Source organism: Pinus tabuliformis, chromosome 6, assembly GCF_031772625.1.
Source record: "Pinus tabuliformis cultivar Carrire ecotype Pingquan chromosome 6, CPIR1, whole genome shotgun sequence".
Classification (NCBI taxonomy): domain Eukaryota; kingdom Viridiplantae; phylum Streptophyta; class Pinopsida; order Pinales; family Pinaceae; genus Pinus; species Pinus tabuliformis.
Genome location: NC_142292.1, coordinates 1,713,609,759 through 1,713,681,847, shown reverse-complemented (window position 1 = coordinate 1,713,681,847; position 72,089 = coordinate 1,713,609,759). Strand labels below are relative to the sequence as shown.

The window sequence follows — 72,089 nt, the reverse complement described above, 5'->3', positions numbered from 1 at the left end:
CCATTCTTTTGAAATTCATCATCACACTTTTCATCATTGTTGCTCTCATAGTCCTTAGAATTAGGACTAAGTGGAGACTTTGACACTCTATTATTTTGAACTTCATCATGCTCTTCATCACTGCTGCTCTCATAGTCCTTAGAATTAGGACTAAGTGGACACCATGACACTCCATTCTTTTGAAATTCATCATCATGATCTTCATCATTGCTGCTCTCATAGTCCATAGGATTAGGACTAAGTGGTCATCATGACACTCCATTCTTTTGAAATTCGTCATCGTGCTCTTCATCACTTCTACTCTCATAGTCCTTAGAATTAGGACTAAGTGGAATCTGTGACTCTTTATTTATTTAAAATTCTCCATCCCCTCTTTCATCAGTGTTGCTCTCATAGTCCTTAGGATTAGGACTAAGTGGAAAAATTGACTTTCTATTCATAGTGGAAGAATTCCCGTTATATTCATCAATATGAATAGAGTTGTTATGTGATGAAGATGTTGATGTTGTACAAAACGAAACTTCACTATCAGGAGAATCCATCCCTTTCAAATAGAATAGGTTGAATGATACAAATGCAGAGTCTCCTAAATATATTATAAAGCTTAGAGAATGAAATTTTCTCTCCAAAAAGTTTCGCCAAAATATTTCCCTCCAAAAATTTTGTTAGATTTATTTCCCTTCATTATTTTATTCTACAATTTATTGAAAAATGTAAACTAAATTTTTTTATGAAATAAATCTTTAAAGTTAAAATTGTAAACTACAAATTTTACCTAAATTATTTTAATAGTTAAAGTATATAATATTTACTAAACAATTGAATGTTTTTTTTTAATTTTTATAATACATTCTAAAACAAATTAATCCCACATTCACCACATTGTAAAACGATTCCATAATATTCACTTTATCATAGTTTCCTATATCGCCATAAAAAAATTAACATGCTAATTTTTTTTTAAAACAAATTAATCCCACATTAACTGTATGGTAAAACATCTTCATACTTTCACCTATATAATAAATTCCATTATCACTATTACTCACAGCACATCAATATTTTTTGAGATTCGCTGAAAGATTTGTAGCGAATTTGTGGAGCAGCTACATTGTTATCAACAACATATTCAACGGAGAACTCTCGCAATTGAAAGGTTAGTTAATTTTTTTCCTTGCAAGTTTTAATATTAAATAAGTTTAATGAAGTAGATTTTTTTTTTTTAAATTAAAACTTTTTGCGGGCCAAATTTACCCACTATGTCCGCTGTGAGCATGGTGGGCCCAGTAGAGCTCATGACGGCCAAACGAGCCCGGTAATGCTCACGATGGCCAAACAGGCTTGTAGGTTAGGGGCGATGAGTATGGCTAGCCCGCCCACCTACAAGGTGGCAGGGTGATTCTCAGAATTGCCTCTCCACCGCGCGGGCGGGCGAGCCGCCGAGGTGGCACGGTGGGAGGCTACCGCAACCCCACCCCCCGTGCCACCTCAGCGGCCCGCTCGCCCGGGGGTGGCAGGCCGTTAGGGTGGCGCGGAGGGGCTGTGTTATAGACATTTTTGGGCACTAAAACCCCAATCATAAATGTCCATAAACTAAGGGCTCCTAAGTCCCTAAAGGTGTTGTTCCAACCCCTAAAAGAACAAGGTCAACTAACTACATCATCTCCTAGAAGTTCTCCATGAAAAAACTAGTCAGAACTAGATCATTTCACTTGCTCCATGCCCAGGGTGCGATGCATCGCACCTTGTACGCACGGGAAGTGTGTTGCATTTCAAAAATCCCTTCTATGGGGTGCGATGGACGAGAAAAGACAAGTGGCGAACACAGTTTGCGAGGTGGATGATCATGGAATCTTCCAGAAACTTCTCCTACGACACTTGCTTTTCAGAATCGCCCAAGGATGAGTAAGAGATCAATGAGATCTCCAAGTGGAATAAAGAACTATAAGAGAGAAGACACTAATCAAAAAACCCAGAGCTGACTCACACCTCTGAAAACATCTATATATAGATCTCTCATCCTAGAGATCTAGGAGGTTGAAGGCTGGAATTTTGCATCTTGTAAGGAATTGCTGTTGGTTTCTTAAGGCAACATCATAGTGTTGGGTGATCTAAGATTTGCATGAGGTGAAGAAGGGCTTACTTGCTGAGAGGATGATATTGGGTCAGAACAACTGGTTGTAACTCTCTTGGCTCTTTCTTGATTATCAATAAAGCTATTCAAGTTTTCCTCCATACTCTTGTGTCATTTATGTTTCATGCATTTGTATGGTCAATTTACATCTGATCCTAGATTGTTTATGATAATAGATCCATGTTCTTGTATAGTGTTATGCTGCTTTGATTCTACAGGTACTCTGTGAAGCTGGGTATACAAGGAAGCAAACAGCAAAGGACTATCAGAAGAGAGAGGAATCGAACAAGGAAGCAAGCGCAAGACAGAGGTTGGTCTCCTTTATTCTTCTCTCATCTATCGTTCATAAAGGAAAATGAAAGTAGTTTTACTTTGTTTGTTTCTAAGGTAGCTACCTGTTGTGGTCACCAACAACCCCCCCCTCTTCGCTTGATATTAGCAATAACGTCGAGCAAAGGGGGGACCCTGAACAAAAAATCCCAAAAAATATTTTGTTAAATTTTTGTATTTTTTCTCCCTAAGGCTTAAATCGCATCGCAAAGAAAGGTCGAAGCATTACTTAGAGCACGAAAAGTAAAAATGCGAAAATGCGACGCGAAGTTCATCGCATCGCATGCATCTCAAACACGCTCTAAAAAGAGGAACTCCAAGAAGCGTCGATCGCCGATATGCGACATCGCACATCGCAAACGTCACGCTATGGCACCATGAACCATTGAATAAAATCTGCGATATGCAATCTGCGATGACTGCGATATCACTAAACTGTGATCTGCGATCTGTGATGACAGCGATATCACTAAACTGCGATCTGCGATCCGAAAAGACTCATCACACGATAAACTCAAGACCAAGCGCGCGCCTTAAAGGAAATTAATGATTGCATCGCATTTATCAAAGAGTCAAGTCATGATTCATGTCAGGATTACGCATTCATTAAAATTTAATGCTTTTTACGTCAATCTTTTCATTTCCCTTCTTCTTTGCGTAGACTGCAAGACACGCAACTGATATAAATCTATATGCAGGAAACATCTGAGAGAAAGGGGAAAGCGCCAATTAAATAGCAAAGAGAAGATGCCTCCGCAAACGAATGCCGCATAGAGCAGGACCGCGGATTCCAGACTATCAGACAACCGGCACTGATGAAATTAGACTATCCAGGACTCAGAGTCAAAGGCGCACAAAAGCAGCGTGTTCATAAAAGATCTTGAAGCTTAGACTGGGTAAAGCAAAAAGAGAAACGCAAAAGAAGGGGGACGCTCCAAAAAAACCTGGAACAAAGAGAGGAAACAATTCTCAAAACAGAGGGTTGTCCATACAGCGCGACTCCTAACCCACTCAGTCATTCGCACGACCGGAAACCAAAACAGCAACAGCAAAATCAGTTCGAGAAGGACCTGGGTTGTGCTAAGTGTACACGCGGCGAATACACCCAGCTAGAGAAAGGTTTTCGAAAATATCTTCTGGTCTGTCAGAAGGAGGTGCTAGCTCTTGTCATTTCCACTTTTATCTCCCGAGTAAAAGAAGAAGGCAGCCAGCCGACTCTTTCCAGGAAAGCGTTGCGCAGTTGACAGCACTAAAGAGAATATACAGAAATGGTCAGAAATTAGATTTAAAGTTTTAGAAATAAATTTTCTTTTAGTGAAGGGCGGTCATTTGAAGCCGATTCCCTATATTCGTGTAATTAATATCAATTAGCTAGTAGTATTTAACCCTTCTCATGGAATTTGGAGAAGGGTCCGGAAATCTGTCAAAAAACTTATCCTCAGAACATGCACTTCTGCACCCTCAGAGGAGGTTTTTGATGAATGGATGGATCGAGATTTATTTATGTTTGCATTTTAATGTCTGTTACTGATGTTTCACTTCTGTACTCTTAATAGATATTAGAAACAAGTAGAAGTAAATCATTATTTCTTGAAGTTTATTAGTGAAATCAGTCATAAATGGTACTTGTATCTCTTGACTAAGTTCTGCTAGTATCCCCAAAGTGATATACAGCTGAGTTCTTTATATGTTACTGTATGAATGTCTGTATTACCATTTGGCACTTCTGTACGGTGGAGTCATTTATTTATGCTTGACATATAGAAAACTGATTATGCGATATGTTATTCACAACTACTCTGCCTAACTTCTTATGCAGAATGGTTTATCTTTATCGATTTATATTCTGATAACAGTTGAATGATCTTTATTACCAGATGTTGTTAGAAATCTTTCTAGATTGCATAACAAAAGAGAACACCCCGGGTTAGCGTAGATTAGATGTATTTTTTTCTCTTCATTAGATCACATTAGTATAGAAGTAGTTTAGCTGTTAGAATTAAAACTAGTTCAGAGAAACCTTTTAGATTAATATCTTCAAACTCTACACACACACGCACACCCTTCACATTGGGAAACTGGTCCCATTATCCCCAGTCGGACCCAATACTCCAAACGGGCAAGGAGTCGCCAACCAGGTTCCGGACCGGGTGGGTATCCCCCTTGTTGTTGACCCGACTTCGGGGCCCTCAACATTTCTGGCGCTAGAAGGAGGGCACGAGCTATGAATGGCACATAATTCAAAATCCAAACACCATTCTGAGAGCAAATCACCCTCACCAACTTCCCCGACTTCTCCAGTACGACTAAACTCGGAACTAGAAGTCGCTCGGACATCCACCGCTGCTATACACCCCGACACATCAGACTGTCCTATTATCGATCCCCCTGAAGTTCAAACTTTGATCCGTAAACTCCAGGGATTCTCTATCTTCACCCACAAGTCTGATAAATCTAAAGGCAGCTTGACTTCGCAATACAACCCTGCTCATCCCCTGACCCGATTGAAGAGTGAAAAGTTTGGCATCCAGCCAACTGAAACCCCTCTCCCTACTAGGAAAAGAGCAAGGAAAGCACTTCCAGAGTCTGACAGAGAGACTCTTTCATCCACTTCGTCCATCTCAACTCCCTCTCCGCGAAGTCTACCACCCACATCGTCACCTCAAAACACTCATCCATCTCCTACAACCCTTCCTCCGCAATCGTCGAAGGTCGTAACATCTCCATCTTCTCAAACTCAAAGATCATCTTCTGCACTTTTGTTAACTAGTCACTCAGCGATGGCCCAATCTCCATGGAACAATCCTGGGGCAGTTTTAATGCCTCCACCCCTAAGTCCAATACCTGCCCATCCTGAGAAATGGCTGCCGAAATTCAATCCGAAAACAGGAATGCTAGCTGAAGAACATATCAATAATTTCATGATTTCTGTTAATCTCAACGGAGTTACCAACGAAGATGCCGTGGTCCGACTTTTCCCCTACACAATGCAAGGGACAGCCGGGTCATGGTACTTTTCGCTGCCCTCCGGATCTATCACCAGCTGGGACATTTTTCAAAATCAATTTCTCACCAAATTCGGCGATGATAGATCGATAGCGACACTAATCAACGATTTATCCAATCTCAAAGCTGAGGCTAGAGAACCCATTAAAGACTTTAACTTATGGTTCAACAAGATCCTCAACGAAATCCCCGCTGCTTCTCAACCCAGCGAGGAAGTAAGATGTGAATGGTACATCACGGCCTTACCTTCAAACTTGGCCATCTTCGTAGATAGGGCGAGCAAGACAACCTTAGTCGAAAATTTGGCTAAGGCGTTGGCAGTTGAAAGATGCATAGTAGCCCTAGAAAAGAGATCTACAATCGAAGAGCGTAAATCTAAGAAAATCTCTTTCAAAGAAGACACCAAGAAGAAGCAAACGAAAGATCCTTTCGACATGGAAGGATTACAAAAGGTATTAAAAGCCATGTCCAATGAGATGATTGATATAAGGAAACAAGTAGCATAATCGTCCCCAAGAAAGCCTTTTAGGAGTTTTAAGAGAAATCCCCCTATGGAGACGAAGCCACCCAACATGGTCTCAAACGTGGAATCTGAAGAAGAAGAAGAAGAAGAGAGCACCATCGAAACGCAGACCGACGATGAAGAAGTGGTGGAACTGCAAGGAATGTGGGATTTCATCCTCCCACAAGAGGAAGATCAAGAAGCACTTCCGGGCAGCACACGAAGCAGAAATCAGCTTGATCCTCCTCAGAATATTCCAAAACAGAAGGGCGCAAGCCCTGCAGCAAAAGAAAGGGTCGCACCAAAGAAAACAACTGCTAAAGCGACCTCTTTTAGCTCAGTCCAATCAGAGCAAACGCCTCCATCAAAGACACTAATAGTGTCGGATGAAATGGAGTATAACATCATCGATGACATGAAAAAGACTAGGGCTAATATCACCCTGTACGAGTTGAGCAAATTGAAACACCAACAGAAAATCATGATGAAAGAGTTACACGCCGTACCTACTATGCCTTTACCTACAGCCGTAGCTTCCCATAATATAGGAAGACCTCCAATCAACACGATCAATAAAATCGATACAAATGACATCGCTTTGATTGGAGGGAGATCTAGATCTCATACTCCTCCTTTCCTCCTCACTTATGAAATCTTTAACAGAAACGTGCACAACTGCTTGGTTGATTCTGGTGCTTCAACCAATATTCTACCCAAGTCAATATGTGCCAAACTCAACGTTCAACTGCAAAAATCCGCAGTGCGCATAGTTCAACTTGATCGATCACAAGTCGAAGTGATAGGCGAACTGAATCAAGTGACCATAAGACTGTCGTGACATCCTAGTGGTTGACATCCCTGAATTTTATGGCCTGATTCTTAGCAAGGACTGGTCCGAGAAACTCCACGGATACTTTTCAACCGACTGGTCGCACATGTGGTGACCCTTCAACGGGAAACCAAATCAAATAAAGGTTGAACGAGAATTGCACCAAAAATACATAGTGACGGATTTGGAAGGAGAGAACGAAGCCATAGCATACAACAGCAGCATCATAGGCAACTACTCGGTAGACTCTTTCCTCGGAAATTTCAATGCTCACATATCACCATATTTAGAAAATTCAGTTTTGTCCCAAGTAGAAAACTTTTCCCAGACTGATGATTCAAAATGTGTTAGTTTCTTAGATAACCCTGTAAATACTTCTTTATTTTGGAAATTATATTTTGATGGCTCTAAATCCAACGAGGGAGCGGGAGCAGGATGTGTTTTTATTAGCCCTGACGGAAATAAGACCATGCTCACATGCAGACTGGAGTTCGATTGCACGAACAACACAGTGGAATACGAAGCCTTGGTGCAAGGCCTATACAAAGCAATCGGCTGCAACGTCAAATATCTTCAAGTCTTTGGAGATTCCGAGATCGTCATCAAACAGGTACGTAACACCATACACTGCCTGTCTAGTCATTTAAAGCACTATCAATCTTTAGTACAAGATCTCACTGCACATTTTACAGCATTCAATATTTCGTCAATCCCGAGACTTCACAACGCAAGCGCAGACCTGTTAGCTAACGTAGCCTCCAGACTCATTCCCTCCGAAGACTTTAGTCCAGATAGGTTTTCGATAGAATTGATTTTTAAACCGTCTATCCCTGACAACATCACTAACTGGAGAGTATTCAACGACGACCCAGACATCGTAAGTTTCCTCACCTCCGAAGGATCCTACTCAAACCAGATAATCGACGAAGACTGTCATGACCACCAGATACAACAAAATAGCACTGATAATGCTATACCCAAATCGGTGGTCAAACTAGAAGACTTATACGACTTGAAAAGTCGGTTCAAAAGGTCAGCTAATGCCAAACTTTACAGTTCGACTCTGAACTATGAATCAGTGAACCTAGGAACCGATGAGAAGCCGCAAAACGTTAATCTAGGCCAAGGCCTGGCTCCTGAAGAAAAATCAGCATATATCCGTCTTCTACGACAGTACAAAAATGTCTTCACCTGGAATTACGATGAGCTGAAGACCTACAACACTTCTATCATTCAACACACTATCCCCATGATTGACAACGAGAAACCTGTCCAGCAGAAGCTCAGGAAAATCCACCCCAACTTGGAAAGTCAGATAAAGACTGAGCTGAGTAAATTGTTGAGAGCTAGAATAATCTTCCCGATCAGACATTCCAAATGGGTATCTAATATGGTACCCGTTAGGAAGAAAAACGAAGATATTAGAATCTGCATCGACTTCCGGAACCTCAACAAAGCCTGTCAGAAAGACAATTTTCCCCTCCCACCGATGGAGCAAATATTACAGGCAGTCGCAGGCTCAGAGTTAATGTCTTTCCTGGACGGATTTTCAGGATATAACCAAGTGTTGGTACACCCAGACGATCAGTTAAAAACCACCTTCCGAACTAAATGGGGTACCTACGCGTATCGGAAAATGCCGTTCGGTCTGATCAACGCCGGCGCTACTTTTCAAAGGGCTATGGACATCACGTTTAAAGGTTTAGTCAACAAATCGGTAGTGATTTACCTGAATGATATAACTGTGTACTCCATGAACCGAAATGACCACCTCAAAGATTTGAAGCAAATCTTTCAGAGATGTTTAAGATATGGGATCTCGCTTAACCCGAAGAAATCTTTTTTCGCGTTGAGTGAAGGAAAATTGCTAGGATTCATAGTGTCCAAATCTGGCATTCACATTGAACCAGACAGAATCAAAGAAATTTCCGAGATATCCATGCCCTATAACAAAAAGACCATGCAATCTTTCCTAGGACAGATCAATTTTGTCAAAAGATTTGTCCCAGATTTTTCACGTATTATTTCTCCTTTACAAAAAATGATAAAAAAGAATTCAAACTTTAAGTGGGGTCTAGACGAACACGAAGCGTTTAATTTAATCAAACAAGCCATCATCAACGCTCCATCTCTAGCAACCCCAAACTTTTCAGAGCCTTTTGTCTTATACACGTTTGCCTCAGAGAATTCTTATGCTGCAATCTTGACTCAAGCGAATCAAGAAAAGGTAGAAGCTCCGATCGCATTCTTTAACTCAAACTTACAAGGTGCTGAGCTGAAATATTCGGACGTAGAGAAACAGGCATATGCCGTTTTTAAAGCGATTAAATATTTCAGACCATTCTTGCTAAAAGCCCATACCAAGGTCATAGTACCGTTCCCAGCGGTAAGAAATCTCCTGATACAGAAGGATGTGGGTGAAAAGAGAGCGAATTGGATCATCGCCTTGCAGGAATACGACCTGGAGATCAAGCCGGCACACATCGTTCGGGGCCAAGGCTTCTGCAAGATGTTAGCTGGAGCATCGCAAATCCCTGAAGAATCGTCTGAAGAGGTACACGCGTATGAGGTAAGCCTAAACGACGCAGAATCATTATATGCTGACACCATTTATTTTCTAAAGAACGGGCATGCTCCATTTCACCTGGATCACATCAAGAAGAGAGCCCTGAGATTAAAAGCCAAACAATACCAACTTGTGAATGATGTCCTGTTTAAAAGAAATTATGATTCTGTGCTTCTTAGATGTCTTGAGAAAACTGAAGCCGAAAAGGTTTTGCAGGAACTCCACGATGGACCAGCAGGTGGACACTATGCTGGAGAAGCCACCGCGCACAAAATCTTACGTGCAGGATACTACTGGCCCACGATGTTCAAAGACTCGTACAATCACGTAAGAAAATGCCAAGTCTGCCAGACTGTTGCAGGAAAACAAAAGAAGTCATCCATGCCACTGCAGCCGGTTAACATCGAACAGCCGTTCAGCCAATGGGGCCTGGACATAATAGGTGAGATCGTTACTCACTCCTCTAAACAGCATAGGTATATCCTCACGGCAACTGACTATTTTACTAAATGGGTAGAGGCAGTTCCTCTCAAGACAGCTAATTCTGAAAATATTATTGAATTCATAGATCAGTTTATCATTACTAGGTTTGGATTGCCAATGGCCTTAATATTCGATAATGCTTCATATTTTTTTGGAAACACCATGACTGAGTTCGCGCTCAAAAGAGGGTTCAAACTGAAGTATTCTGCCAACTACTATCCGCAAGGTAATGGGTTGGCTGAATCAACGAACAAGAACCTAATCAGGATTATCAAAAAGACAGTCGACCAAAGCCAAAAGAATTGGCATAAAGCGCTAGTAAATGCCCTATGGGCAGACAGAATTACAAAGAAAGCCTCTATCGGCACTTCTCCCTTTAATTTAGTTTATGGGAGAGAAGCAGTTCTTCCTACTCACTTAGTCATTCCATCCTTATCCTTAGTACAATACATTGATGAAGTATCCACTTCTCCCTTACAACTAAGGCAAATGGAAATAATCAAGCTAGAAGAACAATGAGAACATGCCAAGAAAACCCATGCTCACCACCAAGTGCTGATAAAATCCTCTTTTGATTCGAACATAATGACCAGAAAAAACTTTCAGATGGGAGATTTAGTTTTGAAGTGGGATAAGGCACATGAAGAAAAGGGCAAGCATACGAAATTCCAGAAGCTATGGCTTGGTCCTTTTCAGATTGTAGAGGTCATAGGCCCGTCGACTTTTGTGTTGCAGGACTTGACAGGCAGAAGAGATTCTCTGCCTGTAAATGGACAAATCCTCAAAATGTATTTTCCATAGAAGGTTATCCTTCTAATTTTTGTAGGATAATTTTAGTTTTATTTTTCATAAATAAGGTTGGTTGTGAGTGATCATAAATTGTATTTATGAAGAATATACCATTTCTCTATTAGATTTTGATTTCACTTGTATAAATAGTAAAACTTTTCGAAAAATATGACTTTTATTATTGACAGATAGAGTTAACTTTAGCCTGAATATGATGTTGGTTTCAACTTCACAAAGAAATCTGGGATGAAAGTAACTTTTGGCAAAAAATTGTTTTATGCCAACGCAATGAAAAGTATCATCAATAGCAAAATAAATATTCTCTGCAAAACTGCTGTTCTTAAACTCTATTATTGTCGTCCAGAGCTTTCTTAAGGAAAAACAATGACTTCCTCCCTGTTAAGGAAAATCGCAGCATCCAGAGAAACAATCCAAGAAAACACTATATCTCAAAGAATAAGAGGTCTCATCACGAGCCGGCTTATCATGATCACAGATATTATAACTTGCTGACTTTGCCACTATTGTCTATCAAAACAGGGAAACGACTCAAGATTGTTGCAATCAAAAGACAAGGGGTCTCATCGCGAGCCAGCTTGTTCAGCAAAAGTGTAAATCAAGTGAATGACTGTGTCATAATTTGGCCACCAAACCAAGACATTGTTCTTTAGAGAATATAAAAAAATAAAATCAAAAAAGAAAGAACAGTGTCAAAAGGATTTTTCTCTGGAATGTTGTAGATAACCTCAAGCAGGAAAAAGGATCATTGCTGGATAATATGGTAACCCTGTCGAGGCTATGGACGCTTGCGGGCAGCAGAGGCTCTACCTACGACAAATGAGCATACTTTACAAAGCCAGTACGCAGAGAAGACCTTATTTTGTCTTTGAAAAAAAACTGAGTAATGTCTAGGTGTGAATACAAGAAATAACCCAGAGGAAGCAAACAATCAGAGTGAAATAAAAAGTTGTGACGAAACATCATTGATAGGATAAGGGGTAATACTCTATCCGTCCATAACAAAATTTAGACATAAGAAATTTTTTTCTGTTTTGGAAGTGAAAATGCAATAGAACAAGCAGAGATAACTGGTTCTTCACAGTGAATCGCCATTGTTGTGGTCACCAACAACCCCCCCCCCCCTCTTCGCTTGATATTAGCAATAACATCGAGCAAAGGGGGGACCCTGAACAAAAAATCCCAAAAAATATTTTGTTAAATTTTTGTATTTTTTCTCCCTAAGGCTTAAATCGCATCGCAAAGAAAGGTCGAAGCATTACTTAGAGCACGAAAAGTAAAAATGCGAAAATGCGATGCGAAGTTCATTGCGTCGCATGCATCTCAAACACGCTCTAAAAAGAGGACCTCCAAGAAGCGCCGATCGCCGATATGCGACATCGCACATCGCAAACGTCACGCTATGGCACCATGAACCATTGAATAAAATCTGCGATCTGCGATCTGCGATGACTGCGATATCACTAAACTGCGATCTGCGATCTGCGATGACTGCGATATCACTAAACTGCGATCCGAAAAGACTCATCACACGATAAACCCAAGACCAAGCGCGCGCCTTAAAGGAAATTAATGATCGCATGCTTGAGTATCAAGAAATGATTGCATCGCATTTATCAAAGAGTCAAGTCATGATTCATGTCAGGATTATGCATTCATTAGAATTTAATGCTTTTTACGTCAATCTTTTCATTTCCCTTCTTCTTTGCGTAGACTGAAAGACACGCAACTGATATAAATCTATATGCAGGAAACATCTGAGAGAAAGGGGAAAGCGCCAATTAAATAGCAGAGAGAAGATGCCTCCGCAAACGAATGCCGCATACAGCAGGACCACGGATTCCAGACTATCAGACAACCGACACTGATGAAATTAGACTATCCAGGACTCAGAGTCAAAGGCGCACAAAAGCAGCGTGTTCACAAAAGATATTGAAGCTCAGACTGGGTAAAGCAAAAAGAGAAACGCAAAAGAAGGGGGATGCTCCAGAAAAACCTGGAACAAAGAGCGGAAACAATTCTCGAAACAGAGGGTTGTCCATACAGCACGACTCCTAACCCACTCAGTCATTCGCACGACCGGAAACCAAAACAGCAACAGCAAAATCAGTTCGAGAAGAACCTGGGTTGTGCTAAGTGTACACGCGGCGAATACACCCAGCTAGAGAAAGGTTTTCGAAAATATCTTCTGGTCTGTCAGAAGGAGGTGCCAGCTCTTGTCATTTCCACTTTTATCTCCCGAGTAAAAGAAGAAGGCAGCCAGCCGACTCTTCCCAGGAAAGCGTTGCGCAGTTGACAGCACTAAAGAGAATATACAGAAACGGTCAGAAATTAGATTTAAAGTTTTAGAAATAAATTTGCTTTTAGTGAAGGGCGGTCATTTGAAGCCGATTCCCTAGATTCGTGTAATTAATATCAATTAGCTAGTAGTATTTAACCCTTCTCATGGCATTTGGAGAAGGGTCCGAAAATCTGTCAAAAAACTTATCCTCAGAACATGCACTTCTGCACCCTCAGAGGAGGTTTTTGATGAATGGATGGATCGAGATTTATTTATGTTTGCATTTTAATGTCTGTTACTGATGTTGCACTTCTGTACTCTTAACAGATATTAGAAACAAGTAGAAGTAAATCATTATTGCTTGAAGTTTATTAGTGAAATCAGTCATAAATGGTACTTTTATCTCTTGACTAAGTTCTGCTAGTATCCCCAAAGTGATATACAGCTGAGTTCTTTATATGTTACTGTATGAATGTCTGTATTACCATTTGGCACTTCTGTACGGTGGAGTCATTTATTTATGCTTGACATATAGAAAACTGATTATGCGATATGCTGTTCACAACTACTCTGCCTAACTTCTTATGCAGAATGGTTTATCTTTATCGATTTATATTCTGATAACAGTTGAATGATCTTTATTACCAGCTGTTGTTAGAAATCTTTCTAGATCGCATAACAAAAGAGAACACCCCGGGTTAGCGTAGATTAGATGTATTGTTTTCTCTTCATTAGATCACATTAGTATAGAAGTAGTTTAGCTGTTAGAATTAAAACTAGTTCAGAGAAACCTTTTAGATTAATATCATCAAACTCTACACACACACGCACACCCTTCACATTGGGAAACTGGTCCCATTATCCCCAGTCGGACCCGCTACTCCAAACAGGCAAGGAGCCGCCAACCAGGTTCCGGACCGGGTGGGTATCCCCCTTGTTGTTGACTCGACTTCGGGGCCCTCAACACTACCACACCTTAGTGGCATTAGCAGTTCTGCATAGACACTTTTCCCTGTAACAAAATGGCGACTCCGCTGGGGAGCGACTAGGTTGCTTGTTTATCTATCTCGTTGTTTACTCTATAAACTTACAGACGGAGCCTGAAGTCGAGTCAGGTAGCTTTCAAACTGCATTTTCTATGCAAATGCAAAGTAGATAAATGTCACTTCAGTCAATCTCTGGGTTTTGTTTATGAATTAAACAACTGATTTACAAACTCTCTAATTTCCCTTGTGGTGGCTCTAGTAACCTCCTTAGATCTACCCCTGTTGTTGATTTACTAATTACCACTTGCTTGGCAAAAATCCCTGAACTGAACTGCAAACTATGACCCGGAACCCAAGCAAAGTCTCGTCTTTGGCCTAGCGCAGTCTCTGTTCTGTGAATCTGAAATTCAGTGCACTTCCCAAGTGTAGTAGGTGCGCTGCATTTCAAGTTAACTGTGTTACAGGTGCGCTGATCAGACTAGGCATTGTTCCTCAATTTTGGTTTCTGTGTTCATTCTTTTCAATTCTATTCATGAATTTTGCTGCCTATGGTCAGTATACCTCTGTTTGAAATCCCTTTCCTGGCCGATATTCTGCCTCCATTGTGCAAAGAACTGTAAATGTTTTTGTGTATTTGTTGAGTCATTTTCAGTTGTCCTTTGCAAAAAGTAACGTAATTGTACTGTCGTTTCTTGATTTGAAGGTGTCGTAAGTGTCGTTTTCAGTCATAGGAGAGGGTCTGGTTGCTCTTGATAGTCAATTACCCTGTTAATATTGTATTTGATATGAATTTGTAGTTTTTCTAGTGTCGAAAGCAAGTATTCATTTCCAAATCACAAAGTGTTGTGATTGTCTTCATTTTTTATTTTGAAAAGAAACTTGTTAGTAATTGTCACTTGAAAAGTAATTCAGATTTGCGCATTAGCCTTCTTTTTATCATTCACATATTAAGAAGGCTGAAAACAAATACATGCATGTGCATTTGCATTTAGACTGTTTGATTGGTTTGATTTAGGACAGTGCATATAGTGTGTGCTCTTTGCTCTTTGTTGAATGAATTCTGTCTTTCTTTCCTTAGTAGCTAGGATTTTCATTGCACAAAGAAGATAAAAGATTGTTTATCATCTTAGATTGCATTTTAGGAATTGTACATCTACATCACACGGTGAACTTGAAAGGAAAATTTCTTAAGCAAGATCAACTATAAAATAAATTTAATGAATCTAACAATGCTTTGGAACCTAACGCACAACATCTAGAAGTCTAGGCTAGAGACGTATTCCGGCGTCGTAAAGCCTGGTAACTATTGTTCTCACTGATGGTTGGGTGATTCCTCCACTTTGAGATGATAAGTGCCAGTACGGACTTGTGCTCCCACGTACCGTTGAGTATATTTTGGGAGACCACAATAGGCTTAATCCTTTATCCATAGGAAGCCGTGTCTGTCGCCCTATCGATCGCAATGCACTGAACACAGCATTCGGGAAGATTGACTGTTGTACCGTAAAAAGTATTCTGCAGTTTTGCGATTGGTTTGGTAATCCCTCTACCTAGATTTCCAGAGTAGTCCCTTTCATTCCTTTTCAGTCTCCTTAACGGAAAAGGTCCATCTGAGCACTTGTCACTTCAGGCTCATTAAAAATCGAAGGCGAGTAGAGTCATCTTTTGTTTTTTCTCGACTCTTAAAAATTGAAAAAACAAGTTGTGTCAAAGCGTCTAAAATTCATCTAATTCGGAAACATACTTCCCCTTGATTTTTAGTTGATCGAGTAATCCACAATCGTGGAAGAAATTCAATTGAAACCCGGTCGTTCGCGGAGGCTTACGAGTTAACCGTCTTTGTCTCCGGAATCGAAACTATTACGGACAAAGTGAACTTAGTTAACCGGTTCCAAATCCCCTGGTAAAGTTACAACAAGTGTTCCAACAACATCAGAGACTCCGGTTACTCCAAACATTTCTGGTATCCCTGCCTTTACAGAAGAAGTTCAGGAGCCACCGAAGGACAGTAGTACTGATCCTAGTCTGAGGGTAAACACTTGTATCACTGAACCAGTTCCATCTACAACCGGTTCGGAGAGTGTTGTTCCCCAAACATCTGTCGCTGCAGATTCCATACCTTCTTCAGCACTAGAAATATTCTATGGACCTGACGGTCTACCTCTTCCACCTGGTCTGATTGCTATAGAGGAGATTGTGGAGGATCCTTGTTACAGGGAAAAGTGTCTATATAGAACTGCTCTATCCCACTAAGGTGTGACAGCTGCCTTAGAAATAAACAGAGAAAAGCTACTTTTGTTTTTCCTTTATGAATTATAGATAGAGAGGAACAGAAAGACCAACCTTTGTCTTGCGCTAATCTCCTGATTTGATCCCTCTCTTCTTTGATAGTCCTCAGCTACCTACTCCCTTGCACGCCAAGCTTCAAAAAGTGACTGTAAGATCACATAAGCATAGCACTATACAAAGACATGGATCTATAATCATAAACAATCTAGGATCAGATGTAAATTGACCATACAAATGTAACAAGCATCAATGACACAAAAGCATGGAGGAAAACTCAAATAGCTTTTATTGATAAACAAGAAAAGAGCCAAGAGGAGTTACAACCAGTTGTTCTGACCCAGCATCAACCTCCCAGCAAAGAAGCCCCTCTTCACCTCAAACAAGTCTTAGATCACCCAACAATTTGATGTTTGTCTCAAGAAACCATCAGCAATTCCTTACAATATGCAAAATTCCAGCCTCCGGATCTCTGGGATGAGGGATCCATATATAGATATCTGTAAGGGGGATGAGTCAGCTTGTGATTTGATTAGTGTCTTCTCTCTGATAGTTCTTGCTTCCACTTGGAGACTGATGGCCTCTTACTCATCCTTGGTCGAATTCAATGAGGCAAGTGTCACAGGAGAAGATTCTGGAAGCTTCCATTGCCTCTCCACCTCGCGGAATGACACTGCCATTTGTCATTTCTCGCCCATCGCACCCCATAGAAGGTACTTTTGAAATGCAACGCACCCTCATAGTGTATTTGGGTGAGATGCAACACACTTAGCCAGTGGAGCAGCTGCAATGATCCTGTTTTGACCAATTCTGAGCAGTTTCTCATGGAGAACTTCTGGGAGAAGCTGTAATCTGTTGACCTTGTTCCTTTAGGGGATATAACAACACTTTTAGGGACTTAGGAGCCCTTGGTTTATGGACATTTCATGCTTGGGGTTGTAGGGCCCAAAAATGTCTATAACAGTTGCCCCCTAAAGCATGAGGCCGTTAATTTTTTGATGTCGGGTGAAATGCTTTATTATGAGGATCCGAAGTTCTTTCAATGCTGGGAGGAGACCTGTAATAAGATACAATACAATACATTATCATCATAATATTTTCATGATCTGGCTAAGGCGGGCATTCCCATGCTCAGCTTTATAAATTCATTTTCATGTACATAGGACAGACAATCGTCTGAGTGTAGACTGATGATTCTGATAGAGCCATCATCCTTTTGAGTGGATGATTATCTGTGCAGCAATGATGTACATTTAATGTCTTTATTTCCCTGAATATATATCGTAGCCCGGATGGATGAAACTAGATCCGGGGTCTTCAATCTCGTCCGATCTTCACTCGAAGTACAAGTCGATCCATGTGAGGAATGTTCTGAAGTCGAACATGGAAAGACATCGCTTGATTACCAGTCAATGATGTAAATTGTTAACAAGCGCGAGAGGAATCACCGATAATGATAATGACCCTCAAGGTACCGCAGTACAATTCACGTGGTGTGAATAAAGGACTTGGCGTCGAACACCACGCAAAATATTTCGGTCGAAGGCCATTGATGTAAACCTGTCGCCAGAAGTGAGAAACTTGCCATTGACGCATGCAAGCTTCAAAGTACTGAATGGGGTGTTCCTAGATCAACTTCTTGGATAATGAGATGATGTCGACAAGAAGTGATCTGTCACAAGAGGGCCTTAATGAATCCCACATCAATGACACGGAGCGGAGCAAATGATTTTAATGGAAGTGAAAACGATCTGGTGATATAAGGTTCAGGGTGGCGGTCATGAAAGAATGGAGTATAATGTATGGTAGTGGGTGAGACACAGGTGAATTCACTGAATGACTTATCTTGAACATATCGGCAACACTGATGTGATGGATTGGTAGCATTAACCCCAAATGTGGATGGTATGGCGTGACCATGGTGATGTGACCGGTGAATGAAACAACCCAACCCGACTCGAACACGGAGTGGAAGTGTCATGTTCAAGAGCGACTTGCTACCAACAAAGTTTCTTCAAGTTTTCTTCCCAATTTTCCCCAGTCATTGCTGACCAGTACCTCTTTATTTTTTTCAAGCTTGAGGAGGATAACATATGCTTGTTCTATAATTTTCCCTTCGGGCAAACCCATCGCTATGTTTTAACGAGCCTAGAAACAGTGAAACTCATTCTCATCTATAGACAAGTAATCTTTTTAACGAGTTTAACGACAAAGATAACTCGGTCCTTTTCAATTTTAGAGAGTCTGAAAAGGAACGTAAAGGTAACTCCAAAATTCCTTTTTTGTCATCTAATCCCTTAAGTCCGAAAAAGTATAAAACAATACAGAAGGGATGAATTTTCGATACTTTTAACGAGCTGAACAAAACAAGCGCTCGATCTTTTTGTGTAATAATCCCTCAAGTCCAAAAAGATTAAAATCTAGAGGAGGGATAGCACTTCTTGTCCCTTTAACAAGCTGGAGAGGCCAATGGCTCGGCAATATTTTCATATTTTACGAGTCAGTTGAAAAGAGCTTAAAGGAGACTCGTCTTTTGAGGAACGAGTGATAAAATGGGTAGCAGCTGATTCCAGGTAAGGTTTGGAATTTTCCAATCACGGTAGTGTTACAAGGATGGCTAGTGAAATCACTCTTCGCAGCTGTTCCTCAAAATGGGTAAACAATCAAATGGGGGTGAATGATCGGCTAATGAAAAAGTGGAGGTGAGGGTGCAAACACGACCAAGGCTTTAATGGCTAAAGTACTACATTCACGATGGTTATTTACCGGGGAATAGTTCATTTTTTAACGAGCTTAAACGTAGGGGGAAACATTTGCTCATGGATTATGTTTATTTTTTAACGAGTTTGAACTATGTGCTAAAACTGCTCGATTGAATGGTCCCATTCTGATTTTACCATAAATAGCTTTGTTCTTTCAAAGATTGTACTATATTTTCAAATGCTTCATCAAATTAGTCAGATATGAACAATATATGTTTGAAAACGAGTTAGAACACTAATATTTTACTTTGAACTACGTAAAAAGTAATGAAAAAGTGTTTTTACCTCTCATTTTACCATTTCATTTGAACTTTGGTTTGTTGGAGCTTTGGAGGTGCTTTCCCCCTTTGATTTTCATCAGCTGATTTCAGGAGATTCTGTGGACGATTCTCGGCACCGTCTGGACCAGGTAGGAGCTAAACCTGAGCTCTTTCATTTCATGGTTTCCATTTTTGCATTTTGAGCTTGATTCCTAGTTTTTCTGAGCCCCTGGGGTTTGAAAAACTCGTTCTGCCTTCAGCGCACCCTCTGTGTATCGAAAGGTGCATTGAATGTTGGCCTATCTAAAGGCTATCTGACATGCAACGCACCCAGAACACTACTGTAGGTGCGATGGGCGTAGAGAAGGAATTCTGTGCACAATTTTTGATGGAAATTTTGCCTATTTCTTACCAAAATCAAGATCTAACTCTTCTCTTGTTTTTTTTTCAGAGATCTTTGGAGTAAGATGACCATTACATGGTGAGAATGCGAGCATGAAGAAGAGGACATGCTTGCCCTACATGATCCGGTTACAGTAAACGCACTGCAGAACTGTGGCTTGCTGAATTTTTTACGCATTTCTAGCATGAGACAACATATCAACTTACTGCAGTATTTGCTCGATGCTTGGGATCCTACCAACCAGGTTTTCCAGATCAGGGGAAAATCTATCCCCTTGACTGTAGTAGACATCTATTTCTTGACTGGCTTGTCGAGGCGGGGTGCCCCCATCTCTTTATTAGGTGCGGCCCGAGGAGGCGACTCTGTGAGATATTACGTTCACCGGTACTGCAGAGAAGGATCTCAGCTGAGTAAGGACATCAAGATCATCATCCGTGATGTCACTAACAGGTCCCTCAAGACTGTTCTGTTTACTTTTGGTAGGATGGCCGGTGGTGCGGCTCTTCATGTAGCCAACCGATCTTATATGCAGTATGCCTTGGAATGCCTCCAACCGAAGGTGTTCAACTAGTGCGACGCAATACTTCTTGTGATGAAAGAACAATTGACCAAGATAAAGAGCGGGAGGTTGAAGAACTTTGGGTATGGTTCTATTTTGACCGCCTTTGCCTTGGAGAAGATACCATTGATGCAGCCGCAGTATATTGCACTCGATTTACCTTCACCTACTGAACCACGTATGCAGAGATGGGTTGACCATATGTCTAGGCATGCTGGTCAGTCTCAGATTTCATTTTCTGATACCTTCTTCAGGTGGTTTGATCGTCAGGAGATGGTTTATTCCGAGTATCCATATGCTGGCATGGACTTCTGGGGTGATCCAGATCTAGTACTACCGGGAGGCGAATAGTGGGGCGCCATTGGTAAAATCTTTGACCATATTCCTGTTTATCATTTTTCATTTATAATGTCCTTGTGCTTTATTCTATCAAGACTTTAATCAAACTCATGTGTATATGCAGATGTTGGTCCTGTTCGTCCAGTAGCTCACCTGAGAGTACCAGCTACCGCCCCAGCAGGAGAGGCTGTTGGAAGGGCTATTCTTCGTGACCTCGATGTGGCCGAGACTCTCACAGCGTTACAGGAGCAGGTTGAGGACCTCACTCTTGGTATTCCAGATGTGAGGACTGACGAGCTACCTTTGAGGCTACAGCGGCATACTACTAGTGTGCCAAGACGATGGACTCATCTCTTACGCATGATCGCACAGGCTGTGACTTGCTATCACGAGCATCATTAGACTAGGGTGCCCCCTAGCATTTTGAGTTTTTGGTCACTCGACTGATTTTGTCTTGGTTACAGAACATTATGTGTAAACCATAAACAGTTATACATATTTTTGATTTTCGGAGTTTTACTTTGGTTAAGTTACATGATCCAAATGCAAACATTGATGGTATGTTTCTTTTTATAAATGTTGCAAATGTCTATCTAACACATAATTTGCTAATGAGTTAGTTAATGTGTTTAAGTTTCTGGAAATGTGTTGATATTGAATAAAATCAAATTGTATTTCCAAAATCTTAACCCTTAGGAACATGCGATAAATAGCTGGGTTTCGGACGGAATATATACCAGTGAGTTGTAGTATTACGAGTTGTGAGTCTAGCCTGACAATTAGTCGGCGTATACCATGTGTGATGGAATCAGAGAGAAGTTCTATCAACGTGCTATATTCAGCGATGTTATTTGTTGATCGACCAATACATACCCCTCTGAAACTTACTAATCGCCGCTTGGATCAAAAATAGCCCAGGCTGCGGAAGATAGGTTCCGTGAACTACGACTCGCTCTGTCGGCATACCCAACACATGACTCCAATGGGTTTGACATCTGCAAAAAATGTAAAAAATGGATTACTTGACCAAAATAAACACTTTAGCGAAAACAAAAACATAACAAAAGCATACAGGTTACCATTACGCATAGTAACGCTTGAGGTACAACCCGTTACGAGGTTGTGCCAGTGGAATTCCGTCATAATCCATTAACTCATAGGTTCCTTTTGCTAACACCCATTTAAAAATATAGGGGCCCATCCATAAAGACTTAAATTTCCCTGCTCCCAATTTATCGGATTCTTGGTCGTAAAGCAAGACCAAGTCACCTTCTGAGAAGACACGGGGTTTGACATTTTTGTCGAACTGCGCCTTAACTCGTTTCTTATGGGCTTCGTTAACCAAAGCGGCATCACGATGGGTTTCATCCAATTGGATTAATTTCAAGAAACGAGCTTCTTCTTCTGAAGTTCCGGGGAGGAGATCAATTGCGAGTTTGAGAGACGAGATTTCGCACTGGATTGGTAAGACTGCTTCCAGGCCATATACCAGTTGGAAAGGTGTAAACCCGGTTGCATTCCTTACCGATGTCCGGTAAGCCCACAAAGCTAAGTACAGGATTAGGTGCCATCTTCTCTTGTGAACTCCAATCATCCTTTGCAGCATGCGTTTCAGGACCTTGTTGATTGCTTCAAATTGTCCGTTTGCTTGCGGATAATATGGAGTAGAGCTGTCGTGAGACAACCCTAGTTTGGCAGCAAATTCAACCATCACGTGATTATGAAAATGTGATCCATGATATGTGACTATAGCCTGTGGTATGCCAAATCTGGCGACTACATGATTGAAAAAGAAGAGGGCAGTTGTTTCACCAGTATTATCCAATGTAGGCATCGCCTCGGCCCATTTGGTAAAATAGTCAACTGCGACTATGATATACCCATGCCCCCAGGTCGAGGTGGGGTTAAATGTCATGAAATCGATGCCCCATTTGGCGAATGGCCCAACAGCAACTATTAGCTGCAGAGGTGCGGGTGGTCTTCTGGTTTTGCTATCGAAAATTTGACAAGCATTGCAACTTCTGACTGCGTTATGCAATCTTTGAACATTGTTGGCCAGAAGTATCATGCTCGAATGATTTTTTGCACTGTAGCATATCCAGATTGATGCCCCCCTCACGCGCCTAAATGACAATCATTCAAGACTTTTTCGGCCTCCTCATGGGTGAGGCACCTTCTCAGAATTGTATCGATACAACGACGGTAAAGTGTATCACCGACGATCATGTAGTCTTTTGCTTGGTATCGAATACGTTTTTGTTCGGAGTGGGAGGTGTTTGGCCTGTATTTTTGGGTTTGGAGATAAATTATTATATCCCCATACCACTCATTGCTTGAAGATATCAGAAACAAACTTTCGTCCACGATTGTTTCTTCTGATGTTTCATCATTGGACGACGATGGGAGATCGCACAATAATTCTGCAAAAACTAGAGCTTTCTTCGACTTGGATTTTACAAATTCCAGATCAAACTCTTGTAGGATTGCTATCCATTTTGAATATTTTCCCCCCAACAACTATCGCGAAAATATATAAGTCATGGGGTTGCAATCTGACAGAATGGTAGTTTTCCGAAAGAGGACATAGTGTCGAAATCTCTGTATCGCTTGAACAGCTGCGAGTGCTAGCTTTTCAACGTAAGAATATTTTCTTTCTGTATCATTTAAGTTTTTACTTAAATAATATATAGGATGTTCAATTCCATCGACTTCTTGAACTAAAACCATTGCGATGGTCGTATCTGCTGCAGCCAGATACAGGTTAAAATCTTTTTGATAATCAGGAGCGTACATTAATGATGCTTTCATTAGTGATTCTTTTAAAGCATCAAAGGAAGCTTGTGCAACCTGATCCCAGACAAAGGGCACTTCCTTTTTCAAAATACGTGTATAAACTTTAGCAAGTTCGGCGTAATTTGGAATGAACCTCCTCAGAAAGTTCGCTTTCCCTTGGAGTTTCTGAATCTGAAGCAAATTCGAAGGTGGAGGCAAATTTATGATTGCCTGGACCTTACATGGGTCGAGACGAATCCCGTCCTTTGAGACTACAAAGCCAAGTAAACGACCAGAACTGACGCAAAATACACATTTGTGTGGATTGAGTCGTATCTTGTAGTGTCATCAATGTAGAAATATCACTCTTAAGTGCTGCGGGTGATCAGTCCGCTTTCACGAATGAGCCAGAAGGTCGTCGAGGTATGGGTGAACGATGTTTTTGATTTCATGGAAGGCATAATTCATTGCCCTCTGAAACATCACCCCTGCGTTCTTCAAACCAAAGGGTAATTTTCGATACGTGAACGTGCCCCACGGACAAATAAATGCAGTCTTTGACTGGTCCTGTGGGCGGATATTTATTTGATTATACCCGGAGAATCCATCCATGAATGAAAAGATTTCGCATCCGGCACATTCATCAATTATCTGGTCAATGAAGGGTGTAGGGTAGTTGTCTTTTGGACAAGCTTGATTTACATCCCTATAATCGTCGCACACTCTAATTGTTCCTTGTTTTTCATAACAGGGACAATATTCAATACCCAATCGGTTAGAGGAACCGTGTAGATGAAACCAGCATGGAGAATTTTTTCAACTTCTGCCTTAATGGCAGTGGCTTTCTTGGGGTGCACTTGCCTTAGCTGTTGTCGTATTGATTTGACATCTGGATACATCTTAATTTCGTGTTCAGCAATACCCGAGTCAATTCCTGGCATTTCACTGTATGACCAAGCAAAGACATCTCTGAATTCGCGAAAAAGAGCGTTATATATTTCTAGTTCTAAAGGAGAACAACATTTTCCAACATAAATATTCTCTACAACATCTGTTTTGGTCGATATATTTATGGTGATAGTCTCTTCAATGTTGGGCAAGTTTCACTCGGAATCCACCGTGTTTACAGTATTTGATAGGAAATCAAACACTGAAGGATGATAAAGGTCATCTTGAGTATCTTCTCTACAATCCGGAAGAAGGGAACGATGGTGGGAATCATTCCATGGTGCCCCTTCAATTACCATTGATTGTACAATTCCTTCGTCGATGACATGCACTCGCGACCAAGGATCTGAAGGGGTACCATATTCTTTAGACCTATCTATCCAAATGCTTAATGAGCGTTGATTTGGTTTTGCCTCCCATGCTAGGAACATTGATTGCTACAATATTTCCGTTGGGATTGGGGGCAAAACCATTGTATGATCCATGTCGATATCGTTTTCTGAGATCTTTTTAGAAGATATCCTATTGCAGGTTCCTACCGACGCTACTTCTGCCAGGTTGATTGGAGGTGGAAGGGCGAAAGTTCCCATTAGTATAGGATCTTTTAGTAGGCCTACTCTGATATTTTGAAGCGAATGGGGGTTTCCATGGATCATGGGAATGCTTCTTGTAACTTGAGAACCATTGGGGAGGAAGTTTTGTCGATCGACGATTGTAATCCCTCCTTGAAAGGGAAATGCAATCTTCCTAAAATAGGTTGACACAACAGCTGCCATAGCATATATCCATGGTCTTCCTAGTAGGATGTTGTAATCAAGATTTCCATCGATGACTTCAACATCTATTTCTACCGTTTTCCCTCCTAGTTCAACTTTCAAGTTACTTAGAATACCATATGGGGTATATGTCCTTCCGTCGAATGCTTTTAATGTCGTCGAAGATTGCGACAAGGTTGGAGATCCTAAAGTTTTCCAGCAACTCATTGACATAATGCATGTAGATGCTCCCTCATCAATAATTGTTCGATGAACAGTTTTGTTGAGGGCTTTCACTTGAACAAGGAAAGCTAGTTGAGCTGATAATTGAGGATCGTATCCTTTATGGTCGAAGGATACAAGATTGGAATCCTTTGGGTCTATCCCACCAATGGCTGATAATAAAGCCTGCCTTTGGGATGGGAAATTCTGTAGTACTTCAAGAGTCGACATAGCGGATGGCAATTGGGCCAAATCTTCCACTATATTATAATGTTGTGCCACTCTAGCGTGGGGATTAAACGTCGACTTGTGTACTACTCCCTTTGGTGGTTTTATCGTCAATTCAGAAATGATGGGCGGTGCAACTTCTGTCGAAGTTGTTGTCGAACTACTAGGTTGATCTTTATCCCTATTGTTCGACAGTTGTGGATTCCCATAATCTTTGTTCCTAGTCGATATCAAAGCATCATTTTTCTGTTTTGAAACTGACAACATTAGCACTTGAGACGGGGAAGCATTTCCACTTTCAACCAGATTTGTTCCCGGATTTGGAAACGGATCAGTTAACACTGCGGAGGTTCTTGAATTCTTGAAGAATTTCTTAAGCTCAGCTCTATGTGGACAACTTGCGTTCCAATGATCCTCATCGCATATAAGGCATGGATTTTTTGGTTTCCTATCTCTAGGAGGGTTTGAAGAAGATTTTTCAGTTGATGATTCCTCCTATTTCTTCTTCTTCCCTTTGCCTTTCTTCTTGCTCCCTGGTTGTTTGGTTTCTTTGCCTTTATCTGTTGATACGGCATTTACTTCCGAAGCAAGAAGTTCATCTTTTGCATTTTGACCTAAAATCTTACGGGCCTTTTTGGATGTAGCCTTTGTCGATTTCGTGTCTGTTGTGCCAATCACGCCATCGCCAGCATGAGAGTCATTGTTTGATTTAGGAGGAGGAGGAATTGAGAATTCCGGTCTACGGGCGTCAGGTATTTTATCGTAGAGCGTGCCTGAGTGAGTGTAAATCAAGTCTAGATATTGCGCACGAGCGATAACTTGCTCTTCTCTTATGACTCCCCCTTTGCCACATCTTCCGTGATGGAAGGTAGTAATGACTTGATAAACGATTCAACTAAGAGCTGATCGGGGACATACAATTTTACCATTCTACGACGACGTCGCCACTCATGTATATGATCAGCTATGTGAGTGGCCGTTGTCTGTTTGAAATTGGTAAGAAGTTCTGTTCCCATTTCGTACCTTATTGGTAACTGAAAATGGGATAAAAAGGTTGTGGCTAAGATACTGAAGTTGTCAAATGAAGCTCTAGGCAATTCGATGTACCATTTTTCCGCTGGACCCGTTAACGTCCTCTGAAAGAGGCGAAGTATTATCGAATCATGATTTAGGGTGTTTGATGAACACCATAGATGAAAGGTCATCACGTGATTCGATGGATCTTCACCCGGATTTCCATTAAATTTAGGAATATCTGATGGAAGTTTATGCGGAATCGCTGGCCACCAAGGGGCGTAAGCGATTGGATCGTTTGTTAACCTATTTAAATCAGGTAACTCTAAAGTTTCCACAAAGGGTAACTGTTGATTCAGGTTAGGTGAAGCATACCCAGGATAAGATGGGATTGCCTGAGCAGTTGGTCTTTGCATACCGACATAATGCATTTGATGTTGGTAACTTTGGTAAGGTTGGTGGGCATGACCATTGTAAAATGGTTGATTTTGACCGTTTTGAATGTACGGCTGTCCACTATTAGCAAAGATTTGTTGCTCAGAACCTTGGTATACTTGTTGGAATTGCGGTTGTTGGTATTTCACTAGCCATGGCTGTGAAGCCATGTGATGTTGCCCGATACTAACAGTTTGACAAAGATGAGGGGTAATTGTACCCATCTGAACCTATGTCATTCCACCAGTCGACGATTGTGGTTGAGTCGCAGGGTCAAGGGGATGTTGCATTACAACCTGAGAAACCTGAGGTTGGCATACAACAGGCAGCGCTTGAACTTGCGACACCGTCACAATAGCTGGCGTAGTTGGGATATTTGAAATAGGTAAGCATTGTTGCATCAAGTATACAACTCTTGGTTGTTGAGGTAGTATAGGTACCCAACCGCTTGAGGTAATTCCAGTATAACCCGAATGTTGTTGTGAACTCCCGTATGGATATCCTCCCGGAGGGGATAATGAAAGGGTATACTACCCCCCATACGGTGGTAATCCAGAACTCAAGGGAATTGTTTGCCCTTGGGGGCCAGACTGCCCAAATTGACCTCCAAATGGATCAATTTGTTGAGACTCAACATAAGAGTTTCTGGATACTATTCCGGATGAACAAACAGGAACAGACCATACTGTCGAAATGGCCCCTGAGTGGGCTCCTTCTAGCGGTTGAGAGCTAGTCGGGACAGATGGTATACTGGTGAACATTGTCGGAGTGATCGTAGGGAGTTCTACCGTCGCTGTGTCAGACGACACAGTCCTAGATGTTGACGGTTGTTCAGACATTTGTAGTCTATCCAAAAGATTACCTAGCGATTCTACAGGAGCTTCCTCTGGTGGCAGACTAACTTCTGATGAAGAAGGATATAGAGTGATCCCGACTCCAAATTGCGATGGAGTACTCGTTGGAGGATCTTCCACAATTTCTTCTATGGCAATCAGACCAGGTGGAAGGGGAAGAATGTCAGGTCCGTAGAATATTTTTGGTGCCGAAGAAGGTATGGGATCAACAGCGACAGATATTTGAAGAGCAAGACTCTCCGAACCGGTTAAAAATGGAACTGGTTCGGTAACACAAGTGTTTACTCTCAGACTAGGATCAGTATCACTGTCCTTCTGTGGCTGCTGAACTTCTTCTGTAGAGGCAGGGATTCCAGAAATGTTTGGAGTAACCGGAGTCTCTGATGTTGTTGGAACACTTGTTCTAACTTTAACAGGAGATTTGGAACCGGTTAAACGAGTTCGCTTTGTCCGTACTGGCTTCGATTCCGGAGACAAAGACGGTTGACTCGTAAGCCTCCGCGAACGATGGGGTTTCAATTGACTTTCTTCCACGATTGCGGATTACTCGATCAACTAAAATAAAGGGGAAGTATGTTTCCGAATTAAATGAATTTTAGACGCTTTGACACAACTTTCTTTTTCAATTTTTAAGAGTCGAGAAAAAACAAAACATGACTCTAGTCTCCTTCGATTTTTAATGAGCCTGAAGTGACAAGTGCTCAGATGTACCTTTTCCGTTAAGGAGTCTTAAAAGGAACGAAAGGGACTGCTCTGGAAATCTAGGTAAAGGGATTACCAAACCAATTGCAAAACTACAGAATACTTTTTATGGTACGGTAGTCAATCTTCTCGAATGTTGTGTTCAATGCATTACGATCGATAGGGCGGCAGACACGGCTTCCTATGGATAAAGGATTAAGCCTATTGGGGTCTCCCAAAATATACTCGACGGTATGTGGGAGCACAAGTCTGTACTGGCACTTATCATCCCAAAGTGGAGGAATCACCCAACCATCAGTGAGAACAACAGTTACCAGGCTTTACGACGCCAGAATACGTCTCTAGCCTAGACTTCTAAATGTTGTGCGTTAAGTTCCAAAGCGTTGTTAGATTCATTGATTTTATTTTAAGTTGATCTTGTTTATGAAGTTTGCCTTTCGGGTTCACCACGAGATGTAGATGTAATTCCTAAAATGCAATCTAAGATGATAAACAAACTTTTTATCTCCTTTATGCAATGAAAATCCTAGCTACTAGGGAAAAGAAAGACAGAATCGTTTCACAAAGAGCAAAGAGCACACTCTAAATGCACTTTCCTAAATCAAGCCAATCAGACTGTCTATATGCAAATGCATATGCATGTATTTGTTTTCGACTTTCTTAGTATATGAATGCTAAAAAGAAAGTTGATGCACAAATCTGAATTTCTTTTCAAGTGACAAATATCAACAAGTTTCTTTTCGAAATCAAAAAATGGAGATGATCACAACACCTTACGATTTTAAAATGAATACTTGTTCTCGACACTAGAAAATTACAAATTCAGACCAAAAGCAATAGTAACAGGATAATCGAACATCAACAGCAATGAAACTCTTTCCTAGATTGAAATCGACACTTGCGATAGTTTCAAATCAAAGGACGACAGTACGATTACGCTAATTTTACAAAGGAGAACTGTAAATGACTCAACAAACACACAAAAACATCTACAGTTCTTTTGTACAAAGGAGGTGGAATAACAGCAAGGAAAAGGGGTTTTAAACATACATATACTGATCACAGGCAGCAAAATTCAAGAATAGAACTGGAAAGAATGAACCACAGAAGCCACAACTGCACAGAGCTAGTCTGATCAGCGCACCTGTAACACAGAGAATCTGAAATGCAGCGCAGGTTGTCCACTCGAGAAGTGCGCTGAAATTCAGAATCTCTGAACAGTACCTGCGCTGGGCCAGAAACGAGACTCTGTTTGGGTTCCGGGTCACAGTTTGCAGTTCAGTTCTTGGGTTTTGGCCGAGCAAAAAGCAATCAGTAATGCAACAATCAGGGGTAGATCTAAGGAGGATCTAAGAGCTATCACAAGGGCAATCAGATAGTTTGTGAATCAGTTGTTTAAATCATAAACAGATCCAGTAGATGGATTGAAGTAGCAGTTGTCTACTTTGCATTTGTTATGGCAAATGCAGTTCGAATGCTACTTGTAAGTTTATGAAAAAAACAACAAAGAATGATAAACAAACAAACTAATTAGCTCCCCAGCGGAGTCGCCATTTTGTTACAAGGAAAAGTGTCTATATAGAACTGCTCTATGCCACTAAGGTGTGACAGCTGCCTTAGAAACAAACAGAGAAAAGCTACTTTTGTTTTTCCTTTACGAATTATAGATATAGAGGAATAGAAAGACCAACCTTTGTCTTGCGCTAATCTCCTTATTTGATCCCTCTCTTCTTTGATAGTCCTCAGCTACCTGCTCCCTTGCACGCCCAGCTTCACAAAGTGCCTGTAAGATCACAGAAGCATAGCACTATACAAAGACATGGATCTATAATCATAAACAATCTAGGATCAGATGTAAATTGACAATACAAATGTAACAAGCATCATTGACACAAAAGCATGGAGGAAAACTCAAATAGCTTTTATTGATAAACAAGAAAAGAGCTAAGAGGAGTTACAACCAGTTGTTCTGACCCAGCATCAACCTCCCAACAAAGAAGCCCCTCTTCACCTCAAACAAAGCTTAGATCACCCAACAATCTGATGTTTGTCTCAAGAAACCAACAACAATTCCTTACAATATGCAAAATTCCAGCCTCCGGATCTCTGGGATGAGGGATCCATATATAGATATCTGTAAGGGGGATGAGTCAGCTTGTGATAGTGTCTTCTCTCTAATAGTTCTTGTTTCCACTTGGAGACTGATGGCCTCTTACTCATCCTTGGTCGAATTCAATGAGGCAAGTGTCACAGGAGAAGATTCTGGAAGCTTCCATTGCCTCTCCACCTCGCGGAATGACACTGCCATTTGTCATTTCTCACCCATCGCACCCCACAGAAGGGACATTTGAAATGCAACTCACCCTCACAGTGTATTTGGGTGAGATGCAACACACTTAGCCAGTGGAGCAGCTGCAATGATCCTGTTTTGACTAATTCTGAGCAGTTTCTCATGGAGAACTTCTGGGAGAAGCTGTAATCTATTTACCTTGTTCTTTTAGGGGTTAGAACAACACTTTTAGGGACTTAGGAGCCCTTGGTTTATGGACATTTCATGCTTGGGGTTGTAGGGCCCAAAAATGTCTATAACAATCCTCTATCTAGTACTCCATCGCAATTTGGAGTCGGAATCACTTTGTATCCTTCTTCATCAGAAATTAGTCTACCGCCAGCGGAAGCGCCTGTAGAATCGCTAGGTATTCTTTTGGATAGACTAAAAATGTCTGAACAACCGTCAACATCTAGGACTGTGTCGTCTGACACAGCGACGACAGAACTTCCTGCTATCACTCCAACAATGTTTGTCGGTGTACCATCTGTCCCAACTAGCTCTCAATCGCTAGAAGGAGCCCACTCAGGGGCTATTTCGACGGTATGGTCCATTCCTGTTTGTTCATCTAGAATAATATTTGGAAACTCTTATGTTGAGTCTCAACGAATTGATCCATTTAGAGGTCAATTTGGGCAGTCCGGTCCTCAAGGGCAAACCATTCCCTTGAGTACTGGATTACCGCCGTATGGGGGGCAGTATACCATATAATTGTCCCCTCCGGGAGGACAGCCATACGGGAGTTCACAACAAAATTTGAGTTATGCTGGAATTACGTCAAGTGGTTGGGTACCGATACTACCTCAACAACCAAGAGTTGTATATTCGATGCAACAATGTTTACCTATGTCAAGTATACCAACTACGCTAGCTATTGTGACGGTGTCGCAAGTACAAGCGCTGCCTGTTGTATGCCAACCTCAGGTTTCTTATGTTGTAATGCATCAGCCTCTTGACCCTGCAACTCAACCATAATCGCCGACTGGTGGAATGACACAGGTTCAAACAGGCACAATTACCCCTCGTCTTGGTCAAATAGTTAGTATTGGGCAACAACACATGGCTTCACAGCCATGGCTAGTGCAATGCCAATAACCGCAGTTCCAACAAGTATACGAAGGTTCTGAGCAACAAATCTTTGCAAATAGTGGGCAGCCGTATATCCAAAACAGTCCAAATCAACCATTCTACAATGTTCATGCCCACCAACCTTACCAAAGTTACCAGCATCAAATGCATTATGCTGGTATGCAAAGACCAACTGCTCAGGTGATCCCATCTTATCCTGGGTATGCTTCACCTAATCTGAATCAAAAGTTACCCTTCGTGGCGACTTTCGAGTTACCTGATTTAAATCGGTTAACAAACGATCCAATCGCTTATGCCCCTTGGTGGCCAGCGATTCCGCATAAACTTCCATCAGATATTCCTAAATTTAATGGAAATTCGAGTGAAGATCTGTCGAATCATGTGATGACCTTTCATCTGTGGTGTTCATCAAACACCCTAAACGATGATTCGATTAGGCTTCGCCTTTTTCAGAGGACGTTAACTGGTCTGGCAGCAAAATGGTATATCGAATTTCCCAGAGCTTCGTTTGACAACTTCAGTACCCTAGCCACAACCTTTTTAACCCATTTTCAGTTACCAATAAGGTACGAAATGGGAACGGAACTTCTTACCAATTTCAAACAAACAACGGCCACTCACATATCTGATCATATACATGAGTGGTGACGTCGTCGTAGAATGGTAAAAACGTATTTTCCTGATCAGCTTTTAGCTGAATGGTTTATTAAGTCATTATTGCCTTCCATCATGGAAGATGTGGCAAAAGGAGGAGTCATCATTGAAGAGCAAGTTATTGATCATGCACAATATCTAGACTTGATCTATACTCAGTCTGGCATGCTCTACGATAAAATACTTGGTGCTCCTAGACCGGAATTTTCCGTTCCTCCCCCTCCTAAATCAAACAAAGACTCTCATGCCGGTAATGGCGTGATAGGTACGACAAGTGCGAAATCAACAAAGGCTACATCTAAGAAAGCTTGTAAGGTTTCTAATCAAAATCCAAATGAAGAACTTATCGCCTCAGAGGTAAATGCCATGTCGACCGACAAGGGAAAACAACTAAGGCAACCAGAGGGCAAGAAGAAAAAGAAAGGGAGGAAAAAGAAGCAGGATCAGTCATCTCGTGAAAAAGCTTCTGCAAACCCTTCTAGGCAAAGGAAACCCCCTGCGGGGTGTCATATATGCGATGAGGATCATCAGACGAGAGATTTTCCACATAAAGCTGAAGTTAAAAAACTCTTTAAGAGTTCAAAAACCTTATCAGTATTGACTGATCCGTTTCCAACCCGGGAACCAAACTGGTTGCTAATCAAAATGCTTCCCGATCCCAAGTGCTTATGTTATCTATCTCAAAGCAACAAAATGATGCTTTGACAAGGAATAAAGATTACGGGAATCCACAGCTGTCGAATAACAAGGCTAATGAACAACCTAGTAGTTCGACAACAACTTTGACCGAAGTTGTGCCACCCATCATTCCTGAACCAATGATAAAGTCGCCAAAGGGAGTAGTACATAGATCGACATTTAATCCTTGTGCAAAAGTAGCACATAATTATAATATAATAGAGGACCTGGCCCAATCGCCGTCCGCTATGTCAACACTTGAGGTACCGCAAAATTGCCCCTCCCAAAAGCAAGCTTTATTATCAACAATAGGTGGGATTGACCCAATGGATTCCAATCTTGTGGCCTTTGATCATAAAGGATATGACCCTCAGTTACCAGCTCAACTAGCTTTCCTTTTTCAATTGAAAGCCCTCAACAAAACTGTTCATCGAACAATTATTGATGAGGGGGCATCTACATGTATTATGTCGATGAGTTGCTGGAAAAATTTAGGCTCACAAGCCTTGTCGAGATCGTCAACGACGTTAAAATCATTTGATGGACAATCATACCCCCCATATGGGATTTTAAGTAACTTGCAAGTTGAACTAGGGGGAAAAATAGTAGAAATAGATGTTGAAGTAATCGACGGAAACCTTGATTACAACATCCTACTGGGAAGGCCCTGGATATATGCCATGGCCGCAGTTGTGTCGACCTACTTTAGGAAGATTGCATTTCCCTTCCAAGCAGGAATTACAATCGTCGACCAACAAACATTTCTCCCCATCAGCTCACAAGTTACAGGAAGCATTCCAATGATCGATGGAAGCAATCATTCGCTTCAAAATATTGGAGTAGGCCTCCTAAAAGACCCCGCCTTAATGGGTACTTTTTCCCTACCGCCTCCGAGTAATTTGGCGGAAGTGGCCACAGTGGAAACCTGCAATATGAAATCTTCTATATCTAATGGATTTGGAAGATTCCTAAACATTTTGTCAGCATGCATCATCGCCATTTTAGAAATATTGTAGCAATCAATTTTCTTGGCTTGGGGGGCAAACCCAAATCAACGCTCATCGAGTGTTTGGATAGATAGGTCTAAGGAATATGGCACCTCTTCAGATCCTTGGTCGCATGTACATTCTATAGACGAAGGAATCATTCAATCAATGATAATAGGAGAGGCCCCATGGGAAGATTACCACCATCACTCCCATCTTCTGGATTACCACGAAGATTATTCCAGCAACCTTAATAATCCATCAGTTTTTTATTTTCTATCAAATACTGTAAATACAGTGGATTTCGAGGATGGTTCTTATCTCATGTCGACCTCGTTAAAAAATGAAACAAGGAGTCATGAGGATAGTTCTTTTACTGTGTCAACCTCATTAAAAAATGAACCAAAACCCCTTTCCAAATCTCAAAGGTAAACCTTCATTCCAACCACCGAGTTGAATGCAATGAAGCTTGGGGGGCATGCACCTCGATTTATGTTATTATGCTGGGGGCATGCAAACTTACCACGAGCAATGTTACTGCAGGGTTCAAGCTCGTTAAAAAATAAACCCGCATCGAGTAGTTTTAACGTGGACTTCATGCTCGTTAAAAAATAAACATAAGAAATGAGAAAATACTTCCCCCAGTGTTTAAGCTCAATAAAAAATGAACCAATTCCCGGTGAATAATCATCGTGAATGTAGTACTTCAGCCTTTAAAGCCTTGGTCGTGTTCCCATCACCACCTTCACTCTGTATTGGCTGATCATTCACCTCCATTTGATTGTTTACCCCTTTTCAGGAACAGCTGCGAAGAGTGATCCTGCTAGCCATCCTTGTAACAGTGCCGTGATTGGAAAATTCCAAACCTTACCTGGAATTCCTCAAAGACGAGTCTCCTTTAAGCTCTTTTCAACTGACTCGTAAAATATGAAAAGATTGCCAAGCCATTGGCCTGTCCAGCTCGTTAAAAGGACCGAAAGTGCTATCCCTCCTTTAGATTTTAATCTTTTTGGACCTGAGGGATTATTACACAAAAAGATCGAGTGCTTGTTTTATTCGGCTCGTTAAAAGTATCAAAAATTCATCCCTTCTGTATTGTTTTATACTTTTTCGGACTTAAGGGATTAGATGATGAAAAAGGATTTTTGGATTTTCCTTTACGTCCTTTTTCAAACTCTCTAAAATTGAAAAGGACCGAGTTGTTTTTGTTGTTAAACTCGTTAAAACCTAATAGTGACAAACTTGTCGATAGCAGACAAGAACGAGTTTCACTATCGCTAGGCTCATTAAAACATAGCGATGGGTTTGCCCGGAGGGCAAATTATAGAACAAGCATATGTTATCCTCCTCAAGCTTGACAAAAATAAAGAGGTACTGGTCAGCAATGACGGGGGAAAATTGGGAAGAAAACTTGAAGAAACTTTGTTGGTAGCAAGTCGCTCTTGAACATGACACTTTCACTCCGCATCCAAGTCGGGTTGGGTTGTTTCATTCACCAGTCACATCACCACGGTCCCATCACAACATCCACATTTGGGGTTAATGCTACCAATCCATCACGTCAGTGTCGCCGATATGTTCAAGAGAAGTCACTCAGAGAATTCACCTGTGTCTCACCTGCTGCAATACATTTACGCTCCATTCTTTCATGACCGCCACCCTAAACCTTATATCACCAGATCGTTTTCACCTCCATTAAAATCATTTGCTCCGTTCCATGTCATTGATGTGGGATTCATTAAGGCCCTCCTATGACGGATGGCTTCTTGTCGACATCAGCTCATTATCCAAGAAGTCGATCTAGGAATACCCCTTTCAGTACTTTGAAGCTTACATGCCTCAATGGCAAGTTTCTCACTTCCGGCAACAGGTTTACATCAATGTCCTTCGATCGAAAGATTTTGCGTGGTGTTCGATGCCAAATCCTTTATTCACACCATGCGAATTGTACTGCAGTACCTTGAGGGTCATCATCATTATCGGTGATTCCTCTCGCGCCTGTTAATGGCTTACATCATTGGCTGGTAATCAGGCGATGTCTTTCCATGTTCGACTCCAGAACATCTCTCACATGGATCGACTTGTACTTTGAGTGAAGATCGAACGAGATTGAATACCCCGGATCTAGTTTCATCCATCCGGGTTGTGATATTTATTCAGGAAAATAAAGACATCAAATGTACATCATTGCTGCACAGATAGTCATCCAATCTAAGGGATGATGGCTCTACCAGAATCATCAGTCTACACTCAAACGATTGTCTGTCCTATGTACATGAAAATGAATTTATAAAGCTGAGCATGGGAATGCCTGCCTCAGCTAGATCATGAAAATATTATGAAGATAATGTATTGTATTGTATCTTATTACAGGTCTCCTTCCAGCCTGAAAGAACTTCGGATCCTCAGGATAAAGCATTTCACTCGACATCAAAAATATTAATGACCTCATGCTTTATGGGGCAACTGTTATAGACATTTTTGGGCACTGCAACCCCAATCATAAATGTACATAAACTAAGGGCTCCTAAGTCCCTAAAGGTGTTGTTCCAACCCCTAAAAGAACAAGGTCAACTAATTACATCATCTCCCAGAAGATCTCCATGAAAAAACTACTCAGAACTGGTCAAAACTGGATCATTTCACTTGCTCCATGCCCAGGGTGTGATGCATCGCACCTTGTACACACGGGAAGTGCATTGCATTTCAAAAAGCCCTTCTATGGGGTGCGATGGACGAGAAAAGACAAGTGGCAGAGATAGTTTGCGAGGTGGATGATCATGGAATCTTCCAGAAACTTCTCCTATGACACTTGCCTCTCAGAATCGCCCAACGATGAGTAAGAGATCAATGAGATCTCCAAGTGGAATCAAGAACTATCAGAGAGAAGACACTAATCAAAAAACCCAAAGCTGACTCACGCCTCTGAAAATATCTATATATAGATCTCTCATCCTAGAGATCCAGGAGGTTGAAGTCTGGAATTTTGCATCTTGTAAGGAATTGTTGTTGGTTTCTTGAGGCAACATCATAGTGTTGGGTGATCTAAGATTTGCATGAGGTGAAGAAGGGCTTACTTGCTAAGAGGATGATGCTGGGTCAGAACAACTGGCTGTAACTCTCTTGGCTCTTTCTTGATTATCAATAAAGCTATTCAAGTTTTCCTCCATACTCTTGTGTCATTTACGTTTCATGCATTTGTATGGTCAATTTACATCTGATCCTAGATTGTTTATGATAATAGATCCATGTTCTTGTATAGTGTTATGCTGCTTTGATTCTACATGTACTCTGTGAAGCTGGGTGCACAAGGAAGCAAGCAACAAAGGACTATCAGAAGAGAGAGGAATCGAACAAGGAACCAAGCGCAAGACAGAGGTTGGTCTCCTTTATTCTTCTCTCATCTATCATTCATAAAGAAAAATGAAAGTAGTTTTACTTTGTTTGTTTCTATGGTAGCTACCACACCTTAGTGGGATTAGCAGTTATGCATAGACACTTTTCCCTGTAACAGGCTGCCACATCCTCCCCTAGTGGACTGCCCGCCAGCGGGGTGGTGGGGCGACAGTTGGCAGTGTGGTAGGGAGTTTTTGAGAATCACCCCGCCACCCTGCGGTGGGGCAGGCCACCGGGGTGGCACAGGAGGGGTTGGGAAGAGGGAAGTGGTTGGGCCGCTATGGTGGGCTAGGCGGGCGGACCCAACGGCTGGCTCGATTGGTGATCTGAATTGGATCCATAGAAAGACTGTTGAGAACCATGACTGAATCAGGTCAAACAAATACCTAATGAAATCCAAAACAGTATCATAAACACCCTGGAACCAGTGGCCATGGCAGATGACATGGAATGACGAGGACCTCGATCAAAGTGCACTAACCAAGGCCCATGGAGACCGCGCAGGAGGCCAAAGTAGCCCCTAGGAGCCCTAGAATGGAAAAAGGGCGAAGTTCTTGATGCGCGATTATCATTAAGCGAACAGGGCCAAAATGGGAAAGCCTGAGCACCTAGTCACATGAGGGAACTGGAGGACCACGGGTGGAAAAATGTAAAAGCGCAAAAGTACAAAGGTGGGACCCGCACTCTAGAAACCAGCATTTTTTGATCGGGGCACCCTTGAACGGTAAGAGGTTTTGGATAGGAGCGGAGTGATTCCAGACACCGATCGATGTGTGGCAGACGGAGGTGAGAGAAAACCGTCGTTTATCATGCACTATCGATCGAGCAAGTCAACCGTGCGAAACGTGTGTATGGCGTTAGATTTGGAGGGCCCGGATTGGACGGCTGAGATTGCGCCTAATGGAAATAAGCAAAATCGACAGGGAATTAAGCTGCGTTCTAAAGGGGTTTGCAATCCATTTGACCACCACGGTGGAGGAAGAATGCATCCATGGCGTAACTGAAGAAACGAACTGACGAAGCATGCTGGCACCAATTAGAGGAGGAAAAGTGGCCACTCCCTGAGCATTCATGATGACGCCGAACATAAGGAACTCCCAAGTGCAGCTACAGAAGGTGAATCGACACAGGTGGAAGAGGAACCGAACAGGCATAGGGATCGAATGTCTAAATCCATGAACAGAGACAATCGAATTAGTCAGATTGGGAATCTGAATTGAGGAGAATCCAAGCGACCAAGAGAGACAGTGAAAAGTGAACCCTGAGAGGAGGACTGAACATAGAGAACAGTAAAGCCAAGCAGAAGAGACAAAGGGCTAAGCTGACCACAGGCAGCGTCGAGCACCAGAGAGCTTGAAGATTCAAGCCTTCCCATATGGGAATTTGTCCAGACTAAGCATCACATTTGGCTCTTTCCACTATAGACCAAGGGTCATAGAGTTGGTAGGAAGAAGAAGAGTCTGTGTACTCTGAGTGACTTGGGGAATCCAAGAACCACCATGCCAAGCAAAATTTTCTTCAGGAGAACTCATATTGAGTCCCTGTATTGTAATTTCTCTACTGAAAGACACAATAAAACTAGGCTACCACTGAAGATGGACCGAAGATGTAGCCCTGGAGAATAGGGTGAACTCCTTATTAAAATTGTTTGTGTCTTTGTGTTGTTTATTGTATTCCTCTAGTGTCTTTCCATTTATTTTCTGTGTATTAGCAATCTGATCGATCCATTGTTTCAATAATACAGAACACACACACACCAGCACATGAGTCTGTAATACCTTTAGTTTAATAAATCTTTAACTGATGGCACTCATAGGGTGAATATCAAATCAAGTGGTATCAAAGCAGTAAGGTTGTAAGGTTAGACAAGCATGTGTTGGTATAGCTGTGAATGCTCACACGATCAAAGCTCAAATTAGGAGAAGGAGAGTTGGTGGAAACCAATCTTGAAATTGGGAGAGTCTATCCTCAAAAGACCATGTCAGAAGAAGGTTCTGTGGGGCCAGACCCTCAATTCATAGAGTGTTTCCTAGCTATGAAGTCCATGGTTGAAGAAATGTACTGAGACTTTAGAAAGCAAAAGGTGGAAGATGCATCAGGCTCTAAGTAAGAGAAAGAAGATGATGAGTCTCACTTCCATGACAACTCCAAAGGAAAAGGGAAAGAGGAAAAATTTCTCACACCTCCTAATAGCCCTATACATAATAAGAAATCATCTTTGATTAAGTTAGATGTTAAATTTGATTTGACTATATATGATGGAGAGCTAAATGCTGAAAAATTGGACAATTGGATTAGAAAAATTGATGTGTATTGCAGGGTACAGAATATAAACTCAGACAAGAGTAAGATTCAGCTGGCAAGCCTACACCTAGGAGGCATTTCCTTGGTTTGGTGGGAAGGTAAAACCCAAGCTGATATGCAAAGCCATGGTAAGACCATCTCTATCTGGAGTGACTTCATTTCTATAATTAGGAAACAGTTCTATCCATTGGCCTACATGCAGCAGGCCATGATGAGTTGGCGAACTCTTTGGTAGTTTAAGGGGAAAATTGTACAAGGGTATACTCAAGAGTTCAGAAAGAAAGCATTGACGTTGGGTATCTCACTAGACTCACTAGAGACTCTTTTGAAGTATATTGGTGGTCTACACAGCTACATGAGGCATACCATCCTCATGTTTAATCCCACTAGTATAAATGAGGTGTCTGTACAAGCTACTCATCTAGAGGCTAGAGGAAAGAATGGCAATCCAGAAGTTGGGGGACCATCCCAACCCACTGTAAGTAAGAGCAAGGAGAAAATAGAACAGAAGTGGAAAGCAAGGAAGGCTAACACTGCACAGAAAGCCAAAGCTTCATGCACTCACTGTAAAAAGGAGGGGCATGATGATGAGAATTGTTGGATTCTGCATCGAGAGCTGAGACCTAAGAAGTCTGAGGGCAAGAAGAAGAAGACAACTGCAACTATTCAAAGAGTTTGGGGTCAGACTCGGGAGATGAAACAACCATAGCAGCCACAAGTATAAAAGGTAAGAATTTTGAAGCATCTACTAGTAATTCTGCTCAATTTGTTATTGATGAAGAAAATGAGAGAAAAAGACATGAGCTTTTCCATATTCGAGTTATTTCCAAAAATCAGAATATTGATACTTTGTTTGATAGTGGCTCTCAAGTAAGTTTGATTTCTGAAGCAATTGTAAAGAAATTAGGATTAGCAACTACACCTCACAAGAAACCATACCCATTAGGACGGTTGAATGATAAAGCACAACTACAAGTGACTAGACAGTGCAAACTCAAGTTTTCTTTTGGGTCAGCATTTGTAGTTGAGGTTGAGTTTCACATGATTCCTTTGGATATATGTGGAATTGTTTTAGGAAGTACTTACTTGTACGATAGAAAGGCTATTTTCTATAGAGCTGAGAACTAGTATCTACTGGTTAAAGATGGAATCGAATACTTTATGAGAGCTCATAAGCTCAAGAATAATTATACTCTCATAAACTCAGGGCAGAAGAAAAGAATGATTAATTCATGCAAACAGTTCTTACTGATGGTTGTAAAGGAAAATAAACCTGATAAAACCAATGTATTTGAGGGTTGTACTGTTGAACAACAAGCTAATATAGAAAAGGTTGTTTCAGAGTATGATGTCTTGTTTCAAGAGCCTAAAGGTCTGCCACCCAAAAAGGGAATAGTAAATGATATTATTTTGCAGCAAGATGTTCCATTGCCTAACATTGGGATGTACAGGTTGTCTGCTTTAGAGAATGTTGAAATCAAGAAGCAGGTGCAGGAGTTGCTCGAGAAGGGCTTCATCAGGCCTAGCACATCACCATGTGGGTCACCAATTGTTTTGGTGAGAAAGAAAGATGGCTTGTGGAGAATGTGCATTGATTACTAAGCACTGAATAAGATAACAATCAAGAATCATTATCCCCTTCCTCACATAGATGATCTCTTAGATCAATTAAAAGAAGCTGTTTATTTCACCAAGCTGGATTTGCACAGTGGATACCATCAGGTCAGAGTTGTAGAGCAAGATGCATGGAAGACTGCTTTCAAAACAAAGCAGGGATTGTATGAATGGCTAGTTATGCCTTTTGGCTTAACTAATGCTCCTACTACTTTCATGAGATTAATGAATGATGTACTCAGACCTTTTCTTGATTATTTTGTTATTGTGTATCTGGATGACATTCTGACTTTTATTAAAATGTGGGAAGAACATTTAAAGCATATTAAGCAGACATTAGATGTTTTTAAAAGAGAAAAAATTTATGTTAAACTCTCAAAATGTGAATTTGGAAAAACATCTCTAAACTACTTGGGTCACATAGTAGGGGGAGGTGAATTGAAAATAGATCCCTCTAAAGTGGCAGTTATTGTAAACCGGCCTAAACCGAGGTCTGCTACAGAAGTGAGAAGCTTCTTAGGAGCAGCACAATATTGGAGGAAGTTCATCTCTAACTTCTCCACGATTACAACTACCTTACATGCTTTAACAGGATTGAATAAGGTGTTTCAGTGGGGAGGCAAACATCAGAAAGCCTTCGACACCTTGAAAGAGAAAATTAGTACAGCACATGTACTATCACTGCTAGATTTGCAAAGACCATTTGAGATCCAAATTGATGCCAGTGACTATGTCATGGGAGTAGTGTTGACACAACACGACAAACCCATATGCTATCATTCTGAGACTTTTAATCCTGCAGTAGTTAAATATCCTACATATGATAAAGAATTGTATGCATTAGTTCAGAGTGTGAAGAAGTGGAAACATTACTTAATGGCAAAAGAGATAGTAATATATACTAATCACCAGCCACTTCAATATCTACACTCCCAAACTAAGCTACAACAATCAAGACATTACAAGTGGATGGGTTTTCCACAACAGTTTCACTCATCAGATATAAAGAGGGCATACATAACAAGGTTGCAGATATGTTATCTAGACCCATTATAAATGCATCTACCATACTTAAGCATAATTCTGTAATACATGAAAGCTACATAGAACAATATGCTCAGGATATTGGTTTTAAAGATGTATATGCAACTTTGAGTCAAGGCAAAAGAGTAGAAGAATTGGACTATCATATAAAGGACCGACTCTTATACCATTGTGGGAAATTCTACATTCCACAAACTGAGAAGATAAAGATAATTAGGGAAGCACACACTTCTCTGATATTAGGTCACTTTGGGGTAAGCAAAACAGTTTCACAGCTGCAAATATTCTACTATTGGCCGAAAATGAATGAGACAGTTTCTAGATATGTAAGAGGGTGTACCATATGTGTTAAAAGCAAGATCATCAATAGAAAACTATGCTTGTACACTCCATTTCCAGTCCCTTCTCACCCTTGGGAAAGCATTTCCATGGATTTTGTAGGAGGACTGCCCAAATCTAGGAAAGGTCATGATTATCTATACGTTGTTGTGGATAGGTTCAACAAAATGTGCATTTTGATACCTTGTAGTAAACAGGTCACAGCTAAACAGACTGCAAAAGTGTTCTTTGAACATGTATGGGTTCATTTCGGTTTACCCACTTCCATTTTATCCAATCGAGATACCCTAATTGTGGGGAAGTTTTGGTCTAGTATGTGGGAACTGATGGACACCAAGTTAAAGAAAAGCACAGCTTTTAATCCACAAACAGATGGCCAGACAGAGGTAGTAAACAGGACTGTGATCTAGTTACTGAGAGGATATTGTAGTAAACATCCTAAGCTTTGGGATGAACACTTGTGTTATGTGCAGCATGCTTACAACAGAGCCAAACACTCTTCTATATAGAGATCTCCTTTTGATACCTACTTTGGTTTCACACCAAGGTCTCCTTTAGATTTTGTCTTTGGTAAAGATACCATGGTTGATGGGCACAGTGATGTGGATAAGGCAACCAGGTTCATTGAACAGATCCAGGAGATCCATCAAGCAGTACAGGAACAACTAGAAAAGAGCCAGGCCAAGTATAAGGCTAGGAATGATAAGCATCGGATGGAGCATAGTTTTTAAGTTGGATACCAAGTCTGGCTGTATATCAGCAAGGATAGGATGCAAGGTGAAGTTAAAAAGCTAAATTCTATCAGGTATGGACCTTTCAAGACACTTGGGAAGATTGCTGAAAATGTGTTTCTCCTTGATATACCAGCTTACATGCACATCTACTCAGTCGTAAATTGTTATGCTCTTAACCTGCAAAGCAATACCCAAACATAGAATTTGAGAAGAAAAGATACCGAGAACACAAAATATGCGAAGAAAATTTACCCAGAACATAGAATAGCAATGATTTTATTATTCAGAGAGAAATGTTCACAGGCCTCTTCGAGGGGGCAACCTCCAATAGAGCAGAGCTCGATCACAAAACAAGACACAATACTCCTCGCAGGGAGTCTCTATCCTTTATATATGACTCATACATGCAATACCACGGGCCACTACCGTGGGTTTTATTAATACCATCTATCTAATACTACCGCCCATTTACCATCTATCTAATACTACCGCCCATTTGCAACTAACTATGGTCCCGTCATTAATTGCGGGTTAACCACTTACAAATATTAATATGGGCTTTATTGACTCTTGACTATGACGTGATCCCATGACATAAATAAGGGGGTTAGGGTGGGACCCTAACATGCCCTCCCCCTTAAGACTAGCCTTGTCCTCAAGGCTGAAGCTGCGGAAACCGCTGAAGAATAGTGGCTGGTTCCCAAGTTGCATCTTCCGGAGAGGTGTCTTTCCATTTGACGAGGACCTCCTTAATCATGCGGCCGCGCAGGTTCTTGTCTCGGGTGTCTAGAACCTATTCAGGTTGAAGCCAGATTGACCCTTCTTCTTCTAACTCAGGTAGACTGGTTTGAACTCGGCAATTGTTCCCAATCACTTTCTTGAGGCACGATACATGGAAAACTGGATGGATTTTTGTCGTAGGTGGCAAAGCCAACTTGTAAGCTACTTCTCCAATGCGCTGAAGTACTTGGTATGGTCCGTAGAATTTTGGAGCGAGCTTTTGACAACCCTTATCTTTGAGTGATGTTTTCTTATATGGTTGCAGCCTCAAAAAGACCTGATCCCCTTCTTGAAATTGGCGCTTTGAACGATGTTGGTCGGCCTGTTGCTTCATGCGGTTCTGAGCTTGATGAAGATTCTCGCGAAGGTGGGCGAGCATGGTTGCGCGGTGTTGTAGGAGTTGATCCACTGCTTGTACTTTGGAGCATCCCTTGAGATAAGAAGTAGGGGAAGGCGGAAGTTGACCATATACTGCTTCATAGGGAGTCATTTTGGTGGTAGCATGATAGTTGGTGTTATACCACCATTCAGCCAGAGGTAACCACTGTGCCCAAAGGTGTTGCTTCTCTGAAGTGAAACATCTAAGGTAGGTTTCTAGACATTTGTTGACAGCTTCGGTTTGGCCATCTGTTTGCGGATGATATGAAGTACTGAGTTTGATTTGAGTGCCTTGTAGTCTGAAGAGTTCCTGCCAAAAATTGCTGGTGAAGATCGAGTCGCGGTCGGACACTATTGAAGTGGGCATGCCATGTAATTTGAAGATCTGATCCATGAAAGTTTGAGCAACCAAGCTGGGTGTAAACGGGTGGCGTAGGGCACAGAAATGAGCATACTTCGACAATCGGTCCACAACCACCATGATGACTGACTTGTTCCCTGACTTTGGAAGACCTGTAATGAAATCCATAGAAACCTCCGTCCAGATTGAGGCCGGAATGGACAATGGTTGTAAGGTGCCTGGTGTGTTGACGGTTTCCCCTTTGTGGCGTTGACAGACATCACATTCGACTATGAAAGTAAGGACATCCTTTTTCATGCCTGTCCAAAAGAATGATCTTCTGGTGCGAGCATACGTCTTCTGAAAGCCCGAATGTCCTGCACTGGGAGATGAGTGCAATTCTGTCAAAAGGCGACTTTTGAGGGTAGATGTTGGTGATATGATGACTCTGTCCTTGTAGCGAAGAATATCATTCTGCCACGAGTAGCCCGTGCTGGAATTAGGATCTACCTGCAATTGAGAAATGAGTTGGGAGAGCCCTGGGTGTGAAAACCATTCCCTGTGAGCCTCTTCAATCCAATCTGGAATGGGAAGGGAAATTGCGAGCAGAGTACTTTCCTCCTCAAATTGGCGCGATAATGCATCTGCTACCCTGTTGTCTTTCACTTTTTTGTAAATGATCTCATAATCATATCCCAGCATTTTGGCTAACCATTTGTTTTGTTGTGGGGAGGATAGGTGTTTCTCCAAAAAATATTTAAGACTGTGATGATCTGTGCGGATTTGGAAACATCGCCCCAATAAGTAAGGTCGCCAGGTCTCGACTGCATGTAAGATGGCCATCATTTCCTTCTCGTAGGTAGATTGGCCCAGATTCCTCCCACTGAGTTGTTGGCTTGTGAAGGCCAATGGTCGCCCTTCCTGCATTAAGACCGCCCCAATACTTGTACCCGAAGCATCACTTTCAATGACAAAGAATTTGGTGAAGTCAGGTAGTGCTAAGACTGGAGTGGTACACATGGCTTTTTTGAGCGCAGTAAATGCCTGTTGTGCTTCGTCGGTCCAGAAGAAGGAATTTTTCTTTAGGAGTTGAGTGAGGGGCTTCGCTATGCGGCCATAGTTGCGGACAAATTTACGATAATAGCCTGTGAGACCCAAAAATCCTCTCAAGCTCTTCAAAGTCTTAGGTTGAGGCCATTCTTGCATTGCCTGGATCTTTTTGGGGTCCACCTTGACACCTTCACGCCCCACAATGTGGCCCAAATACTCAACTTCTTCCATGCCAAATGCACACTTAGACATTTTGACAAATAAGTTATGCTTGCGGAGTAGTTGCAAGAGTAGATCTACATGCTGAAGATGTGCCGCCCAGGTGCCACTATAGATGAGAATGTCATCGAAGAATACAAGAACAAATTTTCTGAGATATGGTTTGAGGATGTGATTCATAAGACTCTGAAAAGTAGAAGGGGCATTACAGAGACCAAATGGCATGACCAGGAACTCATAATGGCCTTCATGAGTTCTGAAAGCCGTCTTGGGAATGTCGACTTCCTTCATGCGAATTTGGTGGTAGCCGGAGCAAAGATCCAACTTGGTGAAGAATTGAGCCCCATTGAGTTCGTCCAGCAAATCGTCAACCACCGGAATGGGAAATTTATCTTTGACTGTCAATTTGTTGAGGGCTCTGAAGTCGGGACACATCCTCCACTCCCCATCTTTCTTGAGGACCATGACCACTGGGGATGAATAATGACTAATGCTGGGACGAATGACACCTGCTTCCAACAATTCCTTGACGATTTTTTCTATTTCATTCTTTTGAGTGAACGGATATCGGTATGGCCGCACATTTGGGGGTTGAGCCCCTGGAACCAAGGTGATGCTATGATCATGTTCCCCTCGCGAGGGTGGAAGCTCATGAGGCTTGTCAAAGACCGTCCGATGGGTATTTAAAATCTGCTGCATCTCAGGATGAATTGGCAGAGGTCTGGTTTCGACTACCTGGATGGCATTAAATTGCGCTACCACTCCATGATGGCCCTTTTTTAACAATTTTTCCATCCGATGCGAGCTGATGACCGAGGAGGCTCCCGCTTGGAGGCCACGGAGGGTATCTGTGGAGTTGTTCTGCTTAAAACTCATATATAACTCCTGGAAATCCATTGTGATTGGCCCAAGGGTGCGTAGCCATTCAACACCTAGGACAATGTCGCATCCCCCCATGTGTATGGCAAACATGTGGGTTTTCAACTGATAATCCCCCATTTGAAGTTTGACATTTTCACAGCGGCCTTCACATTTCATTGTGCCCCCATCTGCAATTTGGCTTGGAAGTTAGAAACTGCCCTTACAAAACAGTGCGCTGCTTCGGCGATTTTTTGATGGATGAAATTATGGGTACTTCCACTATCAATCAGGACTGGGCGATGTTTAAGGAAACCCCTGATTTTGAGAGTTTGAGGGGAAGAGATTCCTGCCAACGCATTGAGCGAAATAACTGGGTCGTCAGATACAATCTCCTTTTGGCTGTCTTCTTCGATCGCCTCCGGTTCCTCAAGAGGTGGATCTTCCTTGGTGGAGCTATAGTCAGTGGCATCTATTTGAAAAAACTTGGGCTCCTTGCATTTATGACCTGGGGAATATTTTTCATCACAGTAGTAACATAGTCCTTGCTTCCTTCTTTCGGCCATTTCCTGAGGTGACACCTTTTGGACCTTAAGTGTCTGAGTCATGGTGTGAGCTTGTGGGGGACGACCTTTAGTGGGCAAATTGGGGCGGCTGTATTGGGCTGTTATGGCACGTTCCACCTTACGGGCTACCTGGCAAGCCTCCGTCCATGTGGGAGGGTGGTGGAGTAGAACTTGAGCTTTGATGGCTTCTTTAAGACCACTTATAAAACATTCCGTGTAGAACTCATCTGAGAGATGCTGAGTGCAGAAGGCTAAGCCTTCAAAAGCGGTGATATATTCATCCACTGTACCTGTCTGTCAGAGCTTAGTGAGACGGCCCAAAAAGGAGTCTCCCTGTTCAAAGCCATCTTGAAGAGCTTTGGCAAATTGGGCCCAACTCGAAAAAGGTGCATTGTGATGTTGATGCCATTCCGCCCATTGCCATCGTTCATTGTCCAAGTACATGGTTCCACTCCAATCTTAGTCCAATCATCTTGGAGACGATTCAATTTGAAATACTGGTTCATTTGTGCTAGCCATGTGGACGGGTTAGAACCATCAAATTTCTGCATATCCAACTTGGGAGGTCACTGACTGGGTGGTGGATGGGTGTGCTGACTGGGTGGTGAATGGGTGTGCCAGATGTGAGGAGAGTGGCTAGACTCACCCTCATGGTGTATATGGTCATTATAGGGTTCCTCCAGAGCTGGCTCCTTGCCCTTATCGAGTGCTTGCCGTACCAGGCTCGATAGTCCATCAAGCATATTTTTGAGCTCGTTCATATCTGTTTCAAGTTTGTCTAGTCTTTCATTGGCCATTGCTTGAGCTCTAGTTTCTACCATACACCAACTTGATGAAAAATTGGGACCGCCAAATTTTTTTTTCTAAGAAATTGAATGGTACCACTGTGCTCAGCTCGTTGTCCTGATGCTGATGGGCTAGATCACAAATAAGCACTTCGGAAGATCTCAGACTCAGGTGATCTGAGAATAGATGATGTGTGATCCCCCGATAGAAAGGGAACTATGGTCTTGGGGAGTGTCAGGTGCTACAGATCGCAATATACATAAGGGTCTGACAGTAGTACTCGACCCAATGTTTCAAGGCTCTAACTAAGGAGGATCGACCGTACCCTTAGCCGTACAACCCGACTACCCTATCGTACGGGCGAGTAATCTCTCTGAGTGCTGTTCTCGGTGTACTATAGCCACAAGACGGCCGAAGGTTTATCTAAGGTGAGGCTTCAAGGTAGCTAGGGGGCTTCCTATATACCCAGAGGGTACGTGGAAGACAGTCCGTGCGCGGTTCTGTCTAATGCGCTACTACTCGAAGGGGTACCCACAGGGGTTACAAGGGAGTCCAACAGACGTGACCACCTCTTGTATTTCCTGCGTGCATGCCTCCCCAAATCCGCAGGTTTATGCGCTTAACGACAGATCCCGTGGTTTAAAGACGCCGGAACACGTCTCTAGCCAAAAAAAAAATTGCTAAAATTTGGAGATCCCACCGAGCCCTGGAAAGTGCTCTGATACCACTTGTTATGCTCTTAACCTGCAAAGCAATACCCAAACATAGAATTTGTGAAGAAAAGATACCGAGAACACAGAATATGCGAAGAAAATATACCCAGAACACAGAATAGCAATGATTTTATTATTCAGAGAGAAATGTTCACAGGCCTCTTCGAGGGGGCAACCTCCAATAGAGCAGAGCTCGATCACAAAACAAGACACAATACTCCTCGCAGGGAGTCTCTATCCTTTATATATGACTCATACATGCAATACCACGGGCCACTACCCTGGGTTTTATTAATACCATCTATCTAATACTACCGCCCATTTACCATCTATCTAATACTACCGGCCATTTGCAACTAACTGTGGTCCCTTCATTAATTGCGGGTTAACCACTTACAAATATTAATATGGGCTTTATTGACTCTTGACTATGACATGATCCCATGACATAAATAAGGGGGTTAGGGTGGGACCTTAACATAAATGCAGATTGTTTGAGATTGTTTGAACCTTCAATCATTGAGGACCCTGAAGAGCAAAGGCAATTGCCTTCTATTAATGACCTTCTACCTGAATACCTCAATGAGTTGCAGGAAGACACAGTGTTGGACAAGAAGGTGAGGACAACATGCAGGGGAGAAGTTGAGTACCTCAGGATTGGGCTCAAAGGTTCAAAGCCAAGCAGCACAAAGTGGGTTGAGATTGGACAAGTGAAGAAATAGTATCCTCACTTAGTCAATGTTTAAAAACTAACTTTTTGTGGTCCAAAAGCTTTTTCAGTAGGGAGGCCATCATCCAAATTGGATCCATAGAAAGACTATCGAGAACCATGATTGAATTAGGTCAAACAAATCTCTAATGAAGTCCAAAACAATATCAAAAACACCCTGGAACCAGTGGCCATGGCAACTGACGTAGAACAACGAGGACCTCGGTCAAAGCAAGCTAACCGACTCCCATGGAGACTGCGCAGGATGCCAAAGTAGCTCCTGAGATCCCTAGAATGGAAAAAGGGTGAAGTTTTCGATGTGTGATTAGTGAACAGGGCCAAAAAGGGAAAGCCCAAGCACCTGATTGCATGGGGGAACCGGAGGACCGCGGGAAGAAAAAGGTAAAAGCGCTAAAGTACAAATGTGGTACATGTGCTTTGGAAACCGACAGTTTTGATTGGGGCACCCTTGAACGGTAAGAGGTTTTAGACAGGAGCGAAGCGATTCCATACATCGATCGATGCGTGGCAGGCGGAGGTGAGAGAAAACCGCCGTTGATCACACGTTATCGGTCGAGCAAGTCAATCGCGTGAAACATGTATATGGCGTCGGATCTAGAGGGCCCAGATCAGACGGCTGAGATTGCGCCCGATGGAAAGAAGTGGAATCGACAAGGAATTAAGCCGCATTCTAAAGGGATTTGGAATCCGTTTGACCAACATAGTGGAGGAAGAATGCATCCACGACATAAATGAAGAAACAAAATGACGAAGCATGTTGGAACCAATTAGAGGAGGACAAGTGGCCACTCCTTGAGCGTTCATGATGACGACAAACATAGGGAACTCCCATGCATAGTTGCAGAAGGTGAATCGACACAGGCGGAAGAGGAACCAAATAGGCATAGGGATTGAATGGCTAAAGCCATGAACAGAGACAGTAGAATCAGTCAGATTGGGAATCCGAATTGAGGAGAATCCAAAAAACCAAGAGAGACAGTGAACAGTGAACCATGAGAGGAGGACTGAACACAAAGAACAGTAAAGCCAAGCAGAAGAGACAGAGGGTCGAGCTGACCACAGACATCGTCGAGCACCAGAGAGCTTAAAGATTCAAGCCTTCCCATAGAGGAATTTTTCCGGATTGAGCATCAAATTTGGCTCTTTCCACTGTAGACGAAGGGACATAGAGCTGGTAGGAAGAAAAAGATTCTGTGTACTCCGAGTGGCTTGGGGAATCCAAGAACCACCCTGCCAAGCAAAATCTGCTTCAGGAGAACTCATATTGAGTCCCTGTATTGTAATTTCTCTGTTGAAAGACACAATAAAAATAGGCCACCACTGAAGCTAGACCGGAGACGTAGCCCTGTAGAATAGGGTAAACTTTTTATTAAAATTGTTTGTTTCTTTGTGTTGCTTACTATATTTCTCTGCTGTCTTTCCATTTATTTTCTATGTATTGGCAATCTGATCGATCCATTGTTTCAATAACACAGAACACACACACACCAGCACATGAGTCTGTAATACCTTAGTTTAATAAATCTTTAACTGATGGAACTCATAGGGTGAATATCAGATTAGTTGGCCAGCCAATTTTCAGGGTGCGGTGACAGAGCGATGTATTTTTTAATTTTTTTTTGAAATTGTTATGATTTATAAATTTAATTAACATTTATCGTTTTCGTTGTTAATGTAAGTTAATATGCTTTCGTCATTTACTGATTTATGTGTTTCTTTTGTCAAGAAAATGGCATCAAAGAAGATTTTTGTGAATCTTTCTGGACCAAAGACTCTTAAAGGTGGATCTCAAAAAACATTGGTGAACGAACTCCACCTGAGCTGATGGCTACAAATCTTTCAAGTGCCTCAAATGATAAGAAGATGATTTCATACTGGAAGATATCAAAAGAAGTGAAACTTCCATCAAGAATCTGGTATGTGAAAGAAAGAGAAAGCCAAAATGTGAATATATATCTATATATTGATATACTGAATGATAATGGAATTTATGATGTGATGGGAATTGTCATAGACATGTGTTCGGTACCAGAAAATGAAGTTGTTTACATACTTACAAAACCGTCCAAGTTGCATGAAAGGATTAAATAGTATGACATGAGAGAGGTATCTACGAAGTTTTGTAAACAAATTGTAAATGAGATGAAACAAAATATCTTAAGTGTTGTTATTTATATTTGTGTTTTATGTTCTTGTAACTATCTGACTATATTTTTTTAACTTTGTTTTCATTGACATATGATATTTTGTTTGGCAAAATTTTGTTGAAAGTTGTTCAATTAGGTTGGGAGGGATTCATTTCATAGAGCATGAGATTATGAAAGTTGTCAGCAGTTTCTACTCAGTGTTTAAAGAAGATATGGCAAACAAGAAAAATGTAATAATTGACGATGCTACAAAACTACATCCAAGGGATTAGAAAAAAAAAGGCCTCTAGTGGATAAATCTAGCAAGGGTAGACAAGTTACTTTTGAAGACGATGAAGTTGAAACTGACAGTGAAGAATATGTTGTCATTACTGAAGACGACATTGGAACTGAGAAGCGCCGTAAAAGACCAAAAGTAACAATGCCCAAGAATAAATCTATTACATTTAATGATGAGAATGTTATGAAGAAGAAATGTAAAGTTGAAGATTTTGAAGTATTCATTACCAACAATCAAGAACCTAGTGAAAATTCAAAAGAAAGCAAAGAAATCATTATAACAGGAGCTGATTTAGAGGATGGCATTTTCAAAACAAAACAAAATTCCATTCGACAGAATTTGACAAAGAGAAACTTAGTTGAGGGTGGTCGTACATTTTAGCTTAATGTCAGACAAATCTATAACGCAAGTGAAGGACAATGTCAATATCTGGCAGGAAGCCACATCATCTACATGTTCACAGCTTGAAGACATTGATGAGGTACAATCCATATGCTCATGTGGTTAGTTATGTGCTTCTTGTTGATCCAGTTTGTGTTCCCAACAAAGAAGCATTTCATAAGTCAAAATGTTTTGAATACAATTATTATGTGCTTGTGGGGAACCATTTTGTAGAAGTTCAAAGACAATTGATGGAGGAATGTCCCATTAACCCACATTTTGAAACAATGAAATGTATCACTTATGTTGGTCTATCAAATACAGAAGCAATGTTAGTGGCATGGGATCATAATTCAGATAATGAATATAGGATGTCTATGAATTTCATCAAAAGGGTTAGATTTATTCTTAGTGAATTTGAAGAAAAATGTGGTGGGGATAGGATAAATGTTACTGTAGATTTCTGAAAGGAATGTTGTATGGAAATAGGTTATCCAATTGAAGAGAAAATCAATTCAAAAGGTGCAAAAGACAACAAATTTAGTGATTTATTCAGAGGTGTTGATAACATTTTCTAGTTGGAATTTAGAACTGGAGAGATATGGGAGTTAATTAATTAGATTTTTAGCATGTGGGAAAACATTGGCATTAAAAATGAGAAGGTAAAAAAGTCTAAACCATTGATATGTAGCAATAGTAAATCAGGTCCTGAAATGAAGCAGCTTCTACAAGATATGACTATCACACCTTGGAGAGCATTGCAAGGAGTGAAGGATGAAAAATTTGTCAAAGAAATATTATCTCGTTTGAGGTTAGGGGAATTATCATTGAAGGAAATGTCTGGGGAATTTCAAAAGTAAGTTTGTTGAATTATTTTTATTTATTTCTAGATTATAATTTTCTTTTAAATATAACATATTGTTCTTGGTAGTATTTGTTATACATATCATTATATTAACTTTTTTTACTTTATCTATGTAGTCACAAAGTTTACATGAAAATTCAAGAACAAATGGTTAAATTATTGAATGAAGATAGTTGGGATGATGTTGTATGCAACTATCCAGATTCAAGTTCTACATCAACATTAAAAGTTTTTTATCTTGCATTTAAAAAGGTATGTGTATTTATCCATTTATTTTTATTCATCTGTGTACTATTTTTAATTTATAACATACACATATATTTGTTTATTTTATAAAAGATGAAGAAGGATGATAATGGAGCACCAGATAGTTTCAGAACCTTTATTGAAAAAATAAAGATCGAAAGATTGAAGAAGCAACATATTAAGAATGTTGAACTTGATCCAACTCTTACTCGTTTCATTTGAAATGGGCTAGACACTATTCAATATCAAGTAATACAAGGCGACTGTGAAGACATTGCTAAAATCATACCTAAAAGGGATTATGCCCTAGTTATTGCAAATATTCCCCATGGTTTCAATATTCCAAACATTGAATATGATAGTGACCCTTATACTTATCAAGCTCTTAGTAAAGTAGTTGAGGGATTTCTAGAAGTCACGTCATCACCATTATAAAGATTTGTGACATTTCATTCGGACACACAATTGGCAATGTTATTGTCAAGCTTCAAGGGGAAAAAAATTCAAGGATGCAGCTTACATGGTAAGACGTTTAAAATGTGTATTTGATTAATATTGAAAAATTCATTTATGTACAAGTTAATTGAACTTTTGCTATTTCATTTTACAAGCGAAAGTCAAATCTTCTTAACCGTGAATATCAGCTATTTATAAATGATTGTGAGTTCATCCATATTGATAGTTGGGCAAAAGATGATAGTTATATCTCTATGATTTTTAATCAGGTAGATGGAAAGAGTCATAGCTAAATACTGACTTATGATGTTGTTGTGAGAAAACTAACATATGAAGACAAAGAAGCAATAGGAGAGATAGTTAACATTTATCAAAAACCACAGTTATTGATTAACTATCTTATACATATGTTCAAATGAAGGAGATTGGGTTTTGGATTTATTTTCTGGCTCAGGTAAGTTTTATTATATGGAATTGAATTTCAATATGTTATTTCTTAATTAATATGTCATTGTACTAATTTACTTCATTATTTCTTTTGTGCTTGATAACTAGGTACAACACTAAGATGTTGCCTTCAAAAAGGAAGAAATTGCATTGCAATTGAAAAAGATCCAATATAGTTCAATTTCATTTAGCAAAGAGTTAATGCTTTTCAATTTCTTCCAGATGCAATGCAAAAAATTGGGTTGAAGAAAGGGGACTTAGTGAATCACATGTGGAAAAAAAGGCAAAGGAACCTCAACCACCATTTCACGGAATGATTGGAAAGGCATACATTGGGAGATTCACAGACATCAAAGATCCATTAGAAGAGGAAAATAAGAAAAATGAAGCAAAAAGTATTATGGAAGAAGACAATGATGAAACTCTAGAGGACGAAGAGTTTGGATTACGTGACATTGTTGACTAAATTTAAGTTATGCCTGGAAATCAAGCTCATTTTTTGTAACTATTAATTAGTTATACTTGTAATGTTTTGACTTTGACATTTTATGAGAAGAATATACACTCAATTAAGGTTGTTATGCGTTCAATATTTGTGTTATGTGAATTTCGCATTAATTTTTAAGTTAATCATTATTTTTTGAAAAAAAAGTGAATATAATTATTTTTTTGACATGAAATTCATAAAAAAACACTATTATTTAACCATTTTTAGTTAAAAACTTCCTATAAAAATTGTGATTTTGACATATCATTTCTAGCAAAAAAAATATCAAAACATGTAGTTTTTTAGTTATAATTATGTTAAAAATGGTTATTTTATGTCAATTGTTAAAAAATATTGTTTTTTAGAGACAATTATTTCATGTGGATTGAAAAATTAATTAACAATGTATAAATATGTAGAATATCAAAAATTCAAAATATCTACCTTCTTCTTTAAATATCCACAACAATAAAAACCTCACTACAAAAAAAAAAAATAATAATAAAAAAAAAAAAACAAGAAAATATGAAGAAGAAGACCACTTCAAAAATTATTAAATTTACAAAATAATTATTTACATTTCATACATTAGAAAATTAAAAGTAAAAAAAAAAAGCCTTTTAAAAAGAGGGCATGGTGTAGAATTACCACTTTTTTAAATCAACATCAAAATCACTACCATTATAAAACGTAATGTACATTAAAAAATGTATAGTGCCAAAAACTATGCTCTAAAAAAAACATGTGTGTTCTGCATCACCCCTTTTCAAACTCGGGTCACTTTTTTGCTATCTCTACAAAACGGGTAACTGTATTAGTTCCCGTTTCAAAGTTTACATTGTTTAAACCACAGTACTACATACTAGGCATAATAACATATTCATAACCGACATAATAGCAACAAAAATACCAAGGAAACAACAGTCATAATACATATTCATAACCAAAATAATAACAACAGAAATACCAAGGAAACAACAATCATGTAATCCATATATAAACCAGTATAATACTCATGAAATAAAAAGGAGAAATAACCTCATATTAGTGATGCAAAAGCCAATCCGGTATGGGACTACCACATTCCACCCAATGGTAGACATGGTTGAGCCAATCATCCAGTCACCCCGATTCCATATTCCAAGCATGAATGTGGGATCTCATAAAACACATCGATCAAAACCATCCAGGGCTTCTAGAGGCCAAACCACCTCAACCCATCAAACAAAGGTTCCACCTCATGGTTAGACATCACAAAACCATTGTCAAATTGGTATCTAACCAAGCCTTCTTGGGCTCCAGAGTGTTTGTTCCAACCTAGCTTATAGGACTAGTATCTCAACCTATGGCTGCTACTGGGCTCCACAATATTTGTCCAACCAAGTCTATAGGACTAGTAATTCAACCCAACACTTTTCTAGGCTTCCAGAGTTTTTGTCCAACTAGGGCTTCTAGGACTAGTAAGCCAACCCACCAATGGATTTTAGAGCATTTTTCCAACCAAGGCTTCTAAGACTAGTAACTTAACCCGAGTTGTTATAGGGCTACAAAAGCATTTGTTCACCCAAGGCTCTAGGACTAATAACTCCTAGAGCCTTATTGCTCAATTTTATTTCTCTTTTGATGATAAATTTTTCTATAGAAAGTGCATTGGACTACCATGGTCTATCCTAACTTTAAATTACGTCCTTACGAGATATTATCTACATTTTTTATTACATGTAAAATTTCTTCCATTTTTTTTCATATGTATATTTCATCAAGTATTTTCCTTGAATTGTTCACTTTCAAAAGAAAATCTTACCTCTTCTTTTGCTAATACTACTACAATTTCTTCTCCTGATGCATCACATTCTATTATGAATGTTTTACCAAAATCACGTGTTTCCCAAATTGGTGTAGAAGGTAGAATCCTTTAAGACAGAGAACACCAAAGTAGCCTCACAATCATACAAATGATTTTTAATCAAAACAGGTATGAGTGGGTCCACAATGCAGGCATAATATTTTTTAAAATTCAATAATATCTCGTGAGTCAAAAAAATCCTCTAAATCTCTTTATGTTAGCAATAAAGACCATTTTGCAACAACTTGGATCTTTTAAAGGTCTACCTTAACTCCTTCCTTTGAAACAATATGACCCAAATACTCTACTACTTATTTCCCAAACCCTATTTATGATATTTTTACATAAAATTGATTGCTCTTAAGAATTTGTAGAACTTTGTCCACATGCTTGATATTTATTCCCTTCTTAAAATTTCTAAGAAAGGGTTGCAAAAAATTATTCACAGGGATTTGAAAAATAGAAGGATCATATAGTCAAGCCAAATGGCATGACCAAGAACTCATTGCACATCACGTGTTCTAAAAACAATCTTTAGAATGTCTTCATTTCTTAATTTGATTTTGCGGTATCCGAATTCAATATCAAGCTTTGTATAATAATCCACTTCGTAAAGCTCATTTAATAGCCCAATAATGATGAAAGATATTGAAACCAATGCCTCTTGACTCATTCAAGCTTACTGAGGAAACTATGACCATTGAGGTAGTTGTGAGATTTTTCTCTGACCTCCAAAGGTGCAAGACTCATTTGAGGAACTAGATACTAGAATCCGTATTTTTGTAGATTGTTTCATCACAAATGTTCCATTAACTACATCATTCATACCAAATTGCAATGTTTGACTTGAGGATAAGCCAAATATTCGGGGATATTGTCACAAGGGGAATATTGAAGTTTTGAAAGTCTTAACAAGTCAAAATAGATGCGTAAAGGAAAGGGATGTTGCACTAAGTGAAGGAAATACACTCCACAAAGACGTATTTCATAGTACTCTACACAATTGAGTAGGATATACACTGCGGGCATATGATGTAGCATGAATACCTGTAATGAATTGTAAATCAATTGTATTGATCTTGTAACCAACTTATAGGTAGGTTAGTGTGATCCCCACATAAATCACACTTATAAAATGATGTAATAAGAGAGAGATAGAAGAGGCATATCATTTTGTAAGAGATCATTTTTTCATTGTAGAGTTCTTTCAACGTTGCAAAGCTCTATAATTATTCTAATAGAGGTTAGACTTGTTAGCTATTTTTAATATATAGATCTAATTTTTGAGAGGAATTAATGAGAGATATATTTATTTTAAAATTTTATAAGTCCTTTTTGTCCTATTGAATGTATTTTTAAGCTTATTAGTCTAATCTTTTAAGGATTTTTAAATAATGTTGATATGAATGTTTAAATGTAATTGTAATTGTGAATGTTTACTTTTGATTGAAAGGTACTCATTGTTGGCCTAGTTTTTCTATCCAATATGTGGGTGGGTTGGCCCACCATATCTAATGTTATATAAATAAATAAAGAAGAGATATTTATTGACCAGTCCTCCATCTAATAACGAGGAGATATTTATTGATGATTCCTCCATCATTGAGTAAGGAAAAAGAATTGGGTACTGTAAAGTACCTCCTTGAAGTCGAGTATCTTCACTAGGATTTAAAATTGACACCTGTTTACCCTTTTATTATTTTTAGTCGTAAAATATAGCTTTTTTGTAAAATAAACACATCATTGTTGACTAGCTAGTTATTTCAAAAAATGTCAAAATGACGGGTATATAAAAAAAATAGTTTCAATATATATCTATATATATATATATATATATATATATATATAAGAGTAGTACAATTAGGACAACGAGCTAGACGAGCTATCTAGAGGAATCCTTACAAATTCATGAATAAATACAACAAATGCCTAAGACTTTGGTTGGCCATATAGCTACAATTATGCATAAAACTAAAATCTAAATCCCAATACCCAAAACAAGATGGCAACACACATAAATGCATGAACAAATTTTAGTCACAACCAACCATTGCCTATTCACGATGCCAAAAAAATGTACGTCAATCGGTCCTCACAAGTCCCAAGATGGATTCAACAACAATTTCTTCACCATTCCTTTCTGCTTTAAATGAATCATAGTAGTATTTGCTACATATCTGGAATTTTAATATCAGTGACCTATCTTCACACACAAGAAATCCTCGAATGTATTTGCAAGTGGTCAGGGATTTCTTTGGCACAAGCTAATTTAGCTTAAAAGTATTATCCAGGAAATTAGAAAGACACCTAGAAATGTAATTATGCCAACATTGATAGATGAAGCTGACGCTTTTTCATCATTTGTATGGGACTATGGCTTCTGCATGCGCGAGAGGGCACCACAGTAAAGATCATTTCTAGGAAGAGGAAAATTCGTTTTGTTGTTTATCTCCAGATTCACAACCATTACATATGTTTCCTAACCCAAATATAGGTATCTAAATTTTTGGCTTGGATATTCCACATGCCAACATTATCTAGAGATACTAGAATTGTTTTCCAGACATTGGGGAAAACTTGTGTTGTGGAACGCGAAACTCCATCCACTTTGTTGTAAGTTCCTCTACTATCTTCGATCCAATCTCCATATTCCACCCTGAAAACAGAAAAGGCATAGCCATCCATGTGATAACTTCTCACAGCTATATCATTATTCTGTAGAATGATTTCCATGAATCCTCTATAGTTTCCATTGATTATCAACATGTCAACATTTGGTGTCCTATTCAATTGTTTCTCTGGGAAACCACATTTGAAGACTCGAGATAGATTAAAACAATCAACAAGCTTGAGTGGAGTTGCAAGAGCTTGGTAAGAAATCCTATTCAAAGTGCAACACCGTATCCCATTGATTAATTATGGTGGCTTGTTTTTCAACACAAAAACCCGAGTGACATTAATATGTCCATATTTGAACAACCCTTGTGGATTAGACCTAGCAGCCCTAACAGATACATTTCTCTTCATAGATCTCGCTTATTTCATAGAGAATTGGTTGTCATAATAATCAACCAGACCATATGGAAGAGGCCCTTTTGCCCTACCTTTAGAATTGGAATAATGAAAGATCATCACACCCATGAAATTGGACCAAATAGTTTTATTAACAAAGCAAGCACTTGCCACCATCTAATAATCAATTCTTGAATTTTGGACCATCGTCACCAGGAATGAGTAAGACTGACCAACATGAATATCCAAGTTCGTGTAATTTTGTTGTGATGTATAGGACCCTTCTATCTCTGCAAGCAACAAATTATGATTCTAGATTCTAAAGTTCAAAGAAGTTGAAATCCTAGTATTGGGTAGCCTCAGGCGATAGCTTTTCTCAGGCTGAACATTGAATGTCTTGTACTCAATACCAACAGGGATTGAATTATTGTAACGGTAGGGCCCTTTCCCATTAAAAGCACTCCATCAAGAATTCCATGATCCTTGCTACCATCAAGGGATGTTCGCAAATCTTTATGACTCCTTGTATACCAATCACCAAAAACTATTGTGAAATCTCCATGAGGAGTTCCAAATGGCACTAGGCGATTGTTCACAATAACTCCTCCAAACCCTCATGCTTCTCTATGAAATTGAAGGTAAGGAAAGTAAAAGAAGTTACCAATTTGATATTTGGCCTAAAAATTATAGATTCAGTTCCATCCTACCAGAATAGGACAATTGGTTCCAAATACAACAGCTTCCCAAGAATTTATATGATTTTGCAAACCATTCCAGGTGATCAGAGGTGGCTCATCCAATTTTTTCAAAACATTCACTACCTCATTTCAATTGGTTATCAAGTTGACCAAGGGTCCAAGATACTGCCCATTAATCCCAATCACCTGTTGCTTCACACCTAGAGGGGCAGCTTCAATGTAAGAAACATTCGATTCATAAAAAAAAGTTAGGTCTCCATAGTAGGCCTCTCTGAAGAAAACCCAAACAAACACAAGGAACAAAAATCTTTTTTACTCCCCCATGGCAATTATTTTCTTCTTCGAACAAGATTTCTTCTACAGAAATGTAAGCTTCGGCATATGTTAAAAACCCTTCAGAACCCCAAACTTACAATTTATGAAATGGGTGTCAAGAAAACAACACAACTTTTTTGGAAATCTCTTCTGGGTATTCAAGACCACCTTGCATGCATTTTATGAGCTATTTACGCGGAGAATGAACATGTTGAAAAAACATGATAGCTATTGGTCACTTGTAGTAGTCGAGGTTCTGCGGAGTTCGTCAATAGCGGCTAGTGGTTGTCATTGCGAAAAGACAAATACACAACTTCCCACCCCGCACAACACTACAAATAGACAAGATGGAGATTCCGCATGTCAAAATGAGATAAGTGCAAGGAGGATGAAAACTATGATTGCTGATTCGCTACAATGAACAGTGTCTAGAAATCAAAAGCTCGCATAGAGAACACCTTCAACGTAATTAAAATAGAGATAAGGGCTAGTTTCATTACTTGAACTATTCAAGAAACATGCGATAGAAAGTTATAAGAAAGACATTGAGTGTATTCTAACAAATTATTAAAAGTTTTGGTTTAAATTCATTATAGGTTTTTCTTCAAATTTTGTGGTTGAGTTGCAAAAGATGAATATTTTAAGGATATTGAATTTATTTTTGTATTTAAAGGAATGTTGAAAGCTCAAGAAGATAATAACAAAGAACATGGGGGAAAATTGAAGTGTCGGTCATGGAAAAATCCATATCATGATGAGAATGCTCATGATTATCTTTGGATCTATGGTCACAAATCTCATCTATATTGTTGTTTCATTCAAAGACAATAATGTACAGGTTATTGGTGCCACTTTCTATTGTACTTTTGGGCACATTACTCTCAATTTTTTTGATGAATCTCTCTTTTCTATGTTTTCAAGCAACACAAAAATTGAACCATCTTGTTATTATCACAACATTTTGTCATGTTTTCTTTTGATGTGGATAAATATCAAATTTAGTATTAAATTTTCTAATCATAAATTTTTTAAATTCTCCCATAGAGGCCCCTACCTCTATAGTGGCTAGATGGAGACCCCTCTTAATTAGCAAATAAGGTTATTGCAAGGTGGGTCATTTATGCACCTTAAACACCTATAAGATCTATGCATTATTTTCAATTTCATGGCAAGTGGAAAATTACATTCATTCATGGTGAAAATTACATTCTTTATATTCCATGAATACCACTCAATAGACCATCCAAAGATAAGTGTGCCATGAGTTAGCGAAGTTTGAGACTTTCCTGTGACTTTGGAGTGGTCCTTCATGTAACACCATATTGAAGAAGCCACCTCACCTTCTCTCTCTGCTTGCATTAATAATTTTTGGTATCATTCACCAAACATCTTGTCAAGCTCACTAAACATGCAATTTAGGAACAACAATCAATTTGGGAAAGTATGTTATTTTCCTTTTGCTGAAAATATTAAATAAATTATAAAACCAAAATTGAAGGAATGGAAAATCTAAAAACTCGTGATACAGAAACACTATAAAATACTTCATATGTTACTTCATTCCCATCTTGGGTACATGAAAGAATCGATGTTGATAATACTTTAAAAAAAAAAAAAACACTCATAATGGCATACTCATATCAATACTTATTACAATGAAGAATCTGATGTTTTGGAGTAATAATGACATTAACTACAATTTAACAATTGGAAATAAAATGATAAAACCAAAAGAAAAATCTACATCCAAATAATTAGGGATGTTGTTTAGATTCTAAAATTGTAAGACCATGGTTGTTGGATGTGACTGCCTCAACTAGTTATATAGTATACATGTTGGATTTATTTGTTTGGGGGAAGCTTCTTTTGTTTGTCATGTTGTTTTAAATATATGAATCAAATAATGATTATATTTTATATCCTTAAAAAAATTATATAAAATTATTGACACGTAATCCTAATGGATTGGGAATTTCATATAAATATTGTAAATAGGAAAATAAGGAAGCATTGGAAGATGAAGACACAATAGAAGACAAATCCCAATGTTGTCCCTCTCATTGTATATATTATTGATTTCTCTTACTGAATTGTATATTCATGGAGTTACCCAAATTCGTGGCTTAACATGGTATCAAAGCCAACTCCTCATTTTTTGATTCCCTTTATATCCATGTAACTGATATTTTCTCTATTATATTTTTTCCCTCTGTTCTTTGTCATATTCCCTGCAAGATTCTATGCATTCAATTCACTTGGAGATGCATTGAACATCCACCGTGAGTATTGGTTTTGGGTTCTATTATGCATTAAAGACCACCTATAACACAATCTTTTCTCTCTCTTAGTGAGTTGAGTCACTCCCTTTTATTTCTTAGCTAAGAGACCACTATAGGAACGAACTTCCTTTGGAATAAAGGAATCAAATATTTCATCTCTGTTGAAAATCGTGGTATGTATGTGTTGGAGATTACATTTCATGTTTGAGCAAGTTCTTTTTGCAGGCTAAAAACCATGAATGTAATGTTGACCATTGAAGATAGTATGCCTTGTTTTAAAGTTTGTGAATTCCCATATTTAAGCTATGTGTTGCACATTGGTTGTTTATATTGTGTAAATATTGTTGCATTAATGGTATGTTGGAGGATGGTATTTGGCTCATATATAAGAAGAATGTGCATTGAAATTATTTGAAGATTGTGTGTTGCATGACTATGCATACATATATTTGTTTTGTGCATTGTTTTTTGTGTTGAAGCCATTATATGCGTTGGTTAATAGTGTTCAATGACATATTAAATTCCTTGCGACATTCTATTGAATGCTGGATAAGTGCGTTGAGTTTTTTTGAAAGGTTGTAATATATAATATATGATGGGAATATATAAATCATATATTAAGGTGCGTTGATTTGGATAAAATACATATAGATTATATATATTTGATGTATTTTAATTCATATATATTTTATGAATGGATGATTGCCTAAGTTGTATGGTTTATATATAAAAGGAATATCAGTTTTATTGTAGAGACATTTTAGATTTTTGTGACTATTTAGGGTGTAATTCAAGATTTTTATGATTCATTCACTCATCTCCATAGTGGGAGTAGTTCTCAGTATAAAAGAGAAGTCCAATGAGTGTTGTAGAAAGAGAAAACACACACTGATTTTCAGTGAGTTCTGGAAAGGAGTTTGTGAGGGAGGAGGAAATCCTCCTAAAAAGCCCACTTCTGACAATGAGCTTTCCATATGGGAGAACAAGAAAGACAAGGCCTATGCCTTGATTGTAACATCAATCAATGAAGAGGTGAGTCATCATATTATGTCATTTACATATGATTTTGGTGCTTTAAAGAATCTAGAAGTACAATTAATGATCAAACTGTTTAATTTAGAATTGAAGGATGATGATCCTCTTTCCTTAGCCTCTGAAATAAGAGCCATTATGCATGACATAGAAGCCACTAGTGTCAAAATGGATGTTCCTCTCACATGTTTTGTCAAGGCATTGTATCCCACTTATTCCCATTATCTTGAGTCATTACAAGCTAGTGGAAACCTCTCAAAGATTTCTTTTAACTCTCTTGGTGTCAAAATGGATGTTCCTCTCATAGATTTTTTCAAGGTTTTGTATTACAGTTATTCTTGTTATCTTGAGTCATTACAAGCTAGTGGAAAATCTTCAAAGATTTGTTTCAACTCTCTTGGTGTCAAAATAGATGTTCCTCTCACAAATTTTGTCAACGCATGGTATCCCACTTATTTCCATTAATTCATTACAAGCTAGTGGAAAAATTTCAAATATTTATTTTGACTTTCAAATTATTTTGGGAAGTGTCACATGGAATAAGTCGATCTTGCGGACAAGATAGACCTTCCTAGAATCTAACAGTATCTAGTGTCAAGCAAGCCAATAAAAAACTATCTTTCTCTAAATATGAAATATATAAACAAAGGAAAACAAGTGTTTTAGGCCTACCTTGGGTCCAATGCAAGTTTGTGGAAGCCTCGCTCCTTTGATCCAAATGAGCTCCCTTCTAGCGAACCTGCAAGCACAAACAAGAAAACAAATTAAATAGCACCTGAAAATCCAATATCATAGAGCATACTTATCATGATGATCAAGGAATTCATGAAACAAATGACATAAGACAATTTGTTGAGAAAAATGAATCTGATTGTATTAATTCAAATCAAATAAGAACTTTACAACCTGTGCCTTGATGTTGTACAAGCTCCTCCCAGGGTCAAACAAGAAGTCTCCTATACTTTGACAAGTTTCACTCTCTTCCTAATGAAGTCAAAAGGTATGTGATCTCTCCTCTCAAGATTAACTAGGAAGTCTTAATTACACTAGCATTTACCCTCAAAAATGTTTAGCCTACAACCTCCCTAGCAACCAGCCCAATGCCTTAATTTATGGTGCAATGGAGGGAAGTTACTAGGTCCTCCTTCAAAGGGATAAAGCCCTCCTTCAAAGGGATAGCTCCTCTCATCAATGGATTAGCTCCTTCTCTTTTGGGATGCATGAACCACCTAAGAGCGAATAATCCACGTCAAAATTCCTTCTAGAATCATCTAGAATTAACCCAAAGTGAGTTTTTTAGAATAAACTTGCACCTTTTTGACTTTCACAGGGGTCCGCACCCACTCCTTTAGGGACAGAGCGGCCAGGTATTGTGAACAGGGGGTGCGGGACCGCAGGCAACAGAGAGAGAAAGTGCAGAACCAGAGCTTTGTTGATTTTCAATGTCTTTCTCTCATTTGCAAAGCTTGACTTGAAGAGCTGAGGTCTGAGACTTGCTTAGGAGGAAAATACAAGTGATGATAGACCCATACTAGCTGCAAATAGTCATTGTGACGATATTTTTGTGTAACAGATTGCCCCCTAAAGTGCGAAGTCTGTAGTAGATGAGGATTTCATTTATCATTTAGGAAGAGTGAAGTACTTTATCATTTTGAGGATCATCTTGTGGAGAGCCTGGTTGGAACCTGTAAGAAAATTCAATGCAAAATATATATATGATATCATATCATCGTTGAGGTAGGCATTCCCATACTCAGATCAAAACTGACTAGAAAACTAACTACTGCTCTGATATAGGAATGATATTGTAATACATCACAAGTATAAACACATGTAGACACAGTATGGATGCATCCATCTGTTTATGAATAGTCCACAATATAATGAATACAAAATTCCTCGCAACCTAGATTGTTGAAACTAGATCCAGGGTCTTCATTTCTACTTCCCAAAATAGTACGATTCTAACCATGTGAATGAATGTGTTGAAGTCGAACATGGTAGAAACCACTTGATTACCAGTCAATTATGTAAACTATTAACAAGTGTGAGAGAAACCACCAATAATGTCAATGGCTCTCAAAGTACCCAGTACAATCCATGAGATGTGAATAGATGTGTGGATGTCGAACATGTCACAGAGTCCTTTGATCAAAGGTCAATGATGCAACCTATCGTCGAAGGCGAGAAACCTGCCATTGAGGCATGCAGATCCCAAGGTACTGACGATTTCTAGATCACCTTTCTAGATAATGAGCTAGAGTCGATAGAAAGCGATCTGTCATAGGCAAGCCCACAACACGAAATGATAGATCAAGTTTGAAGAAATTTAGTTGCAAGGACTGACTCAGGGATGGTCAAGATGGATGACAGATTTTTTGCAGATGAATGGCTTATTGACATTGACCTCTTGAACACATAACGACACGGCAGATGGTTTTGTGACAACTGACCCAAAGTTAATACCCAGAAAACCAGCTGAAGACTTTCAATGTGGTTTGATCAACTGTTAGGCAAAGGATTTCCCAACCCAAGTGAATAAAAGTGTCGTGTTCAAGAGTGGTTACAAAGTATGACAAACAGGCTCATTTTTCTCTCTTTTCCCCCACCATTTCTGGAAATTACCTCTTTATTTTTTACAAGCTTGAGGAGGATAACATTTGCTTGATTATAAGCTCATCCTTCGGATGAGTCCAACTTAGTTTAAATTCGAACCCTAAGAAGGAGTGGTTTGTTCCTGTTTGTAATTGAACAGGTCCTTTACTGTTAAATTTTAACGAGTCCAGTATAGGAGAAACTCGACGTTTTTCAATTTTAGAGAGTCTGAAAAAACTTAAGAAGACTCCAGGGTTGGCCTTTTTCATAAATTTGTGTCTTCCAAGCCCAAAAAAGTATAAAATAATACTTGAGAGAACCGCTTGATCTTTACGACCAAGGAGTACTTTTCGTAATTAGTGTCTCTGATCCGAAAAAGTAAAAAAGCGATCAATGACACGTCGTTTTATAACCAATATCAAATTTGAAACGACAAAAATCCGGCAATCTTTTCATGTTTTTACGGTCAGAAAAAGAGTTGTAAGTGGACCGTCTTTTTAGTTCCGTTTTAACGAGTTTAAAAAGAAAAACGTGGCGATCTTTTCATGTTTTAGGAGTCAGAAAAGAGCTTAAAGGTGACTCTAATGTTTTTTTTGTCGAAAATGACCGATTTCACCTGAAAAATCCGTTATCCTGAACAAAAACTCAAACATTACTCATACCTGTTTAAAATGGATAAGAATGCTGCAAAAGTTACCTTTCTAAAGTGAAACATAAACAAATTTACAATTCATTTATTCAAAAAACTTATAAAAAGGGCTTTCGTCAATTCATGTTTACCGTTTGAGATTTGGGTGAGAAAATAGAGCTTTTGGTCAGTAACTTCTCGTGAAGATTGCGGAAAATCCATCCGTCGGAATCGAGCGTCGTCTCCTCCCGGTAGTCCACATCATCCTACTCTTCAAAATTATCCGTTTCAATTTGTTTTTAGGGTTTCATTTCATTTTTTAGAGGATTTTTAGGCTAGAAACCCGCGCGCGGGGGCCCGCAGGCACAACACAGGCAGCCTGCGGACCCCGACTTTTTCTCAATGGGGAAAAAGTCAGGGGTCCACACCTACCGTGAAGGCAAGGTGTGGACCCATGCACTGTCTCTAACAGATAGGGTGCGGTCCCTGCAGCAAGGGTTTTTAACTGTAAATTTCTCAAAATTTATCCAAACAATTCAATTTTTTTCATTCTAATTCACCTTTTTGTTGGATGTAGAATATACATCATGCTTGATTGGCGAGAATGGGAGCATGAGGATGTAGATCTTGCCGCGTTAAATCACCAACCTTCGATCGATGCATTGAAGGCATGCGACTTGTACAAATTCTGGGCCATACCTGGCATGAGGGCCTAGGTGGACTTCTTGCAGTGGCTGGTAGACAAGTGGAGCATACAGGACCAGTGCTTCTTCATTGGTGGTCACCAGCTCGAAATGGAGCCGGCAGACATATACTTTTTGACTGGTTTTCCTAAGAGAGGTGACGACTTGACTCTATTTGGGACTAGGCCAAGTGGGCAGTCTGTCGATAGCCTCCGGCTAGAGTTCTGCAACAACCAGACTAGAGGCAAAGGGATAGACATCAAAACCATATCCCGTCCTAAACTCATGGTGATCGCGTTTACTGTTACCAGGCTCTGTGGGATCATCGCACTACATATAGCCACTGGATCCCAGATGCAGATGGTAGTTGACTGCTTTCGAGGCAACATCTTCAACTGGTGTGATGCTGTGTTGGCTAATGTAAAAGGCTAACTGACCAGAGCCAAGAACGGACAAATGAAGACCTTTGGATATGGTGCTTTAGTTGTGAGCTTTGGTCTGGAGAGGGTCCCAATGTTGGTCCCGCAGCACCTCACTGTTGGCATTGGACTTCCTCGAGAGCCCAAACTGATGCGATGGGTTGCAGTTATGGCCCGTCATCCTGATGAGGGGACAGAGGTCGTTCGATTCAAACCTGAGTATTTCCATTGGTTAGAAAACTAGGGTTTTGCTATTTAGGACTTCCCTTATGCTGGGGTAGATTTTCGCGGTGACCCAGACATGGCTCTTCCACCAGGAGAGCAATGGGATGACTTAGGTAAAATCATTTTCAACATTTTCCTATTTTAATTTTTTTGTTTTCATCTCATCCCAAAACTGATAGTAAAAGTTTCAAATGCAGATGTGGGTCCACAGTGACCAGCCGCTCTCCGGCCTTATGAGAGGAAACAACCAGTTGCAGCAGCCCCACAGGATGAATCAACAGAGACCTTGGCCGAATTAGAGAGCCATCTAGAGCGTTTGACAGGAGACATTCTAGAGACTGGCATAGATGACATTCCTCGTTGACTACAACGCTATGTGATCGGGGTCCCAGGACCTTTTAGGAGGTTCCTTTGTAAGGTGGCCCGTACAGTGGTTTCTTATTGAGATCATCACGAGTGATAGGATGATCGCCTATTGTAGACACATATGACATTTTTGCTTTTTGTATATCATTTTTGCCAATCATAAGGTGTTTTTCAACCTATGATTGAGGACGATGTATATTTTGACACACTCCTATATTATACTATATCACTATTACTGGCTTATCTTATAAAACATGTTATGGAATGTTTTTAAATTTACTTATATGATTATTGCAAATGTCTACTTAACATTCAAGAAGCAATTGCATCTGCTAATGTATTTAAAGATCTTGGAATATGCTGATATTCAATATAATCAAATTCACATTCCAAGAGATGCACTCTCAAAAATAATCTCAATAACACTGGATTTCTAATGGCATATACTCTATTAAGCTGTAATACAATGAGTTCAGAATCTAACCTCATTATCAAACTCCAAATCCCAAATGAAATAGATTCAGATAATAACTCAATTGCTGCACTATACTTTGCAATGTTGTTCGTTGTTTGACCGAGGCTTACCCCATGCATAGACACCAACTTGTCAGAGGGTGAATAGATAACCCAAGCTGCGGAAGAAATGTTCCATGTACTACGACAAGCACCATCAGCGAAACCAATGTATGTTTGGAGAGGGGTCGACATCTGCAATATCAAGAGTAAAACCAAGATAAGCAAAAATACAGATGAAAAAAACTCTCTAAGATAAGCACACTTTTTAAACTAAAACACACCAGCTCGAAAGAAAACTATCCTAACTAAAAAAATCTCCACACCCATTTTAAGCATAATACCTCTTCAGGTAAAGACCATTTTTGGGTTTGCCTAAAGAGTCTCCGTCAATGTTTACCAATTCATAGGCCCCTTTTGCTAGCTTTCGCTTAACAACGTAGGGACCATGCCACATAGGAAAGAATTTCCCAGTGCCTAATTTATCATTTTCTTGATCGTATAATAAGACTAGGTCTCCTTCTGAAAAATTTCGAGGGGTCACATTTCGATCATACTGAGCTTTAATACGTTTTGCATGAGTTTCGATCACCAATGCAGCATCACGTCGATTCTCATCTAGTTGAGCTAAGTATAACAAATGTTTTTCCTCTTCGGAAGTGGCTTGAAGTAGCTCGATGGCCATTTGCAATGATGGGATTTCGCATTCAATGGGTAACATAGCTTCCAGACCATAAACTAGTTGGAAAGGAGTGAACCCTGTTGATGTTTTTACTGAGGTTCGATATGCCCAAAGCGCTGAAAAATAGCATGTTATTCCAATTCGACCGATGAATCCCAATGATTCGTCGGATCATGATGACTAAAACTTTGTTGATGGATTAACCATACCATCAGCTTGTGTATAATAAGGAGTTGAACAATCGTGATGCAAGCCAAGCTGGCCTGTAAGTTCAGTCATCATAACGTTTCAAAAATGACACCCATGATCAATGATAATCGCTTGTGGAACACCAAACCTAGCAATTATATGATTGAACTCGAAAATCGCAGTTGTTTTGCCATATGCCTCAAATGTAGGCATCACCTCGTCCCACTTGGTAAAATAATCTACCGCAATGATGATATACGCATGCCCCCCGGCCGAGTGAGGGTTACATGTAATAAAATCGATACCCCATTTTGCAAATGGACCGACGACAATTATAGGGTGGAGGGGAGCAGGTGGAGCACGCATCTTTCGATAAAAAATTTGACAGTTGTGGCATTTTCTGACCGCGTTAATACAATCTTTAAACAAAGATGGCCAGAAGTAGACAACGCGCAATATCTTTTGTGTTGTGGCATACCCAGACATATGACCACCACATGCTCCAGAGTGACAGTCATTTAGAACGCTTTTAGCTTCCTCGTGAGTTAAACAACATCGAAAAATAGAGTCCGCCCCACGGCGATAAAGAGTATCTCCAATAATTCTGAATTGTTGGGACTGGAATCGTATTTTGCGACATTCTGACCTTGATATTTCTTGCCGAAAGGATTGGGTCTGGAGATAAACGATGATATCCCCATACCATGGATCTAAAGTGTTGACTAGAAACAAGGATTCGTCCGCAATGGGCTCCTCCGCCATAGTTTCCGTGTCAGCACGCAGGAAGTCACACATTAACTCCACAAAAGCTAAATATTTCTTCGACTTAGACTTTTCAAATTCCAAGTCAAACTCCTGTAGGATCACAATCCATTTGGAGTACTTGCCCCCTAGCAATTGCTTGGTTAAAATATAGATCATAGGGTTGCAATTAGAAATTATTGTAGTTTTACGTAGTAAAATGTAATGACAAAAACGTTGGACAGCTTGAACAGTTGCCAATGCCAATTTCTCCACATGTGAGTATTTTAGCTCAGTTGGATTTAAAGTTCGACTAAGGTAATATATCACATGTTCAGTTCCAAATTCATCTTCCTGAACTAACACCATTCCCGTGGTGGAATGGGAAGCGGCGAGATACAAGAAGTAGTCATGGTTGTAGCTAGGAGGATGCAATAACGGTGCATGGGTCAACGCATGTTTTAGTGCATCAAAAGATTTCTGAGCTATCTCATCCCAATAGAATGG

The 72,089-nt window shown here is 39.9% G+C and overlaps 1 pseudogene; it reads right to left on the bottom strand.

The window, feature by feature from the left end:
• Window positions 1–59,576: 59,576 nt before the first annotated feature.
• Window positions 59,577–61,296, bottom strand: LOC149265614 (monocopper oxidase-like protein SKU5 pseudogene; annotated as a pseudogene).
• Between the last annotated feature and the right edge of the window lie 10,793 nt (window positions 61,297–72,089).